Source organism: Phodopus roborovskii, unplaced genomic scaffold (genome assembly GCF_943737965.1).
Source record: "Phodopus roborovskii unplaced genomic scaffold, PHOROB, whole genome shotgun sequence".
Taxonomy (NCBI): Eukaryota; Metazoa; Chordata; class Mammalia; order Rodentia; family Cricetidae; genus Phodopus; species Phodopus roborovskii.
In genome coordinates this window covers 16,004,328-16,076,416 of record NW_026126470.1, presented here as the reverse complement: position 1 = coordinate 16,076,416, position 72,089 = coordinate 16,004,328, and the positions used below count along the sequence as shown (strand labels likewise).

General features: G+C 37.3%; 1 protein-coding gene and 1 long non-coding RNA gene across 2 annotated transcripts; one reads left to right on the top strand and one right to left on the bottom strand.

Annotated features, from left to right (window-relative positions):
• Positions 1-21,952: 21,952 nt before the first annotated feature.
• On the top strand, positions 21,953-69,773 carry Samsn1 (SAM domain, SH3 domain and nuclear localization signals 1). The gene is made up of 8 exons (XM_051191766.1): positions 21,953-22,108; positions 41,610-41,681; positions 45,825-45,974; positions 50,222-50,351; positions 52,722-52,873; positions 55,376-55,582; positions 57,891-58,041; positions 69,345-69,773. Exons 1-8 carry the CDS (start codon positions 22,052-22,054, stop codon positions 69,542-69,544), a joined length of 1,119 nt encoding a protein of 372 aa, XP_051047723.1. The 5' UTR covers positions 21,953-22,051; the 3' UTR covers positions 69,545-69,773.
• On the bottom strand, positions 27,541-30,764 carry LOC127227440 (uncharacterized). Its single transcript, XR_007834988.1, has 2 exons — positions 30,619-30,764; positions 27,541-27,738 (listed from the first exon to the last, which is right to left on the bottom strand). It is a non-coding gene; the product is annotated as an uncharacterized LOC127227440 (long non-coding RNA).
• Positions 69,774-72,089: the final 2,316 nt, after the last annotated feature.

Genomic DNA, 72,089 nt, shown 5'->3' with positions numbered 1-72,089 from the left:
ATGGTCCTTACTCTGCTTTAATTCATTGAGGATTTCATACATCACATTTGCGTCATATTCTTTCCTGTCCTCTAATGCTTCCTATATCCAGCCATCCCCATGCACCTTTATGCACTTTCTCATTCTTGAAAAAAAACAAAATACAAAGCTATTAAGAAAAAGAACTAAAAAGCCTGGAATCAGATTTGTGTTGGCCAACTAAACCTAAGTATAGGGTTTGCCTGCCCTGTAGTATGGTTATTAGACTCAATGTCATTCCATGAGACAAAACTGATTTTCCCTTTCCAGTAATTGCCATTTGGCAATATATTCCTGATTAGAAATAAGACTTTGTGCCCATCTCCCCCTATTCATGCTGGGATTTTGTCTGGCTTGAGCTTGTTGTATAGGTCTTGTGCATGTTGTCATGGTATCTATGAATCAGCCCTGTTACACCTGGAAAATAGAGCTCCCTTGATGTTATCAACCACCCCTGGCTCTTATAATCTAACCGTATCCTCTTCTGCATAGATCCCCGAGCCTTGAGGAGAGGGACATGATAAAGGGATTCCATTTACAGCTGAGTGGTTCAAAGCCTCTATTTTCTGTATGTCATCCAATTGTCCTTTTCTGTTTCTCTTGTGATGTTTCCATCATTACCCTCTACTGTAAGCAACTATTCTGATGACTACTGAATGATGGATTGATCTATGCATCCAGTTGTATGTTACTAGGAGATATTTTATTGCTGTGTTCATTTAGCAGAATCACAGCAGTAATTCTCATGACCTATCTGGGTTCTTGTCCTCAATAACTTTATTGGGTATGTGTTCTATCTCATGGAGTAGGCTCGTGGTGGTTTGAATAGGAATGGGCCCCATAGACTCATATATCTGAATGCTTAGTCATCAGGAAGTGGCACTACTCATGAAGGAATAGGAGGTGTGGCCTTGTTGGAGGAAGTGTGATACTGGGGGAGGGCTTTGAGTTTTCAAAAGCCCAAACCAGGTCCAGTGTCTCTCTCTACTGACTGTGGATCTGTATGTAGAACCCTCAGCTACTTCTCTAGCATCATGTCTGCCTACATGCCACCATGCTCCCCACCATAATAATAACGGACTAAACCTCTGAAATGGTAATCAAGCCCCGGTTACATTCGTTCTCTTGTAAGAGTTGCTTGGGTCATGGTGTCCCTTCATAGCGATAGAACACTGACTAAGACAAAGCATCAATTCCAAACTGAAAAAGTAATTGGTTACTCCCCTAACATTTGTTCTGTAATTGCACCAGAAAGCATATCTTGAATGCAAGTTGTCATCATAGCTTGCAGGGCTAGCAGCTGCGGTAAAGTTGAAGATTACATTGCAAGCACATTCTAGAACTATAAATAATGGCTAGTAGGGTGAAGCTTCCAGTCATCTATGCACTAGATTTCTCAATGTTCTACCCCATAAGTATGTGGTATCTTCAGCCATAGAGTTTTGCTGCCATGCTATGGCAAGAAACCAATAGTATTGGCAGCAGCCTATCGTGTTTCTGGGGACATACTGTGGGAATATTATAGCCAATAATTCAAGCAGATACAAATCCTGATGCATTGGGTTAAGTTGGAATAATTATTTTTGTAACTGAGTAATTCTTTCTGTAATGCATTGGTTCCCAGCACTCTTTCAGCCCTTGGATATCATTAATTTAATGTAATTATCAGACTTCATTGTGGGGCTCAGTGTAAATTAAATAATTTTTAATAAAAAAAAACCTGATTTCTTTTCACTATCACACAACTTAAATTGAACCAAGGGAACTCCCATGCAAACATGGTCACGGGCAATGAACAACCAAATGGCTTGATCTTTTCAAAAAAAAAAAAAAAAAAATTGGCTCAAGCAAGCTTCTCTCTTCTGTTGTTTGTGTTCACATTTCTCCAGCCAATTAGTCTGTGACATCAATGGCAGGGTTTTCCAGTTGTCAGTTTTTCCAAGGGGGGGACCCTCCAGCTTCGTTATTTCCTTTATGACTCAAACTGTTTCCAGATAAATTTCATGATTCCATGTATTGGTTCAAAGACAGATCGATCTTTCATGCCAGGTTTTATTTTCATGTTTGGAAGACTCTTAGCTGAAATAACTACATCAATTTTTAAACCTTTTTAACCATACATTTCATATTTAAACAAACAGAAATCTTGATAAACTTTTATTTCTATGTAATTCAATTAGAAATTCCCTTCACATTTATTATTATGCCACAAAATATTTTAGTTATACAATTCCAGTAATGGAAGTGTATATTAATTAAACTCTTTACATGTGAGCATAAGTACAGCATGAGAATGTTGTTTGTCAGAAGTCATAATGAAATTTGACAATGAACAGAAATGCTTACAGTGGCTTAGTGCTGTTTAGTGAATTCTACCACTGTAGTAATAATCTTTCACTTATAAAGAGTCTGAGGATGAATTTCATGTTGCTGATATTTTGAAAACACATTCAAGTCTTCTGCATTTCAAATAGACCTACTTAAGTACTCAGATTAGAGATCACCAAAGTCTATATAGCCTTAGGTGTGTTGTAATTTGAATGGCACCTCCTCAAATTAGAAAGAACTCATGCACCTGCACAAAATTCCTAAATACCTAATTTATGACATTTCGAGAAAAGAAAAATAACATCAGGAATCTCGTATTCTTCATATTGATCCTAGTTATATCAGGCTTCTTTGGCTTTTTGCTTGCATAGGAATTGAAATTTCTAGATATGTATATAAATCACTTTCTTCAATTAGGATAAATACCAAGAAAAACAATTCTGGGAACTCAAATGGCTTTCTACTGGAAGGTTAATTTTATTTCATGGTTATGAGGTCTCAACTGAATTATTTTTATCAACATCAAAATATCAATATCAAAATAATTTTAATGTCTATACCTAGTATCAGTACTCTCGTTTTTCATTGTGACATTTCCATCACTAAATAAGGCACTCTGGGAAGACTTAATTTCAATGCATTCCTTTTCTTTATCTACATAGTATCATGAAGACAGGGAAGCTTTGACAGGACACTTTAGACCACATATAGAAAACAGAAAGTTGAATTTTTCTCTTCCTTGCTTCTTTATTTTATAGATGAAAAGGTGCTGTAAAAGCATGGCAATAAATAAGCATTGAAAAATTTCAAGTTTGAGGAGAGGTACATGCTTCCTCCCACGTGTTGTGTTTTCCACATTGAACCAGAGCCTTATGTCTGTCAAATTGTTATGACTCCTCCTTCGACTGGAACTCTTCTATAGTCTCACACCCTCCATGGATGCACATTACAAATGCATTCACCCCTCTGTCGGATGTGGGGTTGGTGAAGATCTTTTCCCATTCTGTAGGCTGCCATTTTGTCTTGACTGTGTCCTTTGACTTACAGAAGCTTCTCAGTCTCAGGAGGTCCCATTTATCAATTGTTGATCTCTGTCTTTGCTACTGGTGTTATGTACAGTAAACAGTCTCCTGTAACAATTTGTTCAAGGATACCTCCCACTGGGTACCTCCTGTGTGGCTGGATTTACGTTGAGGTCTTTGATCCATTTGGACTTAAGTTTTGTGCATGGCATAGAAATGGATCCATCTGCAGTCTTCTATACACCATCATCCAGTTATGCCAGCACCATTTGTTGGAGATGCTTTCTTTTTTTTTTTTTCCATTGTATAATTTTAGCTTCTTTGTAAAAAAAAAAAACAATCAGGTGTTCATAGGTGTCAGTTAATACCAGGGTCTTCGATTTGATTCTACTGCTCTGTCTGTTTTTATGCCAATACAAAGCTGTTTTCATTACTATAGCATTGTAGTACAGCTTGAAGTTAGGGATGGTGGTTACTCTGGATGGTCCTTTATTGTACAGTATTGTTTTAGCAATCTTGGGTTTTTTGTTTATCCATATAAAGTTGAGTATTTTTCTTATAAGGTCTGAGAAGAATTGTACTGGGATTTTGGTGGTGATTGCATTGAATATGTTTATTTCTTTTGAAAAGATTGCCATTTTCACTAGGTTTATCCTACTAAGAGCATAAGAATTCTTTCCATTTTATGATATTTAATTTTTTTCTTTAAAATCTTAAAGTTCTTGTCATATAGGTCTTTCATTTGTTTAGTTAGAGTTACTTCAAGATATTTCATGCTCTTGGTGATGGCTATTGTAAAGGGTGATGTTTCTCTGATTCCTTTCTCAGCCCATTTATCATCTATATATAGGAGGGCTACTGATTTTTTTTTAAGTTAATATTGTATCCTGTCACTTTGCTGAAGGTGTTCATCAGCTGTAGGAGTTCCCTGGTAGAATTTTTCAGGTCACTTATGTGAACTATAGTATCATCTGCAAATAATAAAAGTTGGATTTCTTTCTTTCCAATATGAATCCCCTTGATTTCCTTTTGTTGTCCTATTGCTCCAGGTAGAACTTCAAGTAAAATATTAAAGAGTTATGGAGAGAGTGAACAGCATTGTCTTGTCCCTGATTTTAGAAGAATCACATTGAGTTTCTCTCCATTTAGTTTGATGTTAGCTGTTGGTTTGCTGTATATTGCCTTTATTATGTTTAGGTATGTTCCTGTTACCCCTGATCTCTCCAAGACCTTTATCACGAAAGGGTGTTGGATTTTGTAGTAGAAAGCTTTTTCAGCATCTAGTGAAATGGTCAAGTGGTTTTCTTTTTCAGTTTGTTTATATGGTGGATTACATTGACAGATTTTCATATGTTGAACCATCCCTGAATCTTTAGGATTAAGCCTACTTGATCATGGTAAATGACTTTTCTGATGTTCTGGGATTCTGTTTGCCAGTAGTTTATTGAGTGTTTTTGCATTGATGTTCATGAGCAATATTGGTCTTTAGTTCTCTTTCTTCATGTGCATTTGTGTGGTTTGGATACCAAGGTAAATCTAGCCTCATAAAAAGAGGGTTACAATGACCCATCCGCTTCTATATTGTGGAACAATTTGAGGAATATTGGTATTAGCTCTTCTTTAAATTTCTGATAGAATTCTGCATTGAAACCATCTTAGGGGTTATAGGTCTCTTTAAATTACTTATCTGTCCTTTATTTAATTTTGGTAGGTGATACCTATCCAGAAAGTTATCCACTTCCTTTAAATTTTCCAATTTTGTGTAGTACAGGTTTTCATAGCATGACCTGATGATTCTCAGATTTTCACAGTTTTGGTTAGTTTGGATAAAGGTTTATCTATTTTGTTGATTTTCTCGAAGAATCAACTCTTCGATTCACTGATTCTTTATATTGTTTTTTTCTACTTTATTGATTTCAGCCCTCAATTTGATTATTTGCTGGCATCTTCTCTTCCTGGGTGAGTTTGCTTCTTTTTGTTCTAGAGCTTTCAGGTGTGCTGTTAAGTCTCTAGAGTGACTATTCTCCGGTTTCTTTACATGGGCCCTTAGGCTGTGAACTTTCCTCTTAGTTTGGTTATGCTGTGCTTCATTTTCATTGAATTCTACAAAGTCTTTAATTTCTTTCTCATTTCTTCCTTGACTCAGGAGTGATGCAGTTAAGCATTGTTCAATTTCCATGAGTTTATAGGCTTTCTGCAATTTGTGTAATTATTGGATTCTAACTTTAAACCAGGGTGATCATAACTACACTAGTCCAACTTATCAGTTTCTTAGGGCCACTATAGCAAAAGAGTACACACTAATTGGCTTAAATAATGAATAGGAATGTCTCACAAAATTTGTAGTCAAGAAGTTCAAAATCAAGATATTGCCCAGATCACTCCCTATTTCAAGGAATTCCTATCATTCCTTGAACTTCCAACTTCTGGAAGTCCAAAATAGCCTGATCTGTGGTGATCTAACTCTATCTTTATCATTTGCCTTCACATGAACATATCGATCTATATGTTCCTCTTTAGTTCTCCCATTGTTCAGGTCCATGTACTCCCTCTGCCATGCACATACATTAAAGTCATGTTGGATGACAGACTCAACCCATCTCACTATAACCTTGTCTTAATTACTTTTGCAATAACTTTATTTTTCTATACTAAAGTCACTTATCAACTAGGGATGAGGAATTCAACATATTAGTTTTAATTATTTTCTGAAGATTTATGAATTTCATGCATGTGAGTGTTTTGTCTGAATGTATGGCTTGTACCATGTTCACCAATGTCCAAGACGGTGAAAAGACTATGTTTGATCCCCTAAGTGGCATTATGGAAGATTGTGAACCATCTATATGGATGTTGGGAATGGAACCCAAGTCCTCTGCAAGAGTTACAACAGCTTTTAACTTATCTCTTCAACCCTAACCCTAACTATACTGTCTTGCTGGGTACAATCCAAACATACTATCTAACTCTTCTTAATCTGATGTTTAATTAGCACCTTCTAAACCTTTTACTCTTCTTTAACAGACATTTTCTGTAGGAAATTGCTTCCCTTTCCCAGACCATGTCCACCACTTTTATGGCTAATAACTATCATATTCCCTGTTCATTGTTGAAACACCTGTTCCTTTTCGTTCAACTCTAGGTATGTGGCAAATACTTATCTTGCTCAATATTTCTTCACACATTGCCTCATAAACAAAAATTTTCCTTACCTTTCTAAACAGATTAGCAGTTTTACTGTTTTTTTTTTCCTTCTACATGTGAAGAACACATTGCCTTGTCATTCACTGTGTCACCAGCCTGTTTTCCCACTAAAGTCTAACTCTTCGAAAGCAATGCACACATTTTCCTATTGCTGGAATCCCATTAAAGTGTTAAGGCAAGTGTAGACAGTCAGTACATTTTAAATAAAGTAAGGTCATCCCCCAAATTTTTTTGGACATGACAAGCCTGGCAGGCAGGTACCAGAGGCAAATTCTTATTCCTATAATTAGGAGTTCTGCTTAGGGATCTCACAATGCAAGGTACAGCCCAGGCTTGGCAGTCAGCAACAGACCCCTGCGGTCTCCAAGTTGGTGTCATGTCCAAGTTGTCATTACTGAAGGGAATTTGTTCATATACTAATCTCCAGCAGAGATGACCTTGGGTGGCTGCAGCCAAGAAGTTGGTTCCATGTAAGCAATATGACACAAGTACTGAGTGGATAGAAACCAACAGTGCATCCCCCACCCCATCTCACCCCCATTACCATATTGCTCTTTTTACTCTTTAAAAAAAAAAAAGATCACTTTTCTAAAGCCCCCTCTCCACAAGACAGTCTAAGGATGCAAGACAAGACCCATTTAGAGGTTTTAGTGCCATTTGTTATTGCAGATGGGAGAATGGCACCTGCCACTTCCATCACTGGAGAAGAAGCAATTTTGCTTCTGTGAATACTTTGCAAAACTTTTGGGTCAGAATCAGGAGTTCTAGAATTAGTAGTTGACTCAAAGAAAGGGAACTTAAGTTGTCAGGGTCCCATATATATAAAATCAGGGTAAGTACTTCACAGGAAGGCAGCTAGGGGAAAGTAATATATGTAAAAAGGTGTTAAAGGCCTGGGAGAGAATGTTATATAAATCAGCAATAGGTCATTATCATCATTAGAAGGCATATGAATATATATTATGGATTTCTCCATAAAACAGAAAGTAGTTTTTCAAATGGTTCCTGGTCTGTGTTTCAATAGTTTTTCAGTACCTTTATATCATCGAATTCAGCATTGTCTATACCTGCCATATCCTTTTCACTCTGGAGGCCTATGGGTTCTGAGGTTTTAATCATGATGCTTATCTAAGAAGATGGTGTGCATACCTACGGAGAAGATTTTACCAGTTCATTCAGTGAACACTTCCTGTAGCAGCATCTGCACCAGGCTGAATGACAGTGCAAATTGTAGGCTTCTATATTCTGCCTTACAGGTATCTAAAGTAACCAATAAAGCATCAAGAACCATGAAGCATCTACTAGCATGTGCTTTAAGAGGGTCCTGTATGGAGACAATGAACAGAACAGAGTCATACTGATAGCAAAGAGCCAGACATGTCCTAAGTACAAAGAAATACTCTCCAACCCTAAGTAAATGCCAAGATGGGAGAGAAAAGAATGGTTGTTCTTTTTTCAGGGCAAAGAGGACAGTACTGAGGTCTCAGGATTTCTGAGGCAGGATAATGACTCTGTAGTCTAAGTTCAGTTGCAAACCCACAATTAAATGTTAATGTGAAATGTAAGCGAAAGCAGAACTGACTTCCCTTGTAGAAATTTCCCCTGGTTGGGAATAAACAGCATAGTCAAATATCTTTCGCCATGTGACACTATGAGAAGATCAGGTTAGAAGCAAAGATACGCAGTCTGGCTTTGGGGCACATTACCAGGAAGTTGTGTGACATTGTGACCACATCCTGGAAGGAGAGTACGAGGCACATCATAACTTATACTACTACAGAGGATAAACTCCAAAGTCACTAAGATATTCTCTACATCAGAGATTTGGTGTGTCTTATGTAATTTAATCCCAACATCAATCTCATAAGGAAATAGCTTTCCTCTTTACTAGTAAGAAATTTAGATCCAGAGAGAATACATCTATCCCAAGTTCACACATATGTGAATGCAAAGCTACATCAGTTTTACAAAACCCCATCACTATTGTCACCTCAGAAGACCTCCGTGGATGGGTACCACAGGAGAAGGGGAGTTCCCAAGTGAGCTTCCTCCACAGAGGACTAATTGCTTAAGAATTTAGCTCATTGTGAGGGTACTTTAGGTGTCAGAATTCTATGTCCTACAAATAGAACAGGAAGTCTGATGCCTCTCCCACCTGATTTTGTTTTATAGTCATTATTTGTCTCAGAATACTGGGAACAAATTTTAACTGGGCTGTTTAATTCATTAGACTACTCAGTTGACAATAAAAATCAAATGTCCCTTTCTCAAAAATACAGCTTTTAGGGGAAAAATTCCTTATGAGAGAGAAAAATAATTGAGTTGTACATAATGTAGTTATAAAATCCTGTAAATGATCATTTGAATTTGACTTTCTATTAATGACAAATACAAGTGCTTTCTAAAAAGATCTCTGGTTGGCGTATGGAGTGGTTGAGCTTCACTGTGGCCTGGCACTTTATGTGGAATTCTCATTTTGTATGTGTTAGGGAAGGGCAATGTGTAACTATATATAGTACACCCATTTTCTTAAAGATAAGCTGTATTAGCTTTCATGATCAAAGGTAAAAGTGGAATTCCAATTAAATGAAGCTTGTTCATAGATAAGACATGACAAAATTTTATTTTGCTGGGGTGCATAGTTTTATACTAAAAACATTCACAATTCTATTTTGTTCCTTTGTTAGTGAACCAACACTCAAACATTTCATCTTATTTGCATTTTAGTAAGAGAGGGGGACAAAATGATGATAGTGATACTTTTCATAAATGGATTATATAATTATCATCTATACTTTTACAACTATAGCATACTCTCAAATGATAAGGTCTGAAAAATATTGAGCATTCATGAAATTGTCATAAATCTCTTGTGAATGAAGACAGAAAGAAGATAAAAATGATCTTTATCTTCCTGTTTAAGGATTGCTTTTCTGAGGAGAGTAAGTACAGATATATCTCTTCAGCAATATTTTATTAATTACAATTTTTCCTTCGAAAGGTAGACAGGAAATCACACTCTATCGATCAGCATAACCTACCTTCCTCTTGAGATTCTGAGGAACAAAGGGGTGAACTTAGCAGGGGATTGAAATAGCACCTGTCAGGTGCAGTACCTTCTGACTACTGCTGACTTAAAAAGGGGGTATTTTCTTCCCATTGTACTGAGGTTTCCCCTATTCATGTTGTGCTGAGAGATCAGGAGTTGCTTTCAGCCCAATGAGCTTGGATTTGGATTTGATACTGAATTATATTATTATCTTAAAGGTTATTTTCAAATTTTTGTCATAAAAACATGAGTTTTCAGGTATCATATTATGAGAATGCAGAGACAGAGTGTTCTGAAGCTGTTGTTGTCAGGGCAACGAGAAGCATATGAACATGAGGAATAACACTGTTAGCATGTGGGAATGGCTTTCTAGGGAGTCAGACCTGTGGCCATATCATTATGTCAGTTTTGAAAAGTACAGAGTAGAAGTGGTAATGATAGGAGTCGTGTTCTGTAATTAGCTACATATTTTCTACAATTAGGAGGTTAGCAAATAAGATAGGTTCCAACACGCAGAGTGAAGATGCCTGTGACAAATAACATACATGTGATGACACAGACTTGTCAAAATGAGATTATGTTTCTTGATAGTTGGTCTCAAATGTTCATCAAGTGGTCCCAGTCTGTGGTGGTGTTGAGAGGTGCTGGAACCTTCTAGAAGATGATGTCTACTAGAAGGAAGTGAGGTTACTGGGAGTGTGTTCTTGAGAGGAATATTAGGATTGTGTATTTCCTTTCTCTCTTTGGTTCTTGACTGCCATGAAGTGAAGAACCCTATTACAGAGTACGCTCCTACTATGATATGCTGTGTCACCAGAGGCACAAGGCACCAGAATCAAACAGACTAAAAACTCTGAAACCATGAATCAATCAAACATTTCCTGGTGCAAATATGATGGACGTATCAATTACATTGTTCATCGCGAAGTTACAATCCCAAGGAGACAATGGAATTCAGAAAGGAGACAGGAGGAAAGAATTCATTTAAGTGTTCAGGATGATGGGAGGTGAGTGAAGGTTGAGAGAATGGGGCAGGGCCAGACTCTGATGCTAGATGCTTGTGCTGGTTAGTTTTAGCAGTCAACTTGATACGACCTAGAATCACTACAAAAGGGAATCTCAATGAGAATTTGCCTACATCTTGTTGGTCAATGGGCATGTCTGTGAGGGACTGTGCTGGTAATGGAATGGAAGAAGACCCACTCCATTATGGGAGTCACCTTTTCATGAGATCTTGACTATGTAAGAGTAGAACACTAGATGTGTAGCAAACAGCAAAAAGGAAGCATGAGTACATTTGAGATTCTTTCTACTCTTTTTTGTTTTTGTTTTTTGTTTTCTTTGTTTTTTTTTCCCCCCAAGACAGGGATTCTCTGTACTGTTTTGGCGCCTGTTGTGGAACTTAATTTGTAGACCAGCCTGGCCTCAAACTGACAGAGATCCGCCTGCCTCTGCCTCCTGAGTACTGGGATTAAAGGTGTGTGCCACCAACGCCAGGCTTTATTCTTTCTACTCTTGACTGTGAATGTGATGTGAATGCCTGCTTAAGTCTCTGCCTTACCACCTAACGATGATGGACCATTGCCTGAAGTTGTAAGTCAGATAAACTCCTTTCTCCCCACAGTTACTTTAAAACATATTTTATTTATTTATATGCATGTATGTCTCTGTGAGTGTATGCCATGTGTGTACCAGTATCCCTGGAGTTTAAAGATTCTGGATCTTCCAGGGCTGGAGTTACTGGTGGTTTTGAGCCACCAGACATGGTACTGGGAACCTAACTCAGACCCTGTGGAAAAGCATAAAGCACTCTTGGCTACTGAGCGTCCTGCCCATCCACAGATTCCGTTGCTTTTGTAAGGGTGTTTTATCACAGTGACAGAACTGAAACTAGAACACAGATGCCATAACGCAATGAATGAGTCAGCATGGCCTTCAGAATCCCTGAGAGCCTGGGTATTTGTGAAGCTCTAAGGGAGATTCTTTCTACAGCCGTAGCAGGGTGATTCATTTCTGCAGAGCCTGTAAGATGTCAAAGAAAAAAACTCTAGAAACTGACACCCTTTTTCTTATAGCCAGGTATTCGCTGCCAGTCACATGGCAAGCACGCTATCCTGTTAGTTTTTATTCCTATGATAAAACATTCAGAATGAAACAAATTAAAGGATCATGAGCTTATTTTAGCTCTTAGTTCTACAGTCTATCACAGTGGGGGACTCAAGGCTGGCTGCAGGAGCTTGAATCAACTGGTCATATCCTATCCAGTCAGAAGGAAAGATGAATGAATGCAAACTACTCATTTTGCCTTCACCAAGCAAGTCATCCAAGATCCCCTGTCAGGGAATGGTAGGACCCACAAGTGAGTTGAGTCTTCAGGAACCAATTACCATAATCAAGACATTCTTTACAAGTATGCCCAGAAGTCCTTTCCCCAGATGGTTCTAGATTCTGTCAGGTTGACAATTAACACTAATCATCACATGCCATTTTCAAAGAGCTTCCTTTTGTGTTTTCCATGCTCTGATTTAGTTATGTATCAACAGCCACCAACATATAGACATTTTACGATAGCCTTGAAGATGAAACCTGGAAATCAACATAAAAAAGAAAATAACCTCAAAGAAACAAAGACAGAAAAGAGCAAAGTGTAAACACACAAGAACCATTTCTTAGGTTATTATCTAGTGTTGGTTTCATGTCAGGTTCTTGTAATGTTATGAGTGTTTTATTTCATATTTATAATAACACAATGCATGTAAACATTATCATCATTCCCATTTTGTGGAAAAGATTGCCAACATCACCCAGCTAAACAGGGAGTGAGGATTTGTACCTAACAGCTTGCTAAAGGCTGCTTTCTTAAGCATTGCATTTAATTGCCTCTTGTGAGAGTATAATGTGGTATATGAGAACAACCAGTAAGACTCCTGCAAACTAAAATGATCATAGCTAAATTAAATTATTGATAATAACAATTAGTGGAGAAGGTAATTGAACTTTCCCAGATTATAAGACAAAAAGTCAAAGAACAGAAAAAGAGAATAATGTAGTAAATACAAAAGGATCAAACATTCATCTTCTGAAAAGGAGAATGAAACATTTGTTCTTAGACCTACAAGCATCTTTAGTCTTCACCCCCCCATGAAGGTAACTTTATTTTGCAATAGACAAAGGCCACTATGGAAAACCAAAACCAATCAAAATGCAAAGTTGTGGAGCCCAGTCTCAATGGTACAACTACAGAACATTTCTACACCTAGGGATCAAGGGATGTTGAGGAGAGGGGGTGGAAAGGCTGTATGGTTGAGCAGATCTGGGAGCTTGCTGTAAGTGTGTGTCTCCTGGTAATGTCTGATGCTACATACATAGTCTGACTGACATGGCTGATAAAGCATGAGCCAAACGAGGAGGAAACCAATGGGCATGCCAGTGTGTACAGGGAAAATCCCATAAGGCCTCAACCCTACACAAAGAACTACAGGCAACAGAGGAAAGCTGAGAGCAGGAGAGGTTGTCTTCTCCAGGGAAGAGCACACTAATTGTCCAGTGCCAAACACTCAGCCCTGAAAACATGCACACAATTCACATTATACAGACCGAGCAGGTTATAGTTAGGACTATATATGTATTGAATGACCATTAGTAAAAGAGGCCTTGAATTTAAAGGAGAAGGAGGATAGGTATGTGGGAGAGTTTGGAGGATGAAAAGGGAAGGGAAACATTTTGTAATGATAATCTAGAAATTAATACAAAGGAACTTTTCAGAATACAAATGTGAGAGGAAGGAAGAAGGATCCTAAAATAGCATATAGCCATGGACAATGGAAAAGTACAGTGAGAAAGAGGAACAGAACAGACAGGAGGGGAGGGGGGTTAACCCAAGAAGCACACAACTCCGTAACCAAGAAGACGGGTTGATAGATCTACAATCTGAGAAAAAAAATCGCAGGTACAAATTCTGTATAGTGTGAAAAGAGCACTCAAATGATGCAAAGGCTCTGGGCGAACTGCATCTCTTCCTTTTTTATAGACGAATGCACATGAAACTCCAGAGAAATATGTGTGAGACTGAACTCTGTGTCACGAGAACAATCCAACCATAGGCTGGGGAGACAGAAATGTCAGGCTACTTAATTTCCCACGTCATATTTCTAACTTCAAATGTTCACCTCCAGATCTCCCTAGTGCTACCCTGATCTTGGAATTCCTGGTCTAAAGGGTTCTGAGAAGTCAATTTTTATGGTTTAAAACCTTCTAGCTCATGGCATTTCGTTATACCAGCCAGAATAGACTAAGACACCTGGAGAGGGCTACCACCCATTGTCTATCTGGGAAACTGATATTGTCTAGGGGCCTGTTCCATTTTTTTCCTTGATATGTATTCCCAGGGCTCCAATTTCTGTGTGTAAAAAAAAATGCTTGCTATTTCCTTAGTCGTGAGTCTTAATTTTAACATTTTACTTGTCTTAACATTATGTTCAAATATGATCATACTCGTTTTCATACTTCTGTCTGTCCTCCTCTTTTAAAGCCATTTTAGTTCAGTAAAATTGAAAGTGCTTACATCCACAGAATTAAACTCAGAAATTCCTAGAATCCACCCTTTTTTCTCTTCTCTCTGGGTTCACCCTTAAGTTCTTCTCTGATCCCTGTAGTATTAAAACTGCTTGCATACAGTTTTCCAAATGATAAGTATATTCTTCTCTGATTTATCTATTAGGCAATATCTATTGATTCTTGTTTTTACCCTAAGGACTGTGTACTCTTCTCTTTCTCCAGCTCTCATGACTATTTAGTTAAATCATCATTACACATATATTTTATCATTATGTAAACAATGATGTTCATGGCTGAGTCAAACAGTATGTCTAGTTTGAGAGTCAACTGCCTCTCTTTTCATATTCCTGTTTTCTTTTGCATAAATTACAACTCCTTCAAGAGAGATACTCTGCCATACCTGCCTTTTTTCCTTGCCTCTCACCTCCTTCTTTTCAAGTAGTACCTCTTCTCTTTTCAAGTAATTTTAAGTTTTAGACACTTACCTTTTTGAGCTTGAATATTTTATGCAACATTGCCCTCCAGTTCCATCTATTTTTATGGATTATGAATGGGTGTCATCCTTCTTTATGACTTATCTTTTTTTTTTTTTTTTTTTTTGGTTTGTGAAGGACTCTCCATATTGCTTTTTATGGTAGTTGTACCCATCTATGTTCCCAACACTAGTATATAAAGGTCCCTCTCTGCATCTGGGGTGAAGATTTTGACATATAAATTCTACATACTACAGACATTCAGACAACAGCACTAGAGAACTTCAAAATCTAAAAGACTTTTATAAAGTATAGATAAGATTAAGTGGTATTCTTACCCACATCACACCAATTTGTTTAAGCATAAAATTAGAGAAGATGATTATGATGGGATTAATATTAGCACCGAGTAGTGATAAAATCTACAACAAAGAAATTGAATTGAAAGGTGGCTTTATCTTCAATTTTTTATATATTCTTGAATTGATTTTCTCTACAACTATCCCAAGAAGCTCAGTATTAACCACGCCCCACCTCACTCACCATTCCTGACCCCAACTACCCCATAAATCACAACTATTCTCTGCCAGTTCCCATAGTGTGCCAAGACACAGTTACGACATAGAGTGATGGTTATGAGCAGAGAGTTTGGATTGAATCCTGACTTCGGCACTTCAAAGATGATCACATTAGAATGAGCCCAAGAGAATTTATAAAGATTGCATGAAGAACACAAACAAATCACACAGCACACTTCATGACATATAACGAACACTTAAAATGATAATCACTTCATTAATATTATTAAAATTGAGGATGAGATTAGTTCATGAATATTATAATCCTTAATCACATATGAATAATGTTTTATCTGTACTGTAGAAATCACATATTGTTGAAATTACATAGAAAGTATGTATCTTTCATTTATTAAAGTAATCTTAGTGATTTATATCCATGCTTTAACTTTATCAGCTCTCCTAATTTACTCAGTTTTAAACTTGTCTTTTTAAACTATCCCTTATAAACTTGTTCACCCTTTCTCTTTTCCAAAGTCTCCCTTATACTGTTTCTCAAGCATCTTCCATGTGTAAATATGAACTAAGAAATTCTGTATCCCTTTCAAGTAAGTTTCAACCTATGTGATTCTTTGGGCACTTAGATCATTGTGCATTCTTACTTTATCCTACAACCAAGATAACAGCATCTTGTGTTTCACTTTCTCTTTAGGAATTTAAATTAAGAAATAATGTGCAGGGCTAGGCTTTCTCAAAGAAGCTTCCCATATATCCAAAGCCTCCTGATACATCTATGTTTATTCTTCCTGGAACATTGTGAGTTCAAGAGGGAATCCCTTTTTAACACACAAACACACACAGACAAGAAACACACACACACACACACACACACACACACACATACACACACACACACACACACACACATGGGTATATGCACTGGATTTCATTCATGGAAAAAATTGTTTATAATAGAAATAACCACAGTTTCAGGGTGATGCCCAAATTGAATGGCCCTCTACCTTGCAGAAATCTGTAACTCCCTGAGGAGACTATTATGCTTTAAAAGGAGCCTACCTAAGAACCTAGGGAAGGAGGTAAGTGAATCTTTTGTTTTCTTGGTATCCAGCCAGCCAGAACTCTTACATACATCTATCTCAACAGTATGCTTTATGCTTTTTTTTTTTTTTGTGAAATTGTCAGGAAAATTAATCATTTAGGCTTTGAATTTTTGGAACCTATCTTCCTGAATGATCACTGCCAACACTGACCCCTGTTATTTATACAAGGCAAACTGATTAAGATTCTACTGTAATATTCTAAATTATGTAGGAGATGTGCTTGTGGGCCTAGGCCATCACTATTTGAGTGTGTATAGGAAATACATCACAGACCTCAGGTAAGGCAGGACATCATAGGAGAAGTTAATAGGAAAGATTTTTAATTTCACATGTAGGCTTGAAAGAAATTCAAAAAGTCTGGAAGACAGAGTTTCTATAGAGCAAGGGTTAGTTAACAGGGGATGCAGGTATTCAGTAAATTACTCTCCAAAGCCTGAAGTGAAGCCACCAGAGTCAGGTTCCTAGGATTGTTTACTGTCTGCCCTTGCCACAGGTTATAGAATTTAGCCCCTCCCACAGACTACTTTCTGTAAATTTCCCTCCCCAGGGCTGAATAAAAGGAGCCTGGTTTGAAAGGCCAAAGATAAAGAGGGACTATCAAATCAAGCTCATTTACAGTTGACTCATGCTATTCTTGCAAAATACCGAGTCCTGCAGATCTTAATAGAATGATGTCTTCTCTTTTGGTCATCTGTTTTCCACGAGACCTTTCAGAGATGGAGTATGTGATGTCCCTGATTTTATTTATTTTGTTTTTTTTAATTATTTATTTATTTTTCTTATTTTACATATCGATCCCAGTTCCCTCTCTCTCCCTCCCTCCCTCTCTTCCTCCCTCCCACACTTCCCCCCCCCAATCACCCTCCCATCCCATTCAGCCCTCACACTCCACAGGGAGGGTTATGCCTTCCAGGAGGGATCAACAAAATCTGTCAAGTCATTTGGAGTAGGGACTAGGCCCTCCCTCCTGTCTCTAGGTTAAGGGAGTATCCCTCCAGGGGGAATGTGCTCCCAAGTCCTTTCCTGCACCAGGGATACAGTCTGGTTCCACAGTCAGAGGTCCCTTAGGCTTCCCATGCCTCTTAACTAAGATCCATGTTCATGGGGTCTGAGTCAGTCCAATGCTGGGTTCCCAGCTATCAGTCTGGGGGTCCATGAGCTCCCCCTTGTTCAGGTCAGCTGTCTTTGTGGGTTTCTTTAGCCTGGTCTTGTCTACATTTTCTTATAACTCTTCCCTCTCTGCATCTGGATTCCAGTTTGGCTCAGTGTTTAGCTGTGGATATCTGCTTCTGTTTCCATCAGCTACTAGATGAGGGCTCCATGATGGTAGACATGTCCCTGATATTAAAGTTCTTGCAAGGTACTTCCCCATTGCCATGCTCAAATGAGCACTTGAGGTATAGTCAGCACTGTTTTGGATTGTTTCTTTTCTTTGAATATTATTATTCTACCTTTTATTATTTTCTTCTCTTTTTATTAAATATTTCCATGTATGTCCTGACTAGTTTCCCCTCCCTCCTCTCCTCCTATTCTCTCCCCCACCTCCCTTCTGCTCCTCCCATCCAGTCCTGCTTCTGTTCAGAAAGGGGACTGCCTCCCGTGGGATCTATAACTGGTCTGAGTCTTAGTTGTCTCATTAAAGTGTGGGGGCAAATGACTGTATATGACCAAGCATACAGGCTTGAAAAAGGCACAACCATGAAGGCAATGTGGGCGTGTCTAGACCCAGTCTAAAGGATCTGATTTCAAAACCATTCATAAATTAAACAAGTAAAACATCATAACATAAAAACCGTAACCTAGAAGCAATAAGACACTTCTATTTAATTTTATTCATTACCTTATAGTGGTAAAGGCAGAGATGTGGAAGGAAGTCCTCAGACAATAAATGTCTTCAGAACACATCCACCAGACAGAAATTCCCCATGGTAACTACTTTTCTGCCAAGTGTGATTTGGCTTTCACAGTTACTGAATCCATGTTTGGTGGATCAAAGAATCACTTGTATAATTCTAATTTTAATTTTCCAAAATATATGCTTTTCACTTTCTCACTTCACTGCAATTTCTCCAAACATTTGACTCACCATCCATGACACAAATAGGAAGTGGCCATGTACACCCTGTCCTATACTTGTGTTGTCTTGCATCTGTTATAAAAACCCTTGAGGTAGCCTGTGAAAGCAAAGTACCAAGAGGATACTTTCGCAATTTCCTTCTTTCGCACATATCTGAAGCAACACATGACCCAGTGGTTGACCCTAATCATGACCAGCAGTTAGGTGTGCTCAGTGTTGATCTTCCACCTCCATCATGTACCGTTGACTGGTGACTTCCGGACTTACTGGCGCATTTCCGTCCATTCATTAAATCTCTGAATTGTAGAATTCCCTAACATACAAGTAAATTAATGGAAGCATTTGCTACATGATATCTTCTAAAGGTAAAGTACAGTAACACTGTTACATTGTAATAAGAGCTCTAGCATCTTATATTTCAATTGCCAAAGAACATTTTTTCCTAAGTAAAAGATTGGAAATTACTTCTCTCATCTATAAAACTGAAACAAAATATTGACTTTATTTACAATTTAAATAGACCTTATGGTAATGGTGCTGATCAAAAGCCTAGAAATATATATAAACAATGTTTATATGGAATTCTTAAGTATCATATTGCTTACTTTGAAAAAAATCTTATACTCTGATAATTTCATATGTGCATACTATTAATCCTGATTTATACACACATACACACGCACACGCACACACACATACACACACACACATATCTGATTTCCCGTCTCACTTCCTTTCCTCTGGGATCCCCAGCTGATACCTCTCAATTCCATGCCCTTTTATCTTCTTTTATAATCTAAGTCCAATTAAGTATATGTATATATATATATATATATGGACCGTTTGCCAATAGCCATGTCCATAAAGGAAGTATACATACATATATACATATGTATATGCCTTAAGTCCAAAAGAAATACATTCAGACATATGTGTGTGCGTGCATGCGTGCATGTGTATCCAGCAGCAAGTACAATGATTCTCTGGCTCTTACACTATTTTCACAACACCTCCCCTGTGTCCCTGGACCCAGCTATAGGGTTGCATTGAGGTTAGCCACCCAAAGTCTCCTATTCTCTACATGTTTACCAGCTGTGGATCTTTGCAGTAAGCACAATATGCTACAAAAGGAAGCTTTTTGATGGGAAGAGAAAGCTACATTTGGATATGAGAATATGCATTTAAGATACAGTTAGAAATTATATTGGTTCAGGAAAACGACAGGAGTAGGCTCTTCTCTAGAGTCCATGACTTCTGCAGCCACAGGCACTTCATTACGTTTACAGAATCAGGCATAGATTTCCTCCTATTGAGCAAGCCCGAAGTCCAATGAGATAGTTGTTGGTACCCTAAAATAACTGTGCCACTATTGTAACCAATAGGCAGTTTTTGTTTGCTTGTTGTTTGTTTTTGTTTTGTTTTGTTTTTTTTTTTCTGGGAAAGTAATTTTTGGCAGCTGCGTAGCACCATCTGACACTATTAGAGCTAACCCTCAGGGAAAAGGCTTCCAGAACAGTTCTAATGGGTTCATCTAAGTCCTGTATCTGGTATATTCATCAATATGATATTACCTTCAAATTCTGGGAGCTAACAAAGGGTACTGACAATAGTAGATATTGTTTTGTGAGTCTCTTTGACATGTCCCTACCAACAATCAAGAACTCACAAGGGTTGTTTCTCATGACTGGCACAGGGGTTTATTAGGAAGTATATAGCTTTGGGGGACCATTACTATAACATGTAGTATGACCTCATTTAAACTGTACACACACACACACACACTTGTGGTTACCAGAGATGTAAGCATTTACAATATTTTAGTTGTCATTATAAAAATATAAACTATAGCAAATGCTGTGTGATATTTCACATTCGTCTGGTATCCCCAGTAGTTATTGATATAAAACTATTTGGAAGTGATATTGCATAAGAGTAGCGTACCTTGGCACTGGCTTTTATTCTCAATGAAACTTCCATACCGTGGGTTCTGCTACCTATCTCTCTCATCTAACTGATCAACTTCCATTACTGAATTAAACTTGTATCTACTAGACAAAGCACAAAGAACACAAATGTTGAGGTAAGGGAAGAATCTTTTCATGACTTTCAATTTCTTAGATAAAGAGTTAGCTTACCACTGTAGGTTAACTGAGGCCACCCATAAAGTTTCCAGAAAGGTTCACTTCTTGGAAATTACCGGGCCTTGGAGTTATAAGGGTTTCTGTTGTTATTCCCCTGTCAGTATTCTGAAAATACTCACTCTTAATACTCAAAAGACCTCAATAACTGGAGCAGCCTATTAACTATAATCCTCATAAGTGTATTTTATTTAACCAATTCTATGGTGGGGTATAAAATATTGTAATATTCTTCTTAGTGAAGAGGTTTGATATATTGTCCAACAGCACATAGTGGGTACTCAATTTACTATTTCTTAAGTGACTTAGCAAATTCTAACTGGGCCTCAAGGAAGAAGGCACAGAGGTAATAGGGAAACTGAGAAAGAGGAGCCGAAGCTTTGGTACCTGGATGCTCTTACTGAGAATACCTCACTATTGTTTTAACCCAAGTAACTGATAAACAGAAACTTGTCTTGAAGCATCTGGCTAAGGCAGAGCCAGCGTTCAAAGCACACTGCACAGGCACTTCTGGTAAAGCTTCTTTTTGTATGACAGCATGAGCTTCTCCCATTTACTTCTGGACAACTGGGTTTGGCTTTTAATAAAACCTTTAAGATGTGTTGGTGCTATTCTAGGCTTTCTTAGTTGACACTATATGCCTTATTTGAAGGAAGCACTGATCAGTCTGTGAGGTCATCTACCAACCAGCAATTTTCAGAATACAGAATTATACTATGTAGCAGGAAGTGTTTCATTTTTTAAATCAGGGGTTTATAGCAACGGTATGCTTGCTTTTTAAAAAGGTAACCTAAGCATAGTCATTTATATGTGGAGTTATAATCCTATTTATAGCTAGGTAAATTTAACCTATACTTTGTAGTATAGGGATAACGTTAGGAAAATTAGTAAAAATTAATATAATTTATATCAAATTGATCTTTGTTTAGAAATGTAAAATTATATATTTAAAAACACACACATGTAGCATTAAAGAAAAATGGGCAATGAACTTGAAAGGGAGCAAGGGCAGGTACCTGGGAAAGTTTGGAAGGAGGAAGGGGAGAAATGATGTAATTATAACATCAAAGAATGAAAAATTACAGAACTATAAAATTAAATTCTCAAAATAGTCTCTTATTTTTGATAATGAAAATCTACACTATTCCGTTTGATTCCGTTTAGATATTTTCCTCTTGTACCTTCCCATTTAATATGCTAAATTCTTCAATTTTTTAAATATAAACTGAGAAAATAAGTTTTGTTTTTGGCTTTAATGTAGTCATGCCAAAGGTATGAGATAGGAAACATATCATAGTATACAGCACTGAGAAGACAGTAGAGTTGCCAAATAATTATGGTAATGTAGGAGAGGAAAAAAAAAAAAAAAAAAGAAACCTTTACCCAAGTAGACACTGAAGTCACATCCTGACCAAAGGAGGAAGTGCCACACCACAGGGCTCAGAGCTATCTGATGCTGCGCATCTCAGACAGCAGCTGCTGTTGTCTGTTTTCAGTTGTCTCTGTAACAGCAGAACCTACTGACTAGAGGCGGCCCACATTCAAAATGCTAAAAAGGAAGCCATCCAATGCCTCAGAGAAGGAGAAACACCAAAAACCGAAGGTAAGTTAAGTTCTAGCATTGTTAAATAAACCAAAACTTCTTACTAGAAAGTACACGTACACACATACAATACAAACATAACACACACACACCATATACACACCCCACACACATACACATACCATATATACACACACACATATTCACATATACAACTCACTTCTCAAACATACACACATTCAAACATACACACATACTGACAACATACATACATGTGGATGCATACACACATACACACATACAAGCTACATATCACCCCCACCACCACCACACACACATAACATTTTTGTCTGTCATTCAGTTAATTCACAGAACCTATGGAAAAATTCACCTGGCAAAATTAGATGCCAATAGGCAATTATGGTCTCACAATTGTGTATTAGATTCAATTCTTTGTTGGTAGCTAAGTTTCGGTTCAGATAACGTTAAGGAAATCTGTTTGGTGATCTCTGCTTAAGCCATTACTATCATGGACTCTCTTTGCACAGTTTTCATTACTGAGGTGTTCAATGTCTTCCCAGAGTACTCAATAAATTATTTTATCTGTTAAATTTTAGTCATTTAAAATAGGAAATTGTAAAGACTGTAATATGGAGATTTCGGGGGTTAATTTTTCTTTTTATATTTTGAATGTTATTCTACAGTATCCTGTTGTAGAAATGAATTTATACACTGTCACTAGAGAAAGTATTGTGTCCTATTTTGAGAAGCAACAGAATTAGTAAATTTGATAAGCCAGACTTAATGTAGAATGTTTTTTTATTCTTTCTCTTGATGATAATTGCCACTGAAAAAGGCATAGAGTAATCCAAATTTAATTTTATTAAAGTACTATATTTGTTTATCTGTAACATTAATTTATTTAGTATAGAATTACGATGTCAGAACTGTTCTGCTATGTGTATACATTTCTAAAGTTTCTCAACTAAAGGAAAATTTAATGTTTTTCAATGTTTGTGAGATAAATAGTAGTAGATTCTGAACATTTTTAAAGAGTTGATATTTTCTTCTTGGCTTTTATTTGTCATTGCCAAAGAAACAGTTTAGAAATTGTGTCCTTCTGAATTGAGGTGTCATGTGACATTGCTCAGTGTTTTGAAACCCTCTTTTTTTTTAATTGAAATAAAAAGAGAATAAATTATTTTGTAATGTAGGAAATAATTTTCAATATTACACTTTTTCGAAAAAAAAATCCAGTAAAGTTTAGACAAGCCTCGTATAAAAGTATAGCAGAATAATATATTGCAAATTCTGCCTTTTTCCTACTAAAACGGAAATTCAAAGCAACATATCCCAAAATATACCAAAATCTTTTTCAAAGTTTCACTTATATTTCCTCATGTGATTACTTGTATGTAAAATAACTCTGATTAAATGAAATAAATATTCAGCTGGAAATAGCTTTCAGAAAGATTACAAAAATTAAAATAAAGCAGTACTTTTCCTCTTAAATGTCTCAAATATGACATCTGGTTATTTCAAAGGACTGCATTACACAGTGTGTTGTCAGTATATTCATGTCACGAAATTGTTTTCAAATGATCTTTTATTGTTTGCAATGGGCTTAATCAAAGCAATTACTATAACACATGTGAACTATCAGTCATTTTATTGACTTCCTCATATATAAAATAAAAATACACTAAATGCACCTGAGAATAAAATAGATCACAAAAATATCCACACAGAAAATATGTAAACATATGAATTTAAAATTTTTTGTTATGGAACTAATAGTCTGCCAATTATAGCAACTATGTATAAGGAACAACTCCTATTATTCAATTTTATTTTACCAAAGAAAAGTTTTGCATATTTTATGCATAAACGGTGTAATCCAGAAGGGATGACAAGAACAGATTTCATTCTGATTCCTACTGACAGATGGCTAGTAGAAGGAGTACTCCTCCATATACAAATAACCCCATATATAAGACTGGAGTGTGACTCTGGTCTAAGAAAGTCTCAACAGAGCTACCCAGAAACTTGCCTGAAATGCTGGATATTACTGTTTGCACTGTGAGTTGTGCTCTCAAGACTATGGAGGGGATTCCAGGAGTTCGGCTTAGTGTTTAGCTGTGGGTGTCTGCTACTCCTGGAATCCAGTTGCAGAGAGGAAGGAGTGATGAACAAAGGGGTCAAGACTAGGTTGGAGAAACCCACAGAAACTGCTGACCTGAACAAAGCTGGAGCTTGTGGACTCTAGTCTGACATCTGAGAAACCAGTTTAGGACTGACCCAGACTCCCTGAATGTGGGTGTTAGTTAGGCGGACTGGGCAGTCTATGGGGCCTCTGGTTGTGACTCAGTATTTATCCCTAATACACGAATGGACCTTGGGAGCCCATCTCAAATAGAGGGATACTCTCTCAGCCTAGACACATGGAGGAGGGCCTAGGCCCTGCTCCAAATGGTATGGCAGACTTTGAAGATCCCCCATGGAAGGTCTCACTCTCCCTAGGGAGCAGAAGAGAGATGGGATGGGAGTTGAGGGGGGAACAAGGAAGAAGAGGAGGGAAAGGGACTTGGGATTGACATGTAAAACAAGCTTGCTTCAAATTTACATTTAAAAAAATGTAAAAAAAAAAAAAAAAGAGTATGGAGGGGATTTTTTTTCTTTTATTGTATCATCATAATAAAATGAGTGAAATGTTATCTAACCATCTGGTGTAATTTAAATCTATAAATTTAGGACTGTGGATGTAGCTAGATGGCACAGCACGGAAAGTGTCCATAGGTTTCATCCTCCAGTACCACAACAGGAGAAATCTATGATACCCAAAGTTACCTTAAATAAAAACTAATGACTTTTTAAAATGTAAATAGAATACCAGTGGTACTGAATTAGGTGACATTAAGAATTTCTGGGAGGCTATTGCATAGTAAGATGACTATATGTAATTAAAATGAAGCATCTTCTATTGAAATGCTAAGTTGGGGGTTCAGTCTATTAAGTGCTGTCTATGCAAGCATTTTATCATTAGAACCTATGTAAAAAAAAAAAAAAAAGCAGTGTGGTATTTTATGCTCCCAGCCCCAGCACTGGGAGGTAGATACAGGTATAATCCTGGAGCAGGCTGGACAGTCAGCCTAGCCTAACCAGCAAGACCATGGACTTTCTAACCAGGGAGAACCACTGTTTCAAAAACCAAGACAGAGAGTGACCTAGGAGGAATAACACCTGAGGCTGCCCAGTGGCTTCTATGCATACATGCACATACATGTAAAGCACCTGCACGCATGCCCACATGCCCCCCCCACACACGAAATAAATCTATGGGTGTTTGAGAAGGGTTATGTTTAAACATTTATAAAAATTATGTATGTACCAAAACATGTGATAGCCAGACCATGCACAAATTTTATTTTCCTATATATCAGGTAAAAATAAAGAAATAGACTTTGTCATTAGTATTTTCTAATAAGTCTTCAAGTTGTGACATTGAAATATCCATGAATGCAATATGCAATGGATTTTAGAGAATACTATATACAAAATGATGTGTTATTTTCTTTTGTTTATAATAACCAATAAATAAGCCAATGAGGAAAACTTTAAAACAAATAATATAGTTTTCCTACATCTTATTTTATTATTTATCATGTACCTCTCTTGTAACGAGTTCGGTTTTTCTGCCCGCCACCACCTGCTCTTGTTCTGCCGCCAAGCCCGCCCCCGCCTGCTCTTGTTCCGCCACCAAGCCGCCAGCCCCAAATAATACACAGAGACTCTGTATTTGATACAATACTGTTGGCCCTGTTACTTGTTTCTTATCGGCTAGCTCTGCCTTAATTATTAACCCATTTCTGCTGATCTATGTATTTCTCTTACTGGGGATCCGGCGGCATACTGCTTTCTTCAGACTCTCCATCTTGACTCCTCCTTACTACTTCCTCTTTCCTCCTTGTCTCCTAGTCCCTCCTATCTTCCTTTCCTATTGGCCAACAGTGCTTTATTATTAACCAGTATGAGAAACATATACAGAATGACATCTCCCATCACTCTCTTTTATACACTTTCTCAATTTTGCTAAGTTTATTTTACTTTAGTAGTTTATATGCAAGATGAATATCATCGTAATATGTTATTAAACAATAAAAATATAGGTTGAGAGTGAGAAACCAATGTTCTTCCATATTGGGTACCCAAAAGTATCTGAAGACATATTATAAAGTACCTAACTATATATAAAATAAAAGATTAATAATTTTTTACAAATTTAGTGTGCCCCAGAATTCCATCTGGCATGTAGGTAATTTCCAAATAAAAATGAAACTTGATGAACAGTGGCTATGCATTCTACATTTATGTTAGTTGAAAATAACCTTGCTTTGCACACCATACTTCCTTCTTGAGTTTTATTCTTACTCTTTTAGCACTAGTGCTCAAGGCTGACAGCAATGTAGAGACTTGTAAGCATATCCATATACAGACTCAATAACCTTTTATCTATACTGTTTATGTGATCTATAAATGCTCAAATAATTATAGGACATAGTCTTTCTTGGGTTTATCTAACATGTTTATTTTTGCTGTCTGTGTTTATTATCTAACAGTTGCTCTACATGGGTTTTCTACTCTATTTACTACTTGCTAGAGCTCTGTTAGAGAACAGTTCTTATCGAGCTTCATAAATAGGGGCAAAGGCACTTAAAAGATTGCATATATTTAACAAAATCAATTTCCTTAACAGTACATGTAGACATAAAAAATATGTTATATAAAAGAACATATGATACCAATTTCCACTACTTCAACACTGGATGTTGTACTGCTACTATCTCTGTTTTAAATGCCAGATGAATTTTTAAAAGACCAGACAGAATCCATCTTTAAGAGCATTTGTACTTTGAAAAGGAATTTAGGGTCCCTCTCATTCTCCAAATAAATTCAGGAATTGTACCTATGAAATTTCTCTATGTACTATATCTGCCCAAATTTAAGGACTTAGAATTGTGCACATTTTTTTTCTTAATTGCCAAGTGGTTTCAAAATATTGTTATTTGCTTAGCTTTCCAATGTAGCAGGCTCTTGACTGATATTTGGAAAATGAAAAGTTTCATGAGTCTATTCATGTGATTCTTGGTAGGAAGTTGTTTGTATGTGTTTAAATCCAGCTTTTGTTCATTTCTGAGCGTTATAGAATAACTCCAATATGCTCAAGGCTGTGCAAGATCCTTAGAAAGCTTATTATTGTTCTCTCATGGTCAACCTTTGTTCCAGGTGAGGGAACATGCTAGAAAGTTTGAAAAGAAAAATGGAATGGACCACACAGATGAAATTTGGAACTGTAATTAGGACAAAGCAGCCTTAATATGTCCAGGATGGTAATCTGTGTAAATGCATTTTAACAGGCATCTTCTCTGAGTTAAGGAGATTCAATACCACTGTCATTGTAAAGGGAAACATTGAAATAATGGCACTTCTTGAAATAGCTTTTTTAAAAAGGTTCTTTTTAATCTAAAGTGCATACAAAATGAGACACCATTAGTGTCACAGATGCTAATTTTCACTAGCAGTGACTGAAGTGGCATTCTTTCCCATTTGCATTGGATCCCAGCAATGATGAGAGGTGATGAGTTGATTATGAGCTGTTTTCACTGCACTGCCCGCTGTGCAAATTTATGCTCCTAGACAGGGATGACACATAGCTGTGGCATTAAAGAGCTGTCTGCATTGCTTTTTTGTATCCAGACTGTTAAAATGCACTTTAACTCTTATTTAACCAGGTACAGGAGAATGGAGGTCATCTTCACGACCTGGTACTGACTCGAACAAGACACTGCATGAGGAGCCTATGTCCATTAATTGTTTTGTTAATTCCTTGAGAATTTTATACAATACATTTGATCATGCCACCCCCCCCCCCGCCAAGTCCTCCCAGATACAGCACAGGAATTATATCTGTCTAAAATTCAGCATTTAGAATGGTGCTAAATTTTTCTTACTGGTCAAAAATAATCATTTGTATCTTTTTTTTTTTCATACTCACCAAGTCCAGTTTGTGTTGTCCATATATTCATTGGGTTGGGGTTATCCGCTAAGATGTGGTTGACCTACCAGGGGAATCAATTAAAGGAAATTGACTCTCCCTCCCTCTGAAGCCATCAATGGCCCATAGCTCCTTAGTTAGGGGAGGGAGTTTGTGAAAGTATGCCCACCATGCCAGACAGTTGGTGAGCTTTATCTCCTACAGGTCCTGTGTAGACAAACACAGGTGCTATGAGTTCATGAAGCAGGGGGTTTGCCGTGGCTAGAAGACACTGGTTTCTTCTGTTTTTTCCCAACATCTGACTCATACTATCTTTCTATTCGCTCTTCTATATTGGCCCCTAGAGCTTTGTGTGGGGGGTGATACAGATGTTCCAATTTGTGGCTGAACAATCCTCTGACAATCTGAAAATTCATCTCTGAGGAGTTTCTGCATTAAGCACCACCCACTGCATACAGATTCCTCTCTGAGGAAGTCTGAGAGCTGCACTGGTCTATTGGTACAAATATAAGCATTTCGAGGACAGTTTGGTATTATGGCCACTTCAGAGGAGGACTTCCAGGGTCACTACTGTGGCCTGTAAACTCCTCAACCATCAGTTCTTGAGAAGATTTACAGTATGAGGCATAACTTTCTCCTGTGAAGTAGGCCTCAAATTCAGTCAGAAAAAAGTTTGTTATGCAGCTAACATCTGTGCCTCCATTTCATTAATAGACATATCTGACCTTGTTGTTGATTAATGTAGTTCATGGGGTTGACAGTTAGGTAGACTGTTGATAACTTCATATCCCACAGCACACAGAGTAATTTACAGTATTCTAAGAACTAGCTCAGTGGGAGGAAGATTCCTGGTCAGTACTAACTGCATTTTCCAATATCCTTTCACCAAAATGTGTGGTGTCTACAGAAATAGGGTATTATCATCAAGTTCTGGTAGACAGCCAAGAGGACTGGTGATAGCCTATACTGTCTGGGGGATCTCCAGAACATCCCTGACCAACACCTCAAAGGAGGCATCCCACATCTGGTACCATAAACTTCAAAAATCTTTCCAAGACCTTGATGAGGTGGCATTATTCTTCCATTATATAGAGAGCAGTGTAATCCTGTACATATGGAATATTTTATTCAAGGTTAAAAATTATTTTGGATTTCACATGATAGTGCTTCTATAGCCAGATCTGTGCTGTTTTTCCTTGAGTTTAATTTTAGGATACTAATTTAGATAAATCCAGTTAACTATAATTTTTCAGTAGTAAGAGTTAAAAAAAAGTTTAGATCCATCAAGGGAAAGTAGTATCTTGAGAGGGCTGTTGAAAAGACTTAGAACCTATCTTTTATCAGTACAGATGGCATCCCTTTGAGCAGTACACACACTTTTAATGCATCAAATATTAACATTGCTACTATCCTACATCATCTTCATATTCAGCACGTGCCCATATTCTAAGGAGAAATTGCTGAAATGTATGTCTCACTGACTGAGAAAAACAAAAAACAAAAACAAAACAAAAACAAAACAAAACAAACAAACAAACAAACAAAAAACCACTACCACCACCAAAAAAGACCTGGCATTAACACACAACTTCTGGAGGGCTTTTGCCTGTTCCTTCAAAATACCTTAATTTCAGCCGGGCGGTGGTGGCACACACCTTTAATCCCAGCACTCAGGAGGCAGAGGCAGGTGGATCTCTGTGAGTTCCAGGCCAGCCTGGTCTACAGAGTGAGTTTCCCGTCAGGCTCAAAATCACAAAGCAATAGAGAAACCCTGTCTCGAAAAACCAAAAACAAAATAAAATTATTTCTACTGAATTTTATTTTAATTTTTAAGGTATGTCAATTGAAAGATAGATGAACTCATAGCTTATTCAGTTCATTGTTAAATGGATTAAAACTTTGAACTGTATTTTTTTCTTTTTTTTTTCCAGTGATGAACACTCTTTCCAACAGATCACTAATTCGCTTTAGATTTTCCTGTGTTATAGAATGTAAATCCAAAATTAAACTTTAATCTCAAGCAAGTAGCAAAGGATTTGGGGCCAAATAGATTGCCAATATTAAGAACATACTAAGTAAGTAAGCAGGAAATTCAAAAGATGGTGAGAAAAATCAGGAGAGCATAGCTTCCCTTTGTTCTAGGAGATGGATATGATATCCCATAAAAATGTACAGCCACTACCTTGACCACCAATGCACTCATCTCTCCCTTAAGTCTTTCTCTGAATTAGATAAATGGTTTCATTATCTACAGAGAATCAAGTCCATAAACAGTCTATCTAAGTTTCCAAGTATTACGAAACTAATCCATTTCTCCTACTAGCTAGTATTACAGACGCGGGTAGATTTTTACAAATAGGCCATTCACATTCACTTAGTAGAAAAACAAAACAAAACAGAACAAAACAAAAAACCAACTGTCTTCCATTAAGAAAAATGTTTTGAAACTGATGGTGGTAGTATGTGGGATCGTGCTTAGATAGATAAAGAAAGCCACTGTGTGTACAGTTAAGCCCACCTCATCCAATTCTTACATGTTAGGAGGCTTGGTTTCCAAAGAGGTCTGCAAGAGATGAGCTTGTCAGGGCTTCTAGTTTTCGCCAGTACATGGATGCCCCCATGTTGTCCTCTTCTGTGCATTTTTGCTCCAGGATGTCTTTTTGTATCACTGAAATAAATAAATAAGTAAATAAATAAATAAAATAATAAAGAAACCAGTAGGATTTGATTAGGGAACACCCAACGGTTATATTTTTTTAATGATCTCTTTGAAGTTCCTACCTTCACTTACAGTTACCTTCTGAAACTCTCAAGTTAGAAAGACAGCACAAAGATTTAGGAACAACACAGTTTAGCTACTAATAGTCCACCGGTGTTTCCATTAGTAGAGGTGAGGTTTGGATTTTAAGCTGCTTCATTTCTTGCAGTCATCTTTGGTTCCTTCCTTCTGATAGATGTCCCATACTTGACCTTTACTCCAGATTGCATTGCATGCTTCCCCTTTGCCACCACCCCCTCCCGCCCATTTCACACACTCCTTTTTCTCATGCAAATGTACCTCTGCTATATTCCTGTAGCTTCCGCAGGTTATCACTCAAAGCATCAAAGAGAAAAACCTGCTCTATACCCTGAGGCAGTGCTTTAGTATGACACATTAGGATCATCTGAACATCCTCTGATGCTCACTAATGTACGGTCTGGGTTAGGTGGTCCATGAAGACCCCTATTCCTGATGCTATGACCACACTCTCTGCTGCTCTTACTCTGGAAGGACTCTGTGAATTCATGAACACATATTTATTTTATTACCTAGCCAAACTATCATCTCAAGAAAGCCTGCATCAGTCATTCCAGCACAGAGTAGAAGAGGTTAGCTGGCAAAGCAGTCTTAGGCAGTATGGATCAGTCATACAGAACTAGGTTTGAAGGTATGATTTTGGTATTTCCTAACCAGAGGATTGTTAGTTTATTAACCCTCACTTGAGCCGTGGTGTTGTGATTGGAAAAAAGGGGGGCATGTTAAAGCCTGGCATGTGGGTTTGTTGTAAGTTATTAGCACATGCATAGTTTCCTGGCCTTGGTCTATGTTCAGTAGATGATCTTTCCACTTTTTCTAATTTTGTAATACTTATTCCATATTTGCTGTATTTTCCTGGCTACAGTTAACTTCACTCTATCTCTCTTGTCAAGAAGAGGAAATATATATTGTAGTGAGGTAGTCCTTCTGTAGCACTGACCACGCCCATTGGGGGGTGGAGCGATGGGCGGAGGTGACCTGAGGAAGGAGGTCGGAGGGGGCCAGGGAGACACTCTCTTTCTGGCGTGACTCGGACAAGAGAGGATCGGGTTGAATTTCCTGGTGTTCATCTGTCTAGGTTGTAAGTTATTTCTCCCTGAATAAACATCTATTCGGCCTATTTGTTTATCCTGACCCTTATTTACCACAATAATATATCTTACTCACATTTGTATCCTTGTACTTGGGGGGAGCTCAAGGATTGACCTCAGTCTTTCTGACTTCCAGACTATACTGGCTTTCTATTTCTTTTGCTGACTACCATCAAAAGCTCTTACAGAATACAAAATTGTTGTGCCTTTTCAGGAAATGTGCACTGAGTGTGGCATGACTAATGGGTAATATTAGTCACTTACAGAAGTAAACTACTTCAAAGAAGCCGAAAAAAAAAAAAAAAAAAAACCATCCATGATAAAGATCTAGGCAACACACGTATAAAACAGAACAACCATTTCTAGAGTTAGAATGCATGAACACAACAACAAATAATGTAGTATGCTGTATAAGGAGTAAAACAGTGTTGCTTTGTAGGGAGCATTACATAAACACGCGAGAGAGAGAGAGAGAGAGAGAGAGAGAGAGAGAGAGAGAGAGAGAGAGAGAGGAAGAGAGAGAGAGAGAGACCCATGGCTGCAGAGATACACAGAGCAGAAGCAAACACCCCATTTACCCCTGCAGACTAGCTCACTAATATGGGATACAAGTGTCAATAACATCATGTGTCCAATCTTGATGCCACCTTACTCACTTCACCATTATCCAGCTACACTAGCCAAGTTCCTGCTGCCTCAGGAACCAGCCATTTCTTCCAGGGAGGACAGTTTTGTCATTAATCTGCACTCTCTTTGAGAGGAAGTCTCATAGTACAGAGATATTTGACAGTATCAACATTTGGTGCCCTTGTTTGTGAGTCAATTATATGTTTATTCTGTAAGCTTGACAAAATCCCCAGACCTGATCTAGAGACTGAACCAATGTATTGGTTTCCTAGAAAGACTGGTGCCACTCTAACAGCGTTTCTCTAAATAATTAAGTGGAAGTAGTAAATAATAAATTTCATTTCTGTACTTATGTAGTTTTACTATCTAGAATAAGAATCAAGGCATATTTAGCCAATATAAAGTCTTATTTTGTAATACACAGTGATTGAAATTGAATATTAAGCTCTAGAGGACACACTGAGAAATTACAGGGAACTTTCCAGGAATATTTTACTGTCACAGTTGGCTTTCTAAAGTAAAAACAATAAGCATGTAATATACGTTTAATTTTTAAATTGTGTAAGGCTTAAGCTTATATGTTTTCTTTATTAGACCTACACAGCTATCATTTTCCTTTGGTTCAATTATAGCTTTTGTTTGGGTTAAGTCAAGGGACCTACAAATTACTTGAAAATTAGCTCATTATTATTATCTCATTATTAATATCTACCAATATTAAAGTAGGTATTAGCAATGAAACAAATGTTTATAATTTAAGAAATATTCATTCAGGAGTAAATGTACTACAATCCTGAAACATGACACTGTAGGTCACAGAGTATGCATTAGCTTAATTTATTTCTATCACTGCTACGCATCCCTCAATACACATGCAGCCAGATGCAAATTTGATGAAATGAAAACAAACATATTTGATAATGAAAAAGTTGCAAAACCCAATGATCTCTAAAAAGTCCTAGCACCCAGGATTCCTACTATTATTCCCACATATTGTTTCCCTATGTAGGATTGCATATCATATATTTAATACCCATAAACATGTCTGTTCTTAGTTAAAAAAGAAAAAGGACAGAAAAAACATTTAAATTCCTAAGCCCCGTGGCAGCAGTCGCTGCCTGCAAAGGGAATGTTTACAAGCTTTATGATATTAACTGCAGCACTCAACCCCAGGCAGCATAAAGCATACAGAAGAACTTTCTGTCAGTTTTATTATTTCTAAAAAGGTTCCCCTTGAAGCAGAAGAGTGACCTTGCTTTGCTGAGCTGACATATGCCACTGGATTAATGGCGGAGCTCGGCTGAAGGGAAGCTCACAGACACATTACAACCCCAGAAGCTGGGCTGCTGGTGCCCATTAATCAGGGCAACCAAAATCATGCATCAAACCCACCCATTTATAAGTAGTAAAGATGACTTAAAGAAAACTTTTTCAGAATTAGCTTATTGTTTGTCATTACTCGTGTTCAAGGAGATCACTGCATGACTAAAATATCCTTTGAGGAGACCTTTAGAAAGGTCACTGTGTACCCAGAGGCCACCTGAAAGAGGATCTTGTTTAAGATCCTCTTGTGGTGTGCTCTTTGGTGTCTTCTGGAATATCATGGAGTAGATTGTTTCTACCCAAGTTAATTTACACACCTGTAACTATGATTTCAAAGGGATGGGTTTTATACATGAATTTCACCTCTTTGTGATCATCTATATTACATTAATATATTATAATATTATACAATATATATGAATATACCACATGTTAATATATTAAACCCATGACAGATTTAGATGGAGTAATACATGACTGATAAGCTTGTTAGGGGATTTTTCTGAGACACAATATTCTATCAACATATTAAATGATTTAATATTTTAAAAAGTGTCTTGGGCTTGGAACAGCCACACATCTTTTCACCTTGTTGATCATGATTTCATTACAAATTTTCAGGAGGTTTTCCACCTCTAATTATTGAAAAGGTTTAAAAAAGTCTCAAATATTAGCTTCTACAAGGAACTGTTCAATAAATAAGTAGGTAAGGTACTTTTTTTTTTTAATCTTTTTTGAACTCTCCTAATACCAAAAATTTATTGGCTTTAACTTCCATTACATGCTTTTTCATTTAGACTAATGCTGCTTTAAATAATGCTATGATATAATTAAATGTGCAAGTGGTACAAGTTGAAAAATTAGCCACTTATTAAGGAAACCAGACAGAGTTTTTAAATTTACAATCTGGACTAATGTAGCAGGGTAACTGCATGTGTAGTTCTTCTGCTAAATAATAGTTGCCTTTTTTTGTTTTCTCTTTTGGATTTTGAGATGGGGTTTCTTTTGTGTTGTAGCCTTGGCTTTCCTGGAATTCACTTTGTATACCAGGCTGACTTCGTACTCACAGAGATCTATATGCCTCTGCCTCCCAAACTAGGATTAAAGGCATGCACGACCAAACTCAGCCCTGGTTACCTTCTTTGTTACAGTGTCTTAAGTATTACTTTGGTTGTTAGCGGTATCATACACAAAATGTCATAAGGCAGACTATATATTCGCTCTTTACGTTTAGCTATCTCACTAAATAGTTATGATATTAAAGTCAGTAATGGCATGGCCAGTTAAAATAATATTTTAAATTAAGTCATAGATTAAAAAAAATCAAATAGGCACAAAAGTTATGTCCTAAATTGTTGGAGAATTTTTTTTTTTTTTTTTTGTCATTAGTCATTTGAATCATCTGTCCCTAACACAGCTTTCCTGTACCACACTACACAGAAACCAAGATTAGTAATGTGAAAGTTGCTGAATGAAAGTGTTCATTTTTGGCCATGATGGCAGATATACACGCCCTGTTACCTTAGATTCTCATGTGTTTCTCTCCTCAGTCCTACATCTTCCCAAGCACTACTTATATCCTGTCACTATTGTGCACATAGGTATCCAGAAGTTCTTAAGCCTAGAAATGACTTCTGAACATATCTCTATATGACTCCTCACAAAGCTCTGAAACAGACTGTCCATGCTAGCATAGTGGCATATGAACTGAAAACTACTTGCTAATTTTTAGTTCAAGATTGTCCATTCAGACAATACAAAGATCTAGTGAAATAACAATGTGCAAATAAAAAAATTCTAGTCATTAAAATGGTTATGTCCATTAGACAATATTCTTTTGCTCCTCAAAAGCTAGGGAGGGAATTATAGTTTACAGGAGTCAAATTTTTGTCTTTCAGACATCCTTTTCCTATGTAGTAAATATCAACATCACACCACTTTTTTTAAAAGAAATATTACTTTTTGATTTGACGATCTGGAAACATCTACAGAATCTCTTAAAGAATTTTGAAGCATCTTAAAATTGTATTGAGATAATTTTATGTCGAAAACTTTTGATCAGTTAATATAAAATTCTGCATAAATTAAAATTATAGGTATGGGTCTATATATACATACAGAATAGTATTACCAAGGTTGAAATTTTTTGAGTGTGTGTGTGTATGCATGTATTCACCAATTTATCTGTGTGGGTTCCCATGTATGCATGCGTACATGCATGTGGAAACTGGAAATACTTCTATAGTCTTGGTAATAGCATATACCTCATTTGAGACAGGGTTTCCGACCTAATGCTCACCAATTAGGCTAAACTGTTTGGCCAGCAAGCTCCAAATGTCCTTTAGTCTTTGCTTCCCCAGTGTGGCCTATGGCACTGTACACAATACTTTTATGGTGTGAGGATCAAATAATCCTTATGTTTGCAAGGATGGAGCTTTAACATTTAGTCATACCCCATCTCATAGTTGCTGTTTTTAAAATTTATAATTCCTTTTATATTTTACAGAATTTGTAAAGATTGTTCATAGTAACTTTTGCACATAATATTTTGTATTGACAAAAGTATTTAAAGCTTATCAAAGTATTACTTATGAGCTCCATTTAACTAAAATACAACAGCAGAGCAATTTCTGCTGAATTCCCAGAACTGTACCTACCTTATGCAGTCTTAGGGTACAATATAAAGTAATCAGTGGTAGATCACATAGAAGTTAAGAATCTTAAAAACTTGAGTCTTTAGTCTGAGAACTTGTTTAATGTATTAAGCCAGCTGTTATGAATATAATTTTTGCATTGACCATTTTCTGTTATTATTGAAGTCCTTCCCATCTCCCTTGGATGATGTCTAAGTACTTTCAATTTACAGGAAACATTTTAGTGGCACATCAAATTGTAGAAGTTAAGTTTCCATATGGAAATTCTGAGCAAACTTTAGAGGTTCCTGGTAGCATCAGCATCTGCAACACTTTATGTATTCTGCAGTTGATATGAAGCTCATGAGGGTGGAAAGGAGCCGGCTAACTTCGGTTCCTAGAAGCCAGATGCACACTGAAAATAACACTAATTTGTGTTCTTTTATTTTGACAATTTTATTCAGCTTTGCATTGTGCTTATACAAGGTTGTAATGTTAGTGTTGGAGGCATGAATTTGCAGGGTTTTTTTTTTTAAGCTTGAAATTTCCTGACACCCCATACATTCTTTTGCATTGGCTCCACATGACGCTGTAATTATTTAACACTGAGGCAATCCTAACAGATTATTTTAAGTGAGTTAAATTGGATTCTCACTTGCCAAGGTCTTAACACCTGAGTCAGCCAGGACAATTAAATCCTCGAATGCTTTTGGGAATAAGGGTGACAGGCTTGTTGAGATTTAACTTTCTATAATGCAATATTTATGGTGAGCTAAAACAGGATTTTGATCTGAATAGCGGGTACTAGCAAGTGTCTTATGAGTAATATTTAGACGTGAGAGCTTGTTGGCAATAAGTATGTGTAATTTGTAATTTGCCAGTATACTTCAAAATACTGTGGTTGTCTGACTCGAATATGCAAATATTTCCTTTGAAATAGATTGACACTTCTACTAGTGACTTATTCAATTTTAAAGTCACAGCAGAGATGAGATTTTATCTGACAACCCTAAAAGCTGGTAGCTGGGTAAGAAAGACATATAAGGTCAAATCTGGTTTTGGGCAAAAGCTGGATTCATAGTTTTAAAAGAGACTCTATAGTTTTCTTTCACGGTCATAATACAGACAGGTGAGGGATGGCAAGGCCGAGAGGGCCACCTCAGTGTGGAGAATTTTAAAGGAGCTTTTGTGTGGTTGCTGCTTTCACCACCCTGCTCCTCCAGAAGGACCAGTGATGACTAAGGATGCTGCTACTCGCATATGAAATTACAATCTGTAACAACTGGGGTTGTTGTGTTTTGCTGTCTGAGGGACCATTTCTCTGGTAGCACAGCTGGGCTCACAGGGAAAGCACAGAGTCTGGAGTACTGACTTTTTTTTTTTAATCTGAGGGCATAAAGAGAAAAGGACACACAATCTTGATGGTTCCCTTCAGACCTTGTCCTTATTCTTCTGTATTCTCTTCTTTATTTTGCTAGTAATTTCCCTCTCTCATTCTTGATGTGTTCTTTCTAATTCTCTTTATTTTTCATATTTCCCTTATCACTCTATGTTTATTCTTCCTTATTCCCTCATGCTTTATGTTTTCCTTTCAACTCTACCTTGATTGTTGATGTGTTTCTTCAGTATGCTTACACATGGGTGGGGGAGGGGGTCAGGAGAAGGGGAGGAGGGATGTTTTAAGTGCAAGTCATCAAGATCATTGGTGTTTTCATTGGGACTTAAGATCACAGGTCTTAGTTGGGGAATTTATTTTATATGTGTGCTGCTTTTATTATTCTGAGACTCTTGGCTTCAAATGTTATTGTCACTGTTACTCAGTTCAATTGTTACTCTACGTTTACATCTGCACCAATACTACCAGTCACAATGAGGGGAAACAGCTTAAAATTTAGTCTGCCATTACACCTTGTCCTTGAAGACCAAGTTGCTTAATATTACAACGACTTACAATAAGTTTTCCCCTTAAACAACCAACTCAATTTAGAGATAGGTAGATTTGTTTTATTTGGATTTTAAAGTTTAGGAATTATTTTATTGACTAATTTTTGGAACTTTTGCACACTTTTGTATTCAAATCTATGAACAGAGTATATATTTTGATATATGTCTTTGAGACATATATCATTTGCCTTCATGAGACATACACTTAGATAAATGATAGTCTATTTCAGACACCTTTCTCTGTTTTGTTGTTTTCACTAACTATATCCTAGGGGTCATTCTATTGAATTAGGGAAAGATGAGTGTCAATATTTTTCCATTGATACATACACCTGCTACTCATTTAATATCCTCTTGATGGTATTGGTTTTGCAGTAAAGTATTACAATGAATGTGATATATATATATATATATACATATATATATATGTACACATACATATATATATTTGTTCATATGCAGAAATTTAAATATTTAATTACTATGACAAAATACAAATATATATGAAAATTTACAGGATGCTGTCAAATTTCCCTCCACAGATGTTGTGCCATTTAACAAGTGATTTTCTTAACATACCAAAAGGACTGTCTACTTTATTTTGCACACTGAATATACAAAGTATGTGTTCTATTTCGCGCTACACTCCAAGCCCCTGAATATATTTACACACAATGTAAACAGCAAGCATGATCTAATGCTACCATTATCAATCATTATCTACATGTGACTTGCTAGTTTACTCAAGCTGCTTTTCCCAGACACAGTTCTTCATGCAATTGCCTTATCTTGATGGGGTATTCTGTCACCAGCTAGTATCTACAAAATGACTCCACTATAATACAAACTTGTGAATATTCAAACATATTCTCTTTTCTGAAATTCTACTGCATGAGGCAGGCTTTGATTCCACATCTTTCACCTTTACACTACAAAATTTGACAGTAGAGATTACAAATCCAGCCCGGGTTTATACCTCACAGTAGGCATTCGCTCCTGCTATAACCCATATATGCGGAAACTACCTTCCCGGACACAAATTGACTTTCAGACTGCACAATAAAATATGCTAAATACCCTTTTAAATAAGTATTGAGATTTACTTCTTCAGAGACTCTTAGGATGGACAGACAGACTCATCTGCCTTAAAGTTGTGAGGGGATTCGTGCTGCTAGAACTGACAAGACCCCAAGTAGCAGTTTTTATTCCTAAATCTGCTTTTCTTTATTGGTAGTGGAGGAAGAATTAATTTTAAAAGGCGGTGGCTATTGATTACTTAATGGAAGAATATACTGTCAAGAGATGCTGAAGTGAATCTACTCTGTGCCCTCCCATGCAACAGGCCCCATTATCTAGTAGCGGGATAATGTAACTCTCATTAATATGTAATAGGCGGCATCAGGCTGCATATAGGCTACTGAATTGCCATAGGCCATAAGAATGTCTCAAGTATACAACAGAGTGGCAGATGTCCTTGATGTATTCATCTGTAAGCAGGACCACAGTTTCCTCACTTCCCTCAGTCCTCGGATAGATGATGGTTTGATGGAAACACCGTCTAGGCAAGTCAAAGTGATCCGTGCTCTAAGTACATGTCTAGCTGGGTAAGCTCTGTGTGAGATGACTTGGTATTTTCCAGTGGGAAACACAATTTCAGCTATCTCAACTCTCCTCTCCCCACACACATGAAAAACTCTGGGCTTGTTCAACAGGGGAGGCAAGTCAGATAAAAGGGATTTTGTCTGCCACAGCCATCGTCTGTGGACCAGTATTCTGGAGCAGAGAGACTATCAGGCTAACCACTCATCACATGTCCAGGACCTTTCTCATTTAAATAGTTTCATAAGGGAAACAAGGAGTTTTAAAGGCAGTGGTGGTGAGATGTGTCTACAAATTAGTCTAAGGACTAGGATTTTCCTGGCAAAGATTGGTTAAAGTGAGCTCTGCTTTCTGAGTGGACAAGAACAAATTCTATAGATTACTGACTACTGGTATTAACCTTTACTCAAATTACTAGGTTACCGTCTCAGTAAAATCTACTTATTTCTAAGGTGGATTTCCTTGAAATGATATATATTCTTAGGACAAGATATCTTCTTTGGAATTATAGGCCACACACACACACACACACACACACACACACACACACACACACACTTGCACGTATGCCTACACAATAAAACGAGATACCCACAATCCTGAACAACACATAAAATCAAATTGGTAGTAAGAAAGTCAATTTTTTGAATCAGTGATTTTGAAGAATTTTGAAAATGTATTCAGGACAGCCATTTACTTTGAAGCATTTTAAGATTGTTCATAATTAACTACCTAGATTGACTTTGCAAAAGAATATAAATTTTACTCTCCTAACAACATGTGAAGTTTGTCCTTGAAATCAGTGAGGGAAGTTGACCTGCCCAATGTAGGAAGGGAAATGGGATCTCAGTGCAAGTGCATGTGAAAGTTGAAGAATTTACTCGCAAGCTTACACCGAGCATGCGTAAAAGTTCAGTTTATTAATAGACCCACGTCTACCCACTTTTATTCTAATTTCCTGGCAGAGAAGTTAAAGCTAAAAAAATTTACTAGTGCAACATGTACTTGTGTTAATTTTGTTTAAAAGCAAACTTATCTTAGGAGGCAGAAGAAAGCTCATCACTCAAACAATTGCTTTTTTTCATTATGGTTGTGTCTTCATTGGTTGTTAGTTTTGTTGGCAAATACTGCCTGCTCTTTCCTAGTGCAAATAAGTTAGTATTCAGCTTACTTAAAGAAGGCTCAGTTTAGAAGCTTCAGAGGCTTCAGTGGCTTGTGTCTAGAAATTACTACTGTAAATAAAGTTTTAAAAATTAACCAAGGTCTTAACCACTATTACATAAATCAAAAGAAGACAGTTTAGCAAGACATTTTAGCAAGCTTTATTATAAAAATATGAATGATATTTATATCTTCAATGGCTTTTGAGAGTTCAAGAAGGACTTTTCATAGGTTACATATTCAAAACACATTTCTGAGAAGCTGTAATAAATCTATTACATTCAGTTGTGAGCATCACAAGCCTTACGTTTCTCACCCTTTTCCAATCTTACAGCGCAGCAGCAGTTTTGGGAATTTTGATCGTTTTCGGAATAATTCCATATCAAAATCTGATGACTCAACTAAGGTTAGTATTTTTATGTCTTTATTAACACGATGATAGCATATTATAAAATTTTCTAATGTTAGGTAAGGAAATTAGACACATTTTCAGAATTTTGAAATAAATGAGCAATTAGGGCCTAGTACCATGCTGGGAATTTAGAGGTAAACAGCTATCTAAGAAATCTGCTCAGGATTTGGACAGAACATGAATTTCAAACTAGTTATAATTTAAAGATTGTTCTAATTCAAAATTACATTGACAATTCCAAGTCTCCTGAGTATTTCCATGCTAAAGCAATGCACATGCATGAGTTGACAGCATGCAAGTTGTTATACCGGCTGGGGTGGTCATTCTGCTAAATGAGTCACTTCTAGTGTTTGCATCAAATGTCTTACTGGTTACAATTACATGAATATTTGTAAACTTGCACACTTTGTGTCTGTCTTAAGCAAAACTCACCATAACATTAAATTTTGTGTGTAATAATAATGGCAGTACTAATGATAGCTATATTTAATTGAGTGCTTGTCATGAAGGAGGTATAGTGCCATCAATTTACTTAGGGAACTATGGGTGTTTGAATTTCACTCTTGAAAGGATATATCTGTTCACTGAGCACAATTGCTTTTCTAGTACCGAGTTAACAAATGACAAATGAAGGACTCCACCTCTTTTCTGACCTTGATGTCTATCATTCTGTTATACCATCTTATTTATTGGGTGCAACCTGGGACAGATGACTAAAGAAAGTTCCGGCAACTAATTAAATAATAATAATGAGTCACACTGAGAAAACTAAGAATGCAGCACATACATATTTAATAATAATCCTAATCCACACCCTGACCCTAACTCAGTGAACTCACCAACAATTGCTTTGAGATAATCAGGTTATGTAAATCTTACATACAAATGCATCTATTATAACATTATTTTTATTTCAGCAAGGAATATTCTAGATAGAAAATATAATAAAATTTCACATGTTTTTAATATATCGATTTATACAAACACCTTTATGTATAATATATATTACATATAACTATATATTTTTTATATATTACATATATATATATATAATTATATAATATCCCTGTCTTGGTTTCTTTTCCTGCTGTTGTGATAAAATATCCTGCCAAAAGCAACTCTAGTTAAGGATCAGTCCATCGTGGTGGGAAAGACAAAACTGAAGGAGCTTACTTAAAAGAGCAGGTCATATCACATGCATAAAGTCAAAAAGTTGAGAGCAATGAATGCATGCTCAGTAAAGCTCAGCCAGGGAATGGTAGCTAGCATGGGTGGCTCCTCCCATCTCAACTATATAACCAAGATCATCCTGCACAAGCATGCACAGAGGTTCAATGCGTAAGTGATTCTAGATCTTGCCCAATTGACTATAAACATTAACCACTACAATTACTTTCTACTCTCTACATATTTATGGGTGATTATATATAATAACATATGTACTCACATACACACATATACATAAGTACTTGTTTATGTGTGTGTATATACATTTGTGGATACACAAAGGGGGACTTACTTGTGTGATTTTATTTTCACTTAGTATTTTGTATAAACTCTTAACTCTAAAACCATATACATCTGTGTTCTGCTGCTATTTCAATTCTAACAAAGTATCTCAAGTTCATTCACTGTCATTGGAATAAGTAGTAATGGCCTGGTAATTTTCTAAAGCGTTTAGCAGAGCAGATAAAGTATTTTTCCATATTTCAGGAAGTCAGATCAATTCTTCATCCTTTTCAGAGATACCTTCACAATGACAGGGTTTCTGTTAGCTACTTTAGAGTACTGTTGCAAAGAAAGAAGGAAATGCCTGCTTTGTAAGGTCTGGACTCTGGCAGCAATATCACTTAAAAAGATGGTCACAATAACAGAACTGTAAATTCTAAACAGAAATCTAGTTCAGGCTATGGAGCTAACTTCACAGAAGAGAAAACTGATTTAAAATATATGGAGACAGTTTCTCTGAACCTTTATAAGTAATGATGGGAAAACCAAACAGTATTTGTATTGCATTATTTGAAACTTAAATAATAATAACAATATCAGTTTTAACTAAAACTATGTTTCCATATTTATTTCTGTTAGTGAAATAATTTTACAGTTAAAATGAGAAAGTTTAAGCAAAGCGAAGAAAGAAGAAAAAGACTAACCTTAGAGTGCTTCCAAATTATATTTTATTCTGGTATTTTGAATTAAGCAAAGACTATGTATGCCTTTATACCCTTGAATGTAGAAATTAATAACGTACAATGAGGTTTTAAATTGGATGTCCATTCGTATTTGTCAGAGGCAATTTGGGCTAAGATATGAAGCAAAATATAATATTGATTAATAATGATGTTAACTGTGTGGTTAAACTCTCATATTAAAATATGCGAGCTCACTAATCAGAAGTTTCCCATCATTTTTTATGTTCTGGGATGACTGACCAACCACCTATCGAGCATGGTGGGCAGTACTAAAGCAGATAACTGTCATAGTCATTGCTTGCATAACTGAGGTACATCTAATCCAAACACGTCCTCTAGGGGAATGGGAAAAAATACCCTAAATTTCCACATCAGAAATTTCATTTATTTAGAGGATACTAAGCACCAGTTAACATATCTTGAAGTACTCTTGGAACTAGAATGAAGTGTACAGAGAAAGCCTTTATCCTCATAAACATGCATCATGTGGGAAATGCAGATAATCACTAAATGAAAAAATAGATTTTCAAATAAAATCAGTGTAGATAATATGAATAAATCAGGTAAAGCAACAACAAGTATGGAGAAGTATGGAGAATGATGAATCAGATAGCTTTTTTCCTGTTACTATACATTAGATGGAAATCTGGGTAGCTTATGAAATCTGTGGCTATCTAGAGGTAGCCATGGCAAAACCATATCCAAACTGAGATGAGAAAGAACCTTATACAGTAAAGGAGATGCACAGTCATTGCATAGTTTGTTATCATTTACCACAAGTTTTATTATGTATCTGTAAGTCAGAATCACAACAAATGACTTGTCATAAACTGTCCCCAAATATTGAAGATACTGTTTTGTAAAAAATTCTTGAAGATATTTTTATTTACATAGATTCTATATGATGTAACACATGTTTTGTAAACATAATATTGATTAATAATAATGTTAATTATGTGGTTAAACTTTCAAAATAAAGCATTTAAGGTCACTACAAAGACATTTCCCAACATTAATTATATCATACCACATTGATTATTATTATGCTATTGAGCTTTGTAGGCAAGCACCAATACTTGTATTTTGTTCATTTAGTATTTTGTATAAACTCTTAACTCTAAACCATATATAGCTGTGTTCTGCTACAATTTCGTTTCTAAGAAACTTATGAAAGTATCTCAAGTTCATACATTGTCATTGTTTTGTTGCTTTATTAGGAAGATTATTAATGAGCACAAGTTGACAGCAAACCAAAGACTTACTTATTACATATATGCAATATGTTAAACATGTTAGGACTTCTTTATTGCTGGTTTGAGCCGGTTAATATTTACTATTATTTAAAGTAAACATTGAGCATGTCAGATGAAAACTAGGTAGATTTCAACTGATTTAATTCTTTAAAACTTCTTGAAACATCACTATAACCATGCCAATCTCTTTGAGATACAAGCAGCTATTGTAATGGTCTTTCACCACAGAAGGGTGATAAAGGGTTTTGTAATTGTTCCAGTAAACTATCTCCCATCATATAGCTATAACCTCTCATGTTACCTGATGGTTACTTCTGTTTTGATCATGTCCAAAACAAGAGTTAAAATGATCAATAAATAAAGCATTTTAAACCATAGCTGAAATTCTTGAAGTATTTCATGTGCAAAGATGAGAACTTTGAAGCAAGTGTCTGAGGCAGGTAGCCAGCCTGGAAATGTTTAATGATATGTGTTATGCCCAGAATGTGTATAGCACAAAATGCACAGAAAATCCAAATGGGATTCTCTCTAAGGAGGTTCTCTGTGAATGCTTGTAGGGTTGGACACAGGGCTTAGTTGTGGTGCCCTTGCCTAACATGTGAGATCCCTAGCGCTGTAAAACACTGGACTCGAACAAATGATCTTTTCTTCCTTATCACTTCATCTTTTCTTTTGAAAAAATTCTACATCAGGTCCGCGAAGGGGAACTAACAAATGGAAGCAAAGAACAAAATAAAACTTCAAATACTGGAGGAAATCTAGGTAAAAAAATGAGAGCCATTTCATGGACAATGAAGAAAAAAGTGGGGAAAAAATACATCCAAGCGCTTTCTGAGGAAAATGTAAGTATATTTTGTCATCTGCATTTATACATATGTATATGTATATTTGTGAAATATTTAGTCAGCTCTTTCTCTAGGTCTAGACTATTTATTTGGTGCTTTATGAAGCACTTAGACATTATATTTTTCTTTCTACTGTCATACTCAGAAATTCTGTAGCTCTTTACAAAACAAACAAACAAAAAAAACCCAGTGTGTTCTCATGCACATGAGTGCCATGGGGTACATGCAGACATCAGAGGACAACTTTTCAGTCTATTCTCCCTTTCAACTTCTACATGGGCTCTTGGATCAAACTCACGTCCTCAGGCTTGTTCAGCAAGTGCCTTTTTCCAGTGTTCCATTTGGTTGGCTTAGTTGTATGTTCTTAAAGGATTACTGCTCCCATTTTAAAAGAAGAAAAGCCACACATCTAGCATTTGAAGAATAGTATACTGTTTAAGTTGTAGCAAGCATCTGGAATCCATTTCTTCTTATTAACAAGTATTATCCCATTTATACATAACCTACATTTTCCACATCTACTGGTGGGTATTTGTGCTGTTTCTATTTAGGGCATATTATAATTAATGCTGCTGTAAACACTTGTGTGTGATTCTCTATATAAAAATATTCTTGTTTCTTTTTGATATAAGGTAGTCCTACATCTAATATTGTGAGGAGTGTGCAACTCCCTGCCCAAAACTATGCACAATTTTACTTACCCAATATTGAAAAGTAAGTGGCTCCAATGTCCCTATATCATTTCAGCTCATGGTATTTTTTTTTAAAGTATCAGCCATTAGTGAAGACGAAGTAGACTCACATTGTAATTTTTCATTTAAATTTCTCTTATAATGGATGATACTGAGAACTTCTAATGTGCTTATTGGTTCTATCTATTTCTCTTTGGAGAAATGGCTATATAAATATTTTGTGTTTTTAATATTTGGTTATTTCCATTTAATAAGTTTTAAATGTTTATATAATTTCTGATGAGTATTTTATCAGATATATGACTTCTAAATATATATCGTATTATTCTATGCATTGTATTTCATTTCTACGGTATTATTCGTACCCCAAATATTTGTAATTTTATAATAGTTCAATTTTCTGTTTTTCTTATTATTTGACTTTTGGCATCATTCTTGAAATAGTGATTAACAATATAATGAAGATTTGTTGTGCACTTTCTCCTAACGTCTTTATAATATTAGCTCTTAAATTTTAGTGTATGACCCATTTGGGGTTAGACATTCTATGTGGTACTTCAAAGGACTAAAACTCCCTTCTTTTTTATGTAAATATCTAATTGACTCAACGCCATTCATTGAAGACCTTCCCCCTTCTCCCCCCATTACATTGTCTTGGTAGCAATGCTTAAAGTCAGTGGACTATCATACGCCACATTGTTATAAGCATATAGATCATAAATATAAAACTGTAAGTATAGACTTTCATGTCTGTATTGTTTACTTGTATGTCTTATGCTTATTTCTTCTTTCGGCCCTGTTCTACTTGAATTCCATCTCCAGTATCCATTCTGTCACAACAATAGTAACCTCTGTGTTGCCAAACACCATGACACTTTTCTTCTTAGTTAATAGGCACAAGTGGTGATCTATTTACATATAAAACTTCTTCCTTTCTTTGAAGATTCTTTCAAGTTTCCTCTTTCACAGAATTCTTCTAGCCTTTGCTTCTGTTTCTCTCTCTCTAAATATTAAGTTTTTCCAAGGCTTCTCATAAAGTCCTGGGCAGTCCACTAACTACACCCTCTCCTCTTTTGTGCTCTTAGACATTATTACACTATTGTTTCTTAAAGTATCTCTAGATATGACTTCTTCACTTGATTACTATATTCAACGGCCTGACTGTTGCATTTGTTTATCTCTGTGAAGCTGTGATTCTTTGCTTGTCTAAGACACCTGATGGTCTAAGAAAGAGTTGAAGGCCAATAATGAGACAGGAGAAAGGATAGGCAGGGTTGGCAGACAAAGGGTAAATAAAATGAGAACTCTTGAAGGAGGGGAGGAAGAAGCAAGCTAGAACAAGGAGAGGAAGACATCAGGGGCCAGCCACCCAGCTATATAGCAAGGGGTGGAATGATAGCGAAAGTAAGATTTATAGAAGGGAAAGATAAAAGTTCAGAGGCAAAAGGTAGTTGGGATAATTTAAGAAAATCTAGCAAGAAACAAGCCAAGGCAAGGCAGAGCATTTATAAGTAAGAATAAGACTCTGTGTCTATTAATTTGGGAGCTGGGTGGTGCGTCCCTCAAAAGCCAAAAGATAAAAGGATTAAAAACAAACAACCACAGCTGACTACTTATTGGGTAGGTACAAATGTTATTCGTAAGTATTGAGTTACTGAGATGGTGGAGGGATCTGGCTACAGTGCAAACACAGTGTCTAATGCAAAGGGGAATAACTGGAGCTGCTACAGAATATTAGTCATATTTCTGTTGCTAATGGCAATACACAACAGACTGATTATTCACAAACAACCTTATTTTGAATCACAGTGGCCACAACTCATAATGCCCTTTTTGGTGGCAGGGTTACAAGGAAACAGGCTATCATGCAGTGACAAATATAGTATGTGTGCAGATGCTTTAGTGTCTATCCCTTTACTAGTAAAGTCACGAATACCCAGTCATGGATCTCTATTATGATGGCCTCATCCAATCCCAATCATCTCCCAAAGGTCATGCCTCTAAATACCAAAGTCAGATTAAGTTTCCCCTTTTTATGATATCACACAGTGAAAATTTAATGCATGTGTAAGTTTTTGGAGATGGCAATTTGGAATCATAGCATTCAGTCTCCAACCCCAAAGTTCATGTGTTTCTCACAATACTCATGAAGATGTAGGTGTCACATTCCTATGGCCACCACAGTAGTCTACAACATTCTTCATGAGCTGTCTCTCAATTACTGCTTTGAGCAATGTTGAAGCAGTAATTGACTACTACGACATTGATACATATACCCAAGGCTACTTATGAGTTCAGTTTTCTTAGAAAAGTACATTTTGAATTAAAGTGAAGTGCTATTTTCTCATAATTCAGGCTAATATAAAAGAATTTCTTCATACAGCTTCAGGTATTTCCGGGTATTTGTTACATTTCAATTGAAGTCTTTGGAATTCATTTTGCTTAAATCAACTAACCTTTCTCACTCTGGTCCAAATTACACATTCTCTCACATTATACAACCTACCCCCTCCACAGTACTTACATGTTTCATGCTAATACTTCCATGTACATATGTGCAACCCCTATAGTCATATAAACACATAGCTCATGTATGTGTTTCTATTTCTAGCCCATTTAGATTAGAACATAATGTGTTAGATCCAAAACCCCCTTTACTCTGTGATCTTGTTTATTAGAGTATCCACAAATTTTAGAAACTTGGCAAGCACCTAGAGCACCTAGGCTGTGCTTTATAAAACTTCCCTGAATGACTGAATGAATAAAGAATACATAAAAGCAGACAATCAAACTAAGTCTGTGTTTATTGTGCAGTTTTATCAATGCTCAGTAATTCTCAAAAATAAGACTATTGAATTATGATATGATGAATATTAAGAAATTCATAGGCTTTGTCCAAACTTTCTAAAAATGGCAAACATTTGAAATGTTTTCAAGAAAATGCAATTTGTTTTGAAATTGTACGTCTTTTCTAATTTTATGCAAGATTTGCTTTTCAGTTGACTAGGTGGCAAGCACAGTATGAGATTTGTAAAGCTCCTGAGATAAGCCTTGCTTTAGAATTGCAAAGTGAGCATGTTTTATTCATATCTAGTGATCTGGTAGCGTGCAAATAACTGACATGAAACAAATGTGCAGAGTTTAAACCTGTAGTATCAGATCTCAAAGGGTTAGCAATGGCGGCAAACAGATAAGAGGAAGAACATGAAGTAACTGCATTTCAACAGAAAAGGCAACAATGCCAACAGATCTAACATATCTGATTAAATAGTCTTGGTAAGATATTCATCTTTATTTTCAAAACTAGGCCATTATAATTGCAGTTGAATTCCTCAATAAACGATGTCTCATCTAGGGAATTTTTCCAAGTATCCTCTAAACTGTTTTCCTAGAAAATGAACTGAAGATTAATGACCCTCATATATTATGCTGATGTATTCATGAGTGTTTTATTGTTTAAATGTGTCTTGCTTCTAGAGTCAGTACAGACAGTGAACATCTCCATGGAAATCTGATCTGCACACTTAACCTCTGATATGTTTTCTTCTCAAGGAGGAGGACAATGGCGAGGAAGCCCTCTCATATCGTAAGAGTGATCCCATGATTAGAACACATACAGAGAAGGCCTCCCTCAAAGCCAGCGACTCTATGGATAGCCTCTACAGCGGGCAGAGCTCATCAAGTAAGGTTAACGCATAAGGGGTGACATCTAAGAAATGAAGCCTGGGCTAAACTAATTAACAAACAATGAATGATCACCCTGAGGTTGTTTATCAGATTAGAAATAAAGATGCTAACATTTGATAATAGAGAAGTTGAAAAAGTTGGATACATTGAACCTACATGGAGTTACTGATGGTGACACATAGCATAAAATACTTGGAGGCTATAGTCTGTAGGGCTCTTGTGAAAATGCCTCCAAACTTGAGTTAAGTAATAAAATCTGATACCAACATTGTATGCCCAGAAAATCTAGTGTTATCTTGAATCAAAATTATAAAATTCTTTGAAATAGAGAAGTAAAAATCTGTTCTTTATTTTTTCCTCTATGTCCCTTCTTTGCTTTTCTCTTGTGTCTGTTCCTTCTTCCTTCCCTCTCTCATTCCTCCTCTTCTTCTCCAACCCTTTTCCTTTTAAAATTTTCCTGATCTTCTGCAAAAGGCAGGACTTCTGCCTCAATTCTGTCATTCACGTTTGCCATTAATAAGGAGAGACTGAAGCAATGAGTAATGGCACATGATAGATCTGTCACCAGTGAGGTGGGAAAGCAGATTAGCAGGCGACCATAGGGATTGCTGAGTCTATCGGTATTTGTCTAAGAAGGACATTACTCAAGATCCAGTCCCATGTTTTGTCTACGATACCGACAAGACAGTACTGACTGTGCTGGCGCCTTCTGTCTTCTATATGTAAACTGTTATCTCTCCTCCAGTCTCTTCAGGACTTTTAAATGTCACTGCAAAGTTTATTTTCCTTTTCCTTTTATATCAACTACTTCTGTTACTTGAAGATGGCTCCCAAAGAGCAGATATTTTGAAATCCTCAATCTTATTCATAGCTATACAACAGTTATTTTGTGGTGAAAATTAATGCAGAACCATTTGAAGGATGTTCAGTGTGTGTGTGTGTGTGGGGGGGGTGTGCGCGCGCACGCGCGTGCACATGTGTGTGTGCGTAAGAGAGAGAGAGATTTCATAAGTATCCATTTCTGCTGAAAGTTTTTAAATTCAAGTTGTGATACTGAATGTGGGAAACATTTTATTACTCCAATCCGTGAGGCCAAGCCTGCACCCACACATTCATCTAGAAGAAGGCATGGGGAGACAGTGTTCCACTTATACGCCATATTTCTGTTCACACACAATGGAGCGTGTCCTGTGGGATTTTTAGCTTATTTACTAATTCATGGTAGTGAATCTCCTATAGCGATGTCCTCCTCTAGCAGCCAAGTGTCAGTCTGAAGGGAAACATGAGGAGACAGAGCATGTGGGAGAAACAAGAAGCCACTTCCCATGGGAACAGAACTGACGCTACAAAAAGGAAACAAACTAGAGTGAACTGGAATGCTCCCCTCTGTTTGCTTTGTTCAGTTTTGTTTTCTTACACCTGAAATTCAAGTTCAGAAAGGAAGGGGAACAGAAAACAAGCATCCAGGCAGTTGAGGATAGCTTGGAGACATTTGGGCAGTCTTCCTCTCCACCCCATGCCAAGCAAAAGCATCAGCTTTTATGAGGCCTTTGGCACACAGAATTTGGGGGAGGATATTTTTTTATAATTATTGTAAGTTGTAGGGAACTCTGATATGTCATATGTTGGCCATTTGTGATCAATAATAACACATAACAATTAAACTGTGTCTATCAAATCCTCTTAATTTTCAAGTATGAAATTATCTAGGTCCAAGTTTGACCTTATAACTTGCTGTAATTTAGCAAAGCATTCTTGTTTTAAATTAACTTGTACTTAAATTAAAAACAATATTATTTTACTACCAATCCCAGTTCCCTCTCCCTCCCTGTCCTCCTAGTTCCCCCCCATTAGAACCCCCTTTCCATTCCTCAGGGAGGGCGAGGCCACCCATGAGGGATCATCGAAGTCTGTCACCTAAGCCCTGCCCCGGGTATCTATGCTGAGAGGGTATCCTCCCATAGGGAATGGGCTCCCAAATTCCAATCGTGCATTAGGGACAAATACTGATTCCACTGCCAGAGGCTTCATAGACTGCCCAGGGCTCCCAACTGACACCCACATTCAGGTTTTGTTCTATGTTGCTTCCCCAGCTGTCAGACCAGGGGCCATGAGCTCCTGCAAGCAGGCATTCGTAATGCCCTTTATGATATATCAGACCAGAGTCCAAAGTGCGACGGCACTGGAATAAGGGTGAGGGGAGTGTTCGGACTGGCAGGGCAATGGTCACATCTAGCTGAGAAGATTGAGGCACTCAGGGAGAGTGAGGGGGAGCTCCATAAGACTGGCGTCCATTGCTCCAGGTCTAACAAGGTGCAGGAGGCTAAGAAGCTTCAATAAGAACGGTTAACCTTTCCTTCGCCAGGTGGAATAACGAGCTGTTCGGATGGAACAAGTAACAGGGATAGTTTTCGACTGGATGACGACAGCCCCTACTCAGGGCCATTCTGTGGCCGTGCCAGAGTGCACACTGACTTCACACCAAGTCCCTATGACACAGACTCCCTCAAGATCAAGGTGGGCCCACCCTTCATATTCGTCCTGCTTTGTCCAATGCTGTTGCACGATAGTTCCTGTAGGAACAACAGTAAGTGGGAAGGAAGGATTACGTTCTTCCCATAGTTGGACTGGCTCCCAGTGGGAAGAATTTGAACTTAGTGTGAGCTGGAGTGAGAGGGATCAGTCTATTCCTCTTCCTTCTAAGGGCTGATGTCAGCACACAGAAGGCACACCCTAAGACTCCTAAACAATTGGTGAAAACCAATTCCCACTACTGGGTATGGGAAACTGTTATCTTCACAAGGATACCTCTGACTTCTATTAGGCTTCCAGCCATGCTGTGAACTCTCTGAGACTTGAAGTCCTTATCAAAGCTCCCATGTGTTGGCAGAATACAGTTTCTAGAACTTCCCTATGAAACTATGCCTTCTTGCCATTAAGGTGATTTTCTGGAGCTCTCATAGAACACAATAAAGATCCCACGGTTCCTGATGAAGGAAACTGAATCAATGCCCGGGTAACTTGCCAACTTTGCTGTAATGTGCAAGTTTAAAAGATACACGGTACAAGACCACAAATGTAAAATATTTACAGGTTATAGGAGAGACCCAATGAAAAACTGCCACACCTAGAAACTTGGTAGGCATGCTAGCCAGTTTGCTGCTCTCCTGGGTGGATAGCATCTGGCCTGCCGTTTCATTCTCACAGGGAAGAGTACAAACACTTAGACCCAAACCCAGAAGCCAGACAGGCAGACACACTATCCCAAATCAGACAGACCATATCTTTCCACCAAAATCATACTCAATTATATATTACTACTGCAAATAAAACTTGTGTTTCACTTCAATCACATTTTCCCAGACCTGCAGGAAAATATAGATTTAAGCATAGCTGTTAGAGCCTTGAAGTAGCAAATATAGAAATCTATGCCATCTATTTGGGATGAAAAGTTAGATAAAAAAGACTATGATTTTTATTTGAGTAAATACGACTCATAAAATAGGCACATATTTTCATAGAAATGAAATTTCCTCATAAAGAAATATCCCCAGGAGAATTTTTACTCTTGCCAATACTTGGATTCTACAGTTAAATGCTAGTTGGCTGGGTCATTTCAATCTGCCTAGTTCATGCTTCACCGAAAACTTTGTTGTTGATTTTGGTTCTACATAATATCTCCTTTTGATGTTATCATAAAGTTTGGGGAATGCCAGTGAAGTTACAACATGTTACCTGGAAAATTGAGGTGTGGAGTTCTTAGTCTCACTAGTAAAAGAACTTAAGAATGGACTCAAAATTGAAGAAAATTTTATTGTAATTTAAAAGAAAATACCCAGGGCAGCAAGTCATAAGTCTCATTAGCCACAGGAAAGAGAAATATGAAGAACAGAGAAAGACATGGCATTGGAGTTAGTGCTGCATGGAGGTCACCTACATGACATGCAAGCCACCACATGGTAGAGAAAGGAAAGCATTAGGAAGAGCACACTTTGAAGAGAGATACAAAGAGGAAAAGGATGAGCTGTGCTTTTCTGAGAACTTCAGACAGACTTGGGGAATTATCTGCAGCCCTATATGAGGGGTGACAATTATGGGAAGTCACATCACTTTACCTCACTAACGGGCTCATTATTCCTCGTCTCCTTTGAGCATGGCTTAAGATGACCCACTTCCCAAGGGGTGTCCCTTTGGCTAGATGATTGGCCAGACCAAACATTAATTCTTTTATACTTTGAGTAGCCTGGAAAGTGAGGTCTCTACCCAGGCCAAAGAGATAGCTTTCCCCCAACGGGTTTCCCTAGGTCACAGATCAGTGCTAGGGTGGTGAGAGATACTGATAGGAAAGGTGTCGTCAGTAACTGAAGAATTAAGCAGCATACCTGGCTACACAAATACTTCCATTGCACATTTAGTAAACCCTATACATTAATTACTTTACCCAGATAAATCAGTTTAAATGAACTTATTCTATACTGTAAATGAACTGTGTCAAATGAGATAAAATCAGAGTCCATGTGTCTTTCTTCTCCCTTTAAGAGCACATTTGAATGATGATGTAATATTTTATTCTTATACTAAATTGGGAAGGGGAATAAAAAGAAACCATTTTTAAGCTCACACAATTTAAGCTTGAGTTCTGACCCCCATCTATAACTTCGTTATCACTTAATATCACTGTGTCTTTTCCTGTAACAGAGCAATAATCTGATACCTCATGCTATTTACTCAACACATACCTAGCAAGCATAAGATAACGGTATATTTAACACACAATGTAAGTTAGTGAGCTAATACGGTAAAGAAGAGAAAAACATCATCAAGCATGTTGGTAGTTTCTTCACTACATAGCGAATAGTTTCGTTGAGGAAGCGAACTCATATCTATTTCTGCAATCACTGGACCTTTAGCACGTTACCCTCATTCCTGTAAGAATCCTACACTTCCATTCTTTTTTCCATATTACCAAAGCATGGTGGTGCTTTGGAATTTGATTCGTGTTTGGTTTTTTGTCCACAGAAAGGAGACATCATAGACATAATCTGTAAGACCCCAATGGGCATGTGGACAGGGATGCTGAACAACAAAGTGGGAAACTTCAAATTTATTTATGTGGATGTTATCTCAGAAGAGGAAGCGGCTCCCAAGAAAACAAAGGCAGCAAGAAGCAGTAAAAGAGAGAGCACCAAGACTCTGCAGGAGTTTCTAGAACACATCCACCTTCAGGTTAGTAAATGTTTGGTCCGCTTGGTTTTGCTGGAAAATTGGTGGGATACGTGAGGGTAGTGGATCAGTATTTTCACAGGGCTGTTAAAAAGTGGGAGTGGAGAGGAATCTGCTTTCCTAGAACTGCTCTTACATCTCCTTTGTTACCTTTACTATTTTAAGGACAGGTCTTGATGTTGCACCCTTTGGACTAAACCCTAATGGTACTTAGCAGACAGTGACAGTAGAGATGAAAAAAGAGAAATGGTGATGGGAATAAAAGAATATTTATCTAGGAGAACAGCAGGCCATGGGGAAATGTCTAAGTGAGAATGATAAAGAGAATGTGAAGGCTCTGGTGAGATTTGAGGGACGGGGAAGAAAAATGAAAGGAAGCTTGTATTTTTGTAGCAGAGAGATGAACATGAAGTACAAAGAAAGTAACTGAAAATAATGAAGTAATGAAAATACCTGGAAATAATCAGGTGAGAAATAGTTTCAGAAACAGTGATCAATAGGGTTCAGATGGTCATTTCACAGGAAAGTTTGTTTTAAAAGCACCTCACTTGAACTCATTGTACCGCTGGCATTCCAATAGTCTGTTTCTATAACCCTAATTTTATTATAGTTGTACCTTAGAAAAGAAATAGCTCTTGTTCAGTGGTATAATAGACTACACAGTACAGTATACACCCTAAGTAGTACCACTCCATTCTCTGTTTTGCATCCCATTTGTAAAATTCACTTCTCAGTACTTGGACAGAGCAATCCATCAAAAAAGTAGTCATTATATTCTTCTTAATTGGTATTTCTGAGTTATTAAATTACCCTCCTGTCTCCCAGCATACTGTTTTAAGTTTCATTATAGAATGCTTGATACAGTGTGATATTCCTGGGAGGAAACATTTTGAAAGCTGCCTCTGTCACCCATGGAAAAATGCTTAAGTGGGTTAAACATTGTACTCAAGATGTCACAGATTGTTGTGCAAGAATGGAAACTTGGGTAGTTTGTGTTATTTTAAAACACACTATTTTAAAACAAATCATCATTCTTCTTCCCCCCTTTTTGGTTAAAATGAGGTTTTTAATAAGTTTTTCTTGATTATATAACACTTTCTGACATCATATTCAAATTTAGTAACTAAAATAAAGACACTAAAACTATGGTCAAGTAAAACAGGAGAAATTTTTGAGGAAGCTAAGAACAATTTGACTTCACTTTGCATATTCAGTTTCCTAGAACAGTGGTTATAGAAATAACATAGAACAGTGGTTCTCAACCTTCCTCATGCTGCAACATTTTAATACAGTTCCTCATGTTGTGTTAACCCCAACCATAAAATTACTTTTGTTGCTGTTTCATAACTGTAATTTTGCTGCTGTTATGAATCCTAGTGTAAATATATGATATGAAGGATATCTAATATACAACACCAGTGGGGGGGGTCACAACCCACAGGTTGAGAACCACATAGATATTTTATGGTCAGAAGTCTATGAATTTTATACTAATATATGTCATTGCAAATGACAGACAATACCCCTACTGAGGAAAGGAAATAAATACTTTCTTTAACTGTGATTCATTAGATAACATAATACCTTGCAATCAGTCAAAATGCTAAACTTATTTTGTATACAGAATTGTGTCTGTTTCAAGCTTTTTTTTACTTTTTACATTTATTTATTTATTCTCTCTCTCTCTCTCTCTCTTTGTGTGTGTGTGTGTGTGTGTGTGTGTGTGTGTGTGTAGGGACAATTGCAAGAGTGGATTTCTTCTCTTACCATTTATGTATGTCATCATCTTAGGCAGCAAGCAGTTTACCTACTGACCCATCTCACGGGAGCTTAAGTTCATTTTTTAGCTACTCTAAGAAAATAATGAGATTAGATGCTTTCATGACCAAACAATCAAAAAGAGAGACTGGTTCAGAAATATTACTATAATTTAATTGATTAGAGATACTGTATCAAAAAACTTAAGACAAATCTGTATCAATTTAACTAGGTATGAAGTAAAAATGCCAGATCAGATGGACAATTCAGCTGGTGAATGATCCATGATTTCCCACTGTTCAAGAGCCAAGTGATTCCTTCTTCTTTACAGCTGTCCTTTGAAGGTTAAGAACTTAACAATACTTTCTATTACATGCCCCAGAGTTTGTTTGTGGAAATGAGTGTAAACAGTGTAAATAAAATGAGCTTAGGCAAGAGTTTCATTGATGCTTTTTGCTATCACAGGTATTTCTATAATTACTTTCATTTAGATAAAACTCAATATTTGAGCCCTACTAGTTTACAGATTACATACATTTCCTTCCTCCCACAGGAATATACTTCAACACTTCTGCTCAACGGTTATGAGACTCTGGAAGATTTGAAGGATATTAAAGAAAGTCATCTCATTGAATTAAACATTACCAATGCAGAAGACAGGATTAGGCTACTGTCGGCTGCTGAGAGTCTCCTGGATGAAGAAAGTAAGTGTACATACCCATTCTTCTCCCTCCTGATCATTATGCCTTGATATAAATAGTAAAACTCTTAAAAGGAAAGACCCAATGTCACTTACTAAGAATCATATCAAGCATTCTTCCTACAACATGAGAAACTTTCATATAATACCAGATACAACTCTGGTCAAAATGTGTAATTGGGGAAAAGATTTTTACTTGTATTTTTACAAAAGGAAAAGATTTCTCTGGGCCTTTTGTTTTTGTTCTCCCAAGAAATTTATTTACACACACGTGGATGCCTGTACTGTCAAAGACCATGGGACCTAGCGACAACTATTTTACTGACAGCATGAGCCATTATTGAGAAAAGTCACACATGTCTTCTGTAGAACAACACAGAGCCTGGCTGGCACTAAGCTAATGAGATATCCCTTCATACAGGAAAATTCATTTCATTACCATATAGTCACATCTTGTGTGTGTTTATAATACTCTTTGTAAATGTTATAATAGCTTGCAAAAATATTCAGCACTCACCTTTATTATCAGCGATGGATCTCTGTATTTGTAAATATAAACTAAAGATGAAATAATAAATGCTGATTCATTTATGGCTGAGTACAAGTTATGCTAGCTGGGTTATAAAAATCAAATAGCTTTTATTTTTTACAATTGCCCATTCAGGGCACTCTTTCTATTAAGTCTAGTCAGAACTCAGAACCCTGAGTTTAGGGAAGGCCAAGGACTGCAGAGTGCTTTGCCATGGAAAAAGGAATGGAGCCTCTCTCTAAACAATGCAAATAGTGCAAAACTAATCAGATATGTATATATAGCTATGTATAGTTGTTGTCATTGCTGTGTGTGCATGGGAACAATAATTGTAGATGGGGATGGGAAAGCTTGGTGGGAATTGGAGGAGGAGGGGTGGAAATGATATGAACATAGTGTATTCATGTATGGAATTCTCAAACTTTTTTTTTTAAAGAAAAAGACAAAAAAGTGAATGGAATCTAACTCCAAAGCTTAAAAACCATATTTAGAACACTCCAATCCAGTATTCTCTTTCAAAACTAAAACTAACATTAGCTTTTAACTATTTTCTTCAAATGTAATACTTTTAGTAAAGCTTCAGTCCAAAGTCCCCATGGTTATTATTTTCCTGTGTGCTGTTGCAGCTCAGATAGACAGCTGAGAACCTAAGGCAGTACGTGCCTTGTACCTTGAACAAGGTCCTAGTGATTTTAGAGATAAGATTCCAGCCTAATGTCTAGGAAGCACTGCTGGGATTAACATTACAGAAACAGTTCAGATGGCGAGCAGTGGGGAGTCTGTATATAGAACCAGACCTCTCGACTTCCTTTGTGGGTTATCCTGTACCTCACTTCAAAAGTCCTGCCAAACTGAGGTGTAGTCTGGCTATACTTGCTTCATGTGTGGTAAGAATTAATGGACTTCTTCAGCAACAGTTTTACTTTTTGCATACTTGCAGTCTTGTGCGTGCACAGATATTTATCCTTTCCCAATGTCTTTGGTATGCATGACTAACCCAACGCTAGTAGAAATTATTCTAGACCTGGGTTTTAAAGTTGTGTTTGAAGTTTTGGGGACTGGGAGATAGGCACAGGAGGATGCAGTCTCAAAAGCAGGCAAAGACCGACTTAGAAAAGTAGATGGCTTATCCAGTAGCATGAACCCAGATAAAATCTGCCAGTGAGAATCGATGCAGAGATAGCTATTAGGTAGAATAAGCAGCTTCTTTTACACCCTGTCATTTCAATTCATGGCTCCTCACTAACCAATGCATACTAAGAAACCAGTTCTGGAGGTTTGTTCTGTTGATCCAGTGCAGTGACATAGCCAAGCTCCCAAAGGATGTGACCATGAAGTACAATGAGGGAGAAGAGTGGCTCTCAGGGTTTGAACATACTTGCTGTTCTCCTACAATTCAAAACACCTATCTTATCCTATTTCCAGCTGGGGAAAATAATCAGAAACGAATTTCGAAGAAGTCAAATAAATAGATGAGAAGGAGAGGTAGGGCTGTGATCAAAGGCACACTGCTGTAAAGGTCAAAGTAAAGGTAAAAATAGATAAATAAATCTTTTATATTTTAACACAAAAATTTCTGCTACTTTCTCAGTCTCCTAAAGGGTAATATTCACAAGATAGAAAAAAACTAGAACAAGAATAGCCAAATAGATTTTTCAAGCCATATATCCAGGACTTAGTCACCTATGCCTATGTGATTGTATGTTGCAGTCATTCCTGGTCCCTGAAAAAACAAACAAACAAACAAAACACACAAACACACCATGTGACTCTTTTGGACACATAAAGAGGACTAATATCAGAAATTATTTCCCTGTATAAGACTTTTTCCAATGTGGTACTTGAAAGTCAAGCAATGCTGAATCTTCAACAATAGCCTTTTGTGTGTAAGCATACACACAGAGTCTACTTTCAGCAGACAGATAATAGAAAAACCCAGATTCGACTTGTGTCACTCTCAACACACAACCCCGAGATTATTCTTATTTTAATCTTAGGGTATAAAGTCGTGTTAGGATATACATGTCAAAAAGATGCATATTGTATGTTAGGCTACTCTGACTGAAAGCCATTTATCTTACATGAAACTGCTTTGCTTATGAAATGAAGAAGAACGGCTTCCATTTGTTGATAAGATGGTGAATTTTGATGATACAGCACCATGCTACTGTAGGCTTGTTTTTATCTGTCCTTCTTTGTGAATCATATCTTCTACCACCAACCTAAAGATTAAATGCACAACCTTCATGTTCCCTGGATGATGAAGACCTTGAATTTATGGTTATTTAAAAGTATGATACTGTTTAATCAAACAAATGCATGTCATAGTTGCAGGCTAAAAATAGCTCTTTGAAAAGAATAGGGCATAAGAATTAGCCCCATTTTATGTATGTGTCTTTATTACTATTTTTGGATAACACCAGTTCAGGTATGTCAGTCCATTCCTAGTTTGGGGTTCCGTTCTTAGGTTGAACATTTGGAGAGTTCTGGCTTTGCTACACATTCAATATAAAAATTAAGCAAACTGTGCATACGTCCAAAGTATTAAAAAATAAAACCCCAAACCTTGTGATAATCCAGGAAAGAGCACATGCCCAGTGTGAATCCTTAATATATGTGGAGTGTGAAGGAGGACAGGAGACAGGACAGGGGGTAGGGAATGAGAGGCTATGACTTCAATCTTTTTTTTTCATTTTCTCTTAGCCCAGAATAGATAGTTTTGTTCTAACTTTGACCTTTATAATTTGAAGTGGATTAAATATTTTAGGTCACTACTCGGTGGGAGGAAGACTCTTCACCAAGTAGCTGATACATGGGCAATGGAAGGTGTTCAAGCCAGTCACGGGTTTACTGCTGGACAACGATGACTTTGGAGCTCTGCTGTCCGAGCAAGATAATGAGGGGTATTCAGGGTGCGGTGCGCTACCATGTTGCATTATTGCTACACAGACAAAGGTCATTGACTCTCTCACCTGGGGATGCAGATAAAGTGTGGGGCAAAAGGACTGTAAGTGAGGCCTAAAAGGGTCAGAGAAAGCAGGGTCTGTTTATTTTGTATAAATGGGTTCATTTGTTGATGATTGCGCTTTACATTGGTCTTTGCTTCTGGAGGAAATATTCCTACCAACTTGAGGAGGTGTGTGTGTGTGTGTGTGTGTGTGTGTGTGTGTGTGTGTGTGTGTGTGTGAACATGTGTTGCTGGAGGTTTTCTACATACAAAATCCTTAAAGCCCCTTTATCTTACTCAGGAATACTTCCTTAGAATAAAATAGTTAACTGCTGTTTATAATATATTGTTTCCATTTCTTCTGCAGTTTCTTTCAGTACATTTGAAATCACGGTGATGTGTCTAACAAACAAACTGTGTATGACTGCACTGGGGGTGAGGGGTGATGAAAATACCTTCCTTTCTAAGCATCCAGGGCTAAATAAATTTTAAACTATAAAATTATGGTAACAAAATAAAGAATCTTCACAGGATTGGTATTCAGTATATTTTAGATACTTGTTAATTGTGATTTCAGTGCCAAATGAGGAGGAAGGGTGAAGGATGGTTATGTGCCAGGTTGTTGGCACAGGCTGTGGTCACAGCAGCTCCTCATTGCTCTACCATCCCCAGTTGTGCCTTCCTGCCTGCCCAAGTTGATGTGGAGCAAATGGAAGGGCCCTGTCAGTAGCTGGAACAAGAGCCGCCAGCAGGGGAGATTTGCAATGATGGCAGACAGCGGTCCAGCAGTTGGTCCAGCTATGTGCCAGTCTAGCCTGGAGTCTAGCCCCTGACATGTGTACCTGGGCTTTCTAACCCATCTGGAATATGACTTGAATCGGGATACAAAAAAGAGATACACATTTTGAGAAAATATACAATAATTGCTCACATAAACCAATAGAGACAGGTATTTTATTGGTATTTGTTTACATATTGACACACACACACACACACACACACACACACACACACACTTAATCATTCACAGCTGCTTGCCTTTAGGATTAGGTTTCTCCAGATTTATTTTTGTTGTTACTATCTAAGATTTCATTTAAGGCAAACAGCATATTACTTTTTTTTTTTTAACCTTTCTTTTATTTTTTTTTCTATTTAAATTTGAAACAAGCTTGTTTTACTTGTCAATCCCAGTTCCCTTCCCCTCCCCATCCTCCCTTGTCCCTCCCTCAAACCCCATCCCACCTCCTTTCTGCTCCCTAGAAGGATGAGGCCTAGGCTGAGAGAGTATCCTTCTATGTAGGATGGGCTCCCAGAATCCATTCGTATTCTAGGGGTAAATACTGATCCACTACTAGAGGCCCCATAGACTGCCCTGTAGTGAGGTAGTCCTTCTGACACCAGATATTGTGGTTAATAAGGATCAGGATAAACAAATAGGCCGAATAGATGTTTATTCAGGGAGAAATAACTTACAACCTAGACAGATGAACACCAGGAAATTCAACCGGATCCCCTCCTGTCCGAGTCACACCAGAAAGAGAGCGCCTTCCTGGCCCCCTCCGACCTCCTTCCTCAGGTCACTCCGCCCATCGCTCCACCCCCCAATGGGCGTGGTCAGTGCTACAGAAGGACTACCTCACTATACTGCCCAATCCTCCTAACTGACACACACACATTCAGGGGGACTGGGTCAGTCCTATGCTGGTTTCCCAGCTATCAGACTGGGGTGCATGAGGTTCCCCCTTGTTCAGGTCAGCAGTTTCTGTGGGTTTCTCCAACCTGGTCTGGACCTGTTTGCTCATCACTCCTCCCTCTACAATTGGATTCCAGTAGTTTGGCTCAGTGTTTAGCTGTGGGTGTCTGCTTGAAGATAGTCATCAATCTCCTTATCAGGGAAGGACATTTAAGGTAACCTCTCCACTATTGCTTACATTGCAAGCAGCATATGCCAGACATAATAATTAAACTGCAATTACATTTTTACCCTTTCTTCAGAGAGAGAGTAATTTCTAGTGAGAAGAACTTAGAGACTGCTCACAACAGTTATATAAAGATTACTGCAGTGCCTCTGTGTGTGTGTGTGTGTGTGTGCATGTATGTGTGTAACACTCTTGCACTTGCTTTTATATTACAGTGAGACTATGATCTAGCCTAGCCATGGCTTTGAAATAAATGATCACCTTGGTCAAACAAGATGAAATCTTCTAACACATGTGCTTTCCTACTGATCCCAGTTGTTTTTCGTGCTCACACACTTGACAGATACTGAGTGCTTGCAAATAGTGAGGAAGATGCTTTCCTGATGATATAAAGTGATATGCCCTGCAGTCCCACCGTACACGTTTGAGTTCTGCAACAGGGAGATGGGTAGTTTGGCATCTGGTCAAGATTTATTTCATTGACATGCTAGCAATGTACACATGTATGTACAGAGTGAAAGAATTATTTGAAAGCAACCATGTATAAAATTCAAAGTTTAAAATATTAATAGTTGATATATATAGTAATTCAAATTCTAAGATTTTTCTATTAAATTTACTAAAAAACATATTAGCTCAAATGGTAGAAGGTCTAGTTACAACTTACAATTCAACCCATTAATTTGCTAAGTGAATCAAGGAAGGTATTTTTAAGATGTTAAGAGCCTAATATTGGTCTCTGTACTGGTATGAACATATGTACAATGGATGCTTTTTTGTTGCTGTGGCTAAATCCTTGACATGAGGAAACAAGGGAAAAGGGGGTTTTCATCTCACAGATTGAGGGTCCAGTCCATCACTGTGGGAAAGTCGGGGCAGCAGGGGCATTGCCCCCTTATCACCCTGCATACACAGTTAGGATTTGGAAAGACAGATGCTGGTGCTCAATTGACTTTCTCACATGTATACAGTCCAGCACAGGGGACAGTCTCACCCACAGAGGGAACATCCCCTCACCTCATTCAATCCAATTTGGAAACCACCTCACAAATACTGAAAGAGGCTATCCTAAAATATGCACAGCCACAGAACAAAGGCAGAAAGCCAAGAGGCAGCTTCATTGCTCTCAAGAGTTCATAGACTCTTTTGGGACACCTTCAGTGTTAATTTAACTAGTGTAAATATTGTTTTGTTAGGGCAAAACCACTTTCCGTCAATACTTCCTTTGGCCAGCCACTTCCCTGTGACTCTCAGCTTACATTATTTGATAGTTCGGAGGTGGGTGTGGGGGGGGGGTCACAGATTTTTTTTCTTTTAACAATGTCAATTTTATCATTTCTTGTAAAATGCATCTGATTGTAGGTTTTGTTTTCTTCTTTATTTTTTAAAACTATACTTTATACCAGTGCCAGTTTCCCTTGCCTCTCCTCCTCTGTCCCCCCCTCCCCTCATCCCACACCCACTCCTCAGGCCTCCCATGGGGAGTCAACAAAGTCTCTTACATATCTTTGAGGCAGGACCAAGTCCCTCCCTCCTGTGTCTAGGTTGAGTAAGGTATCCCTCCATAGGGAATAGGCTCCAAAAGGCCCGTTTATGCACTAGGGATAAATCTTAGTCCCATTCCAAGTGGCCCCCAAAACTACCCAAGCCATACAAGTGTCACCCATATTTAAAGGGCCTACTAGTTTGGTCCTAGGCAGGTTCCCTAGCTGTCAGTCTGAAGTCAGTGAGCTCCCACTAGCTCAGATCAGCTGTTTCTGTGGATTTCCCCCATCATACCCCTGCCTCTCTTCCACCAGAGGCAAGGAGCTCAGCCCAGTGATTAGCTCTGGATCTCTACATCTGCTTCAATCAATTACTGGATGAAGGTTCTATGATGACAATTAAAATAGACACCAATCTCATTATCGAGGAAGGCCAGTTCAGGCGCCCTCTCCGCTATTGCTAGAAGTCTTGGCTAGGGTCATCCTTGTGGATTCCAGGGAATTTCGCTAGTGCCAGTAGAAACAGATACTTTTACATTTAAAGCAAACATGACAGTAAAGTTGAAAAATCTGGGAAGTTTTGGGTTAAAAACCTGAAAGGTCAAGCAAAAATGGGAAGTTCTTAGTTTCAAAGAACCTTTCACTTTGTAATGTATGAGCCTGGGAAGGATGCTTTCCTCAGAGCCTGAGAAGATCTTCCCAGGAAAAGCATCTAGTTTTATGTCTTCAAAGTGTTCTTCACTTTTAATAAAACTGAGACTGCCTGCACTTAATTAATTAAATGTCAAATTCCAATATAATTATTTTATGAATAATTATATTAGCTGTCTTATTTTTTAATCACCATATCACTTTTCAATATTGATGACAATCTTAAATCTATGATTTTGATTCATGGACTTTATATCATTCTCTAAAAATTTTGGTAGGGAATAAAATATTTTTTAAATAATTCTTTCCTTAGTATGGCAAATTTCATCTCATTGTATGGCATATAGAATTCTATTGCTGAAGTCTCTAGTGTGGGTGCTATTAATTGATTATAATAAGAAATGCATGTCAATAGTTGTACTCATTTATGTTTACAAGAATGCATAGTCTTTGGGAAATCACAAAGCATTCTATGGCTATTTTGAATAAAAAAAACTATTTTAACATTTCTACAATCTAAAAATAAAATATAAAATATAGTAGAAACCTTAAAAATAGAAAATCCATCTAATATATAAATATGTCCATTTGTTAATTAATTATATAAACATATGCTCTTATATAACTTGAATAACACAGTGTAGAAAAATATGTATTGTTTATTTTGTTGTTGTTTTTTAAGTATCACAGGAAATGTTTTAGTGTGTAAATATGCACTCAGCAATCCTCCACAAAGTCCATAGTTTTGGCAGTAAAGTGTTTGTTATTACAATATGTTATTTGCCTGGTGGGTTGAGATGATTGGACCACAGGCCAGAGCTGATGTAGATTATGGTATCAACTTCTAGGTAAGCCAGTTAGCTTTGCTGTTTCACCAACACACAAGGGGTCTAAATGACTTAGAAAGAAAATGTGAATGTATTACTGTGAGTTTACTCTCTACCAGTAAAAAGAAAACCCAAACAAATAAAACAACAACAACAGAAGCCCAAGACCTACATTTATACCAATCCCGGACATTAGTGTCAGGATAACAAGAAACAGAAAGCAATCCGGCCCTCTACATCCAAAGCCAGGGTGCTATGGAGTTGTCCCCTTCATAGTGCTGTGTGATGACCTGCCTTTTCTTTTTATAGTCACAATCGAGGGGCTCCAGCTGACAACCTGCCTGAAATTATCGCAGGCCTGGTGAGAAGCACCTGAGGAGAACAGGAATGTTTTCACTTCACGTGGAACCCATTAGCAAATCACTGCTGTTCTGTAAATTACCATGCTGCTTAATTCTCAGCCTGAGAACCTACTTACCCTCCTCATAAAAACTGCCAATGGGAGGGCTCTCACAGTAAAGAGCCTGTATTTTAAACAAAGCATTTCCTAGAACTCAGAGACTGTGAGACGGCATTTCTCAGGTGGGAACAAGACAAATACTCTCTCACTGCGAAAACAGTGTATATATTCTGGGAAAGTTAGATTTTCATTGACTGCTTGGAGACCATTTGTGGTGAGTGTGTAGAGAATTCTGGGGTTGAAGAAAAGAAGCTAAGTGTTAGTTGTTTGAAAGAAAAAAGGAGACAATATTGGAAATCAGAGGCACCTGAGACTGAGTTTTCTATCTTCAAAATTGCTTCACAAATTCTCCTCAACCTGAACAGGACACAAGGCTAGGGACAAATGAGCCTGAGGATTCCAAGTTTTGCTTAGAATGCCATTCTGATCAGAAGTAGCTCAGGCTTTTCTTCTTAGGTTGAGGTAAGAGGCACACACTAAAGAGAAAAGGTGGCCTTTTGTTCACCAGAGTGACTAACGGGATCATACTCACATCACTGAAAACGTGGCAGTGTGTACTCAAGAACTAGTGTGGCTTGCTTTCTCCAAAAGTGCCAGGATAATGGGACTGAGCGGGTTCCTTTCTTTTTGATAGCAACAAGAGAAAAAGGCCAAGGCAATGCCTTAGAAAATGATGCCTGAACGCAGCTGTCCGTAAAAGGAGAGCTTGGAAACACAAGTGACAGGTCTTCATCAAGCCCTCTCACTAAGTAAATCACGTACACCTTATGGGGCTTTTATGATCAAACTATTAACACCCCCCCCCCGGATTCAAAGGCCAGAGAGCAGAACACTTAAAAGTTATAGCAAATATTTATCAGGAGAATATTACTATTATATCATATTATGTTAATATTATACATCAGGAATTATTTATTCAGGAGAATGGGGAAGATGTGGCATTGATCTTCCAGGAAAGGGTTAAAGGACATCATCTGTTCCATTTTGAAGATGAGTAGACTAGGAAGTGGTTTTTAACATTTTTTTTTCAGCCTTTCTGAACAACTAATCTTGTAACTACAGAATCAGAAAATACGTTAAGCATTTTCTGTTTATCTAATTGTAATGCATAACTACTAGCATCCTGATACGAGAAAGATGAGTTGTTTACTACACACAGGCATCCTGAAATCACTAGGGCTTGGTTCTCGTGTCTATCAAAAGTTACTGAGGACTTACTGCCTAGATGGCAGCCATAAACAATATTGATAAGAAGGAACCTAGACAATGCTCTCGAAACACAGACGATGACTTGGGAGGTGAAGCCAGATTCATAAAGATAACCTACTTAGCATTATGTGAGTCAACTGAAAACATTTTCGGATTTTGAAGCTCTGCTATATTTTCATTTAATATGGAATTGGATAAGTGCGGGGCAATGTGATTAAGAATGTGAGGCACAATTCTAGCCTCAACTGTAAATCTACAGGCTTGGTGATCCCAGAGTGAGAGCAGTGAAGAGTCAAGTAAGGGCCCCTGCTGTTGGGTGAAAACCAAGGGTGCACTGATGTTGTAATACAGCTAAGAGATGACAGCTAGAGATTCATTTTCTGTCTGAAGAACTTGGCTTACGATGCAGAGAAATACTTAGCTCTGGTCTCAAAAGAGGACAAAGGACCTTCACATTGCCAAAGAGAAGCCTGATGAGAAAGGATCCCTGAAAGGAGTCACAGGATACAAGGTTGCTTAGCGTCTTTAGAGACACCTTTTGTTCGAGTTCTGATAGTCTTCATTTTAAAAGATAATACCGTTTTGTATATAAAACTGCTTTAGTAAAGAAACCTTGAAACATACCACTGTTATTCAGAACTAAAATGGTGCATAAGACAAATTAAATTTCACGAAGCAGTTCTGGGAAACTTGGAATTTTATACTCAAAAAGTTACCTACTTTTCTTATGTCTGTTTCTGTGGTGAATGCAGATGTAGGAAAATTTTGCATATTTCAAATAATGCTAGCTAATTTCCAAGCATTTGAAGACTTGCTGCACATTTTCCATCTTTTACTTACATATCCACATATTCATAATTATAGAACTCTTGTTCATCAAGATCACTGGGATTATACTTCAAACTACATGTGACTTTTCTAATGATCTTTTAAGGAATATTTGGACCAGGCATTTGTCATACTGTGGATACAATCTGTGTTCTTTGGCAACTTATTATTAATGTAAAAATGAGATTCCATATTGGTCTTTACACATGTAAGTCATTCACAGGAATAACATGAAACTAAAAGTGACCAGTGATGAGCAATTGCTAATTTCCAAGAGTCTGAATATGGGAATGTGCATACTTTTTTTAAAAAACAAATAAATCTGCATTTTATTCACATGAGTTTCCTTTGAAATAAAGACTGGAATAGTTAAAATCGGATAATGTTTGCAACTGACAATCATATAAAACTTGTCTTGGCTCTTCCTAACCACCACGCTTTTTCCATTTTCAGCCACTGAAGAGCAAGAAAATGAATCTGTGCCTCTGTCCTTAAGACCAGACATCTTAAGTAAGTCACAGTTAGATGACTGCCCAAGGGACTCAGGCTGTTATATCTCATCAGAAAACTCAGACAATGGCAAAGAGGACCTGGAGTCAGAAAATCTGCCTGACATGGTACAGAAGATTGCCATCACAGAGCCCAGTAACTAAACACACATTCACATCTCTACATCTACAGCAGAATTCCATTCGAACTCTTCATCTGCTAGAAGATCAAACAGAAGTGTTCCAAATGCATCCCAAAGTACAAAGAAAGTGTTTTAATATGAATGATTGCAGATACAAATTTATTTCTCTAAATTCCCAATGAGTGTTCATAAAATATATATTTGTTAAATACTATATGTTAAAATTCATCTGTCAAAAAAAGAGTCCCTCTGTCTATACTAAAAAAAAAAAAAAAAAAAAAAAAAAAAAAAAAAAAAAGATACAATGCAACATACCTTGCCTGTGCAAGGGAATGGGGTACTTACATTTTTTTAAGTGTAAAAATATAGTCAGGAAAACTGTGTATTTATATACATATTTATAAAAAACACTCATTTTTTAATTGCTTGAAATTGTAGGCTGAGATCAGATACTTTGTTCTGTTCAAAGGTGGAGTTTTAGTAACAATTTTCTTCACTCTGTTACTTGGTAAGCAGTTAGTTAAATATATACTTCATGTTTTGACTTAGTAAAAATAATTATAGAGATGTTTTATTTTAAATGTAAATATTTTTTAAACTTTTCTCAGCCCTAATAATAATAAAATAAACCGTGTATATACTGTATCTGCTGGACTAAAGTTATTAAAGGTATTTAAATATTTATTATACAGAAAGTTTCTATTAGACCATGTTTTCGGTTAAGAAAGTATACTGATTCCCAAATTATCTCCTAAACCCAGATCCACGTTACTGAACTCCTGGGTGCTCCCTATTTCTGTTTGACATACTCAAACACTTCATTGTTACTAAAAAGTTGTTCCTCCTATTTTCTTTATACCTCACCATTTTTTTTAAACCAATAACTAGTCACTGAAAAGGAAAGGTATTTCCTTCTTTGGTTTGCCTTTATCTTCCTCAGCCAAATTCACAAATGTGGATACTACCTCTCAAAAGTCTTCTAACATCCCATCCATTGCCAGAGTTTTCTGCTATCACATTTCAGACTCGTGTGGAATGTTGTAATGTCTTTCCAATAGATAACCCATCTTCAAATCCCTACATGGTCTCTAAAAAAAAAAAAAAAAAATCTTCACGACTCAAATAAAATCATCCTCCTTGCTTGCAACATCTGATGGCCTCTCATTAGCTCTAGCATAACATGTAAATATATGTAAGTCCCTTACCAGTGACTTTGAACCTACCTTGTGAGTCTTCTCTCTGAACTCACCTTTCAGTGTATAATCTACTCCCAGACTTCCAGATCCACTATTCCCTCCATGACTCTCCATGCGTGAGGTCTATTTTCAATGCCTAGCCTGACAACTGTTTGTATCACAGATAATATAAAACCAGAGACAGATATTGGGGTTCAAGCTTCAAGCTGGGAGATCAGAAAAGTAAAGCAGCCAAGCCACTAGCTCTTACCAAAGCTGAAATGGCCATCCTGCCTCCATGAATTCTCAGACGGCAACGCAGACTGCACTGCTCTCCAGTAAGTCTCAGACTGCAATCCGTTAGTTTCTGTCTCCTCCTGCCTTGCATCCCAGTCACATCACTGCTGCCTCCACCTCCCGAGTCCTGGGATTAAAGGTGTGTACCACACTGCCTGGCCTCTATGGCTAGCTAGAATGGCTGCTGGGATTAAAGGTGTGTACCACCACACTGCCTGGCCTCTATGGCTGAGGTCACCTTTGCATTTTGATCTCCAATGGCTTTATTAAACCATATATAATACGTCTCCACATTTTTCATCCCTTTTTTATGTCATCAAACTACCAAAAAAAAAAAAAAAAAAAAAAAAGGAAGAAAACTATGCCAAAGTTTTATAAAGTGTTGTGCTTTCTTTGTGTTTTCACCCTTGTACATAGTTGGTTACAAAAATCCTCTGTTTATTAACATGATAGCTGCCTTTATACAAGGATGTGATCTCCTTATGACAGAATTTATTTGCTTAGGCTTTTAACAGGAAAGTCTGCCCAGGAGGAACACTTAGAAAATATTTCCTAGAGGTTATTTATTTATTTATTTATTTTTTATTTTTGGAGCATGGTGATTATTTCTGATGTGTAACTGTTACATCATTCTTACCGACCTACAGGTGAACACCTCCAAATTATCTAAAACCTTTGTTGTTGATGTTTTTGTTTTTCGAGACAGTGCTTCTCTGTAGCTTTGGATCCTGTCCTAGAATTCTCTCTGTAGACCAGATTGGCCTTGAACTCACAGAAATCTGCCTGCCTCTGCTCCCTGAGTGCTGGCATTAAAGGCCTGTACCATCACAGCCCAGTGTAGCTAAAAGTTTTAAAGAAAATGTGGAGTTGGAAAGATGGCTCAGTGTTTAAGAGCACTTGCTCCTCAATCATGAGATATGGAGATTGGATCCCAGAAACCAAGTAGGTGGCTCACAAACATTTGTAACTCCAGCTCCAAGTGACCAGAGAGAGACCCTCTTCTGCCACCATGAAACTCTCACACACATGTGTTCATAAAGTTCACACACACACACACACACACACACACAAACACACACACACACACACACACAC

Bases quoted from the DNA above. Each gene is read 5' to 3' on its own strand.
- Samsn1 (XM_051191766.1), top strand. From the start codon at position 22,052: ATGCTAAAAAGGAAGCCATCCAATGCCTCAGAGAAGGAGAAACACCAA. The intron at 41,682-45,824 runs GTTAGTATTTTT...ATTCTACATCAG, and splicing joins AATCTGATGACTCAACTAAG to GTCCGCGAAGGGGAACTAAC. The intron at 45,975-50,221 runs GTAAGTATATTT...TTTCTTCTCAAG, and splicing joins AAGCGCTTTCTGAGGAAAAT to GAGGAGGACAATGGCGAGGA.